At 46.2% G+C, this 72089-nt stretch overlaps 1 protein-coding gene across 1 annotated transcript; it reads right to left on the bottom strand.

The window, feature by feature from the left end:
* Nucleotides 1-12382: 12382 nt before the first annotated feature.
* CALML4 (calmodulin like 4) lies at nucleotides 12383-56632 on the bottom strand. The gene is made up of 5 exons (XM_086949738.1): nucleotides 56469-56632; nucleotides 53068-53098; nucleotides 19502-19642; nucleotides 13167-13355; nucleotides 12383-12687 (listed from the first exon to the last, which is right to left on the bottom strand). The coding sequence occupies exons 1-5, from the start codon at nucleotides 56469-56471 to the stop codon at nucleotides 12590-12592; spliced, it is 462 nt and encodes a 153-aa protein (XP_086805864.1). The 5' UTR covers nucleotides 56472-56632; the 3' UTR covers nucleotides 12383-12589.
* Nucleotides 56633-72089: the final 15457 nt, after the last annotated feature.

Below are 72089 nucleotides of genomic sequence, written 5' to 3'. Positions count from 1 at the left end.
CCAGAATACCTGGCTGCGAAACTCAAAAGGGCTGGCCAGTCCAGGACCCTCAGAAGCTCCAACACGCTTCTTCTCATCCCGTTGAAATCACGGAAATGCAAAACTTTAAGCAAATGCTTTGCAGGTAATGCTCCCAGGATATGGAACACCCCCCCCCCCCCACATCAGAATGACATCCCACTTCCCAAAATTCAAGACTTTACTCAAAGCCCTCTTCCTGGAGGCCACCTGAACTGTATGGGGATGCTCATAGTTCCCCTAACCCTTGTAGTCATTTTGATCTGTTGTTTTTGTTTTTGTTATCCCCTTGAACTGTACAGCTATCAATCTTCCATCGCCGTTAAGGCACATTGTTATACCTGATGTGAAGCGCTCTGATACCCTCGGGTCCAGCTAGTGCTATACAAAACTTATAATAAATAAATAAATAAAAGGTGAGATGCGCGCTCTCCCTAGGAATGCAGGTTAGTGAGGCACGGTGTGGCACGTTAGTAGGCAGGTGCAGCGGGGTCCGTGTGTCGCTCGTCGCCAGTCTGTAATGTTGCTGTTTTGCCCCCGAAGTGAGGCACAGACACAGTAGATGTAAGTAAAGTAGTATATTCCAGAGAGGGAGGATGGCATTGCATCAAGGTCAGTGCCCCGTACCAGTGCCAGCGGTGGTCGCCCTATCCCGTCAGGCACCGCGTGAGGTCACGTGGTTGCCTGATGACTAGACTGCGACCCCACAGAGGTGGTCCCTGAGATTGAAGGGGTGAAGTGTGCCGCCGCGGCCGGAGCTGCAGCGGGACGTGTGTTGAGCCGGCCCGGCATGGCGTCTCGGCCAAGAGAATGGGGGATGCCACTGCTCGGGCAGTGGGGGTAGGCCAAGCTGGACACCAGGCGCGCAACACCCATTGGACTCGCCGGGCTTCAGCCCCCCCCCACCGTTGTGTGTGGCAGCCCGGGAGGAGACAGATCCCGGGCACACACAGAGCCGCACCCGAACGTTTCACAGGTCTTTAAAGGACCATTTGAATGTTAATTAGGCCTTCCAGTTGTTTCACCCCTTCTAAGAGCTCCTGCAGCTCCACTCTGCCTACTGATTAAAGGCTCAGCCCCCCCCGAAATTTTTTCTTAGTCCCCCCCCCGAAATTTGGCTCTAGTTGTGCCTCTGCTGGACACCCACGGAGGACAGCGGGGAGCGGCGTGGATCCGGGCAACTCTAGGTGGCCATCGATGGCAGAGGCCTTACTGTCGGCTGCCACAGGATCGAGGCTCCCCTCAAGTGAGGCTGCGTCAGGGAGCGCCTCTGTATCTGTGAAGATGCGAGTGACCGGCGACGCTGAGACGAACTCCCCACCCATTGATACAATGTTGCCATAGGAAGGAGGATGGCTACCTGAAGACGGAACCACAGTGCTGGGGTAGGACTGCTCAGCAGATGAATCACTCAAGGGAAGATCTCAAGTCTTGGGACTCCTGTAAGGAAGGTAGCTCTCCAAGGGGGATACTAGTAAGCATAGACTTCACTCCTTTACACTGATATGTTTGGGACTGCTTTGCTGGGACTTTGCTTAAAGAACCTGCTGGGCTCCCCAGAGCTAGGGGAGAAATTATTTTCCTTAACAGACTTTGAGCTGTCAGCCTCTAGTGTGGTGTTCGTGGAGGAATATTGCGGGACTGAGTGCTCATCGGCTAGACCTGTGGGGTAAATATGTTAAAATGGCTACTCCGAAACGAAGAATGCAGACCAAAACAAGCTGATCAAGCCAGGACATGGATATCAGTGCAGCCGACAAATTAAGATGGGACTATTCTATTAGTCAGGTTTACAGTGAGGGAGGGCGAGGAAAAAGTCTAACACAAAACAACCCAGTAACCCTTCAGGCCCTACAGACCACCCCTCTATTGATGTTGTTTAGTCAACTCTAAAACAAATGCAAAGGGTCAATTCGGAAGATAAGTAAAATCTGCTTAGAAATGAAGGAGACAGTGAACCTGGTTTAGGAAAGGGATGGAGCATTAGAGGGGGAAGTTGGGAAACTTCAAAAGCATAAAGAGGCACAGGATATGCAAATGACAGAAGTAATGTGGAAGCTCAGGGAATTTGAGAACCAACAACGTCAAAATAATCTCAGGTTTTTCGGAAAAGCTGAAAACTTTGAAGGGAGTGATATGAGATCCTTTATGGTTGGACTTCTGAAGGGAGCTTTCCGTGACCGACTGCAGTGGAACTGGGACGCAGTAGTACAGCGAGGGCAGTTTCCCGATGATGCTAAACAGTGTGACAGGACAAACTGAAGGGCCTTGGGCAGTTTTAGTTTTCTTCGGTAACTTCGTCCTTCGGCAGGCCATATTTGACAAGGCAAGAACAGAAGCCAAACGCATTCATGAAGGACATACATTCTTTGTCCGCTTAGATTTCTGCCACACGTTTGTGGAAAGGCGGTGGAGATTAGGCCCGTTGAGCCCACCCTTTTAGGGATTAGGTAGCGAGGCATACTTATTAAACCTGGCCCGAATTGAAGTCATTTCCAATGGGAAGGTGCAGGTTTTTATGTCCGAAATTAAGGCTCAAGAGTACTTGAAGTAGATTAAGAGAGGCTCTGAGCTGTCAAGACCAGAACGAAAACCTTTTCTTAAACCCAACCTTGGAGGATGTCTGCAGCTGCAGTATATCGTCTCTAGAAGGGGGTTTCTTTCTCTTCTGGCTTACATTCAGAGGTTATCTTATCACAAAATCTTTCTTTTGTTTTTTTTATGGTCTCTTCTGGTCTTTACACAAGGGCTAGACCCTGGCGGCACTTCAAGGCTGGTAGAGTGGGTGGCATCACCAGGGTCAGATCTAACCTATTTGCTTGTCTGTGGGGGGTAGGAGCAGTAGAGTGGGCTGGGTGGAGGTTTGGGTGGGGTAGATCTAAGGGAGGTCTCTCAAGTGGACGGAGACAACCGTACACAAGTGGTGACGAGAAGGTACAATTAAAGATGCTAGAAAAGACAATGGGCATGTTATTTATTATGACTGAGTAATCTGTGGATTGCAACTATTAACCCCTTCGGAGCTGATGACGAGCTGGGCTCGTCATCGCGTAGCCCGCTCGCACGCTGATGCCGAGCCCAGCTCGTCACGCAAAGTGCGATTTTCAAATTCTCAGCGCGCGAGCGGAATTCCGCTAGCGCGCATGAGGTTAATATTTGCGGGCTAAATGATCCCTTGAAAAGGGGCAAGGTTGCCCTTGATATTCTTTATCTTAAGGCAGATATGATATGTAGGCAAGAGAGACACAATGAATAGTTCAGGAAAGTACTGTTTGAGGCGCTGGGGTATCAAGTGGTAGGTAATACTTTACAAGGGACAGGCACACAAGGGGTGGCAATTCTGGTAAGGAAAGGTGGGGGGCTTGTTTCCTAGGGTACGGGGAGATAAACACGGATGCTGGGTCATCGTTGTGTCAGTTCCCCAATTGGGGGGGGTTACACTTTGTTGTGTTTATGGGTCAGTTGTAGATGGCCCAGCGGTGTTTGAATGGCTAAACTCAGAATCATCTTTATGGCCACTCCCTCCCATTATGTGTGGGGACTTTAATATCAACTTGAACGTGGAATTGGTAGGCATGGGGGATAGAAAGTATAAAGGCTGCAAACCTAAGGTTCCTAGGTCTCTGTTGGACCTAGGCTCCACTCATGGTCTGAGGGACGCTTGGAGAGAGAAATTCCCCCTAGATCCAGGTTTTACATATTACCCTGCACCACACAAAGTTTATGCAAGGCTAGATCACTTTATTATCTTCCAAGATCTTTTACAGGGATCCGAATTAGTAATATCTCATGGTCATGTCAGATCACAATCAATTGGTATTGGAGATCCTTCATTTGGACAAGATGCATCAGCTGCGGGGCTGGTCTTTTGAACCTGCTCTGTTATTAGATGATGCTTACTGTAATCATATGTGGAAATGGATTCCAGTTTTTATGTCAGAAAACAAGGGTAATGCTCTTGTAGGGGTAATTTGGGATGCCTTTAAGGCTGGGGTTTGAGGGGAGACTGCCCGGTGTAGTTGGGCCTGCTGAAAAAAAGAAAGACATAATTTGGGTGACCTGTATAACCGCTTGTCCCGCGCAGAGGCTGCGGCGATGGAACCAGTTGCTTTGGAAATAGAGACAGAGACTCAGACTGCTCAGCTGAAAGTAGCAGAGACTAAGGCAGAGAAAGTGAGCTTCTCTGAAAAAAAGGCCACAGACTAATTTCTAGCACAGAAACATCGATTTTATGAATATAGTGAGAGGGTAGGTCATCTTTTGGCTGTGCAGACTAGGCAGCAAACAGCCCAGGCCCATATTCGTAAAATTTGAGATCACGTGTCAGGAATAGTCTTGGATTAAGAAGGAATAAGGGCGGCATTCCAAAGATTTTATGAACAGTTATATATAGGGAGAATCGGGGAAAGGAGGATCAGAATATGGTCAGATATTTGAGTTCAGTGGCAATGGATAATATAGGTGATGAAGGCCAGGAATATTTAGGTGTAAATGTAAATGTGTTGTACTTGTAAAGCGCACGGCTGCCCCAGCGACGGGGCGTCCCGGCGATGCACTCATACCGCTGTGGAACCCTTCCTGGATTTTCCCTGTAAAATGTCCACTCCTGGACACCCCCAAGGTGAAGCCAGGCATCCAAGCGCTGCTGGGGCTGTTGTGGAGATTAAGCAAGCTACTGCCCAAAGTCACAGAGTGGGACGCATGATTAGACTAGACACTGAGGCGAGAATTATCAGGTCCGGGGAGATTGAGTCCAAGAGCCGCCGAGGCGGAATTGTACCCTGGTCCCGGGCCAGACCTCTGCATCAGGGTCTGCCACTCTAACCATTGAAAAAAACACAGTTGATGGACAGAATGTAGAACAATGTCATACATTCACCCCATTACAGAGATCTGGGCCTAAATCCATTGTTTCTTTGCACTCCACACCACCCTAGTTCAGACATGGCCATATGCAAATCAGTCTGACCCTGTGCCTCATGGGAACAGTCTAGCCCGAACTGCCAAGCCATGCCTTCCCTGGACCGGAAACAAGCTTCCGAGGACCAGTTTCTGGCATTTCAGCCGTCTTCAGCCCGGCTTGCTTGAAACCAGTGGTGTGGAGAGCATGGCACTCACGTCTGAGCATACCCATCCCACTCGGGGTGACAATTGCAAAAACCACAGTTGATGGACAGAATATAGAACAATGTCATACATTCACCCCAGTACAGATATCTGGGCCCAAATCCATCGTTTTTTTGCACTCCACACCACCTGAGTTCAGACATGGCCATATGCAAATCAGTCTGACCCTGTGCCTCATGGAAACAGTCCAGCCCGAACTGCCAAGCCATGCCTTCCCTGGACCGGAAACAAGCTTCCGAGGACCGGTTTCTGTCATTTCAGCCGTCTTCAGCCCGGCTTGCTTGAATCCAGTGGTGTGGAGAGCATGGGACTCACGTCTGAGCATACCCATCCCACTTGGGGTGACAATTGCAAAAACCACAGTTGATGGACAGAATGTAGAACAATGTCATACATTCACCCCAGTACAGAGATCTGGGCCTAAATCCGTCGTTTTTTTTGCACTCCACACCACCCCAGTTCAGACAGGGCCATATACAAATCAGTCTGACTCTGTGCCTCATGGGAAAAGTCCAGCCCGAACTGCCAAGCCATGCCTTCCCGAGACCGGAAACAAGCTTCCGAGAACCGGCGTCTGGCATTTCAGCCGTCTTCAGCCCGGCTTGCTTGAATCGAGAGGTGTGGAGTGCATGGGACTCACGTCTGAGCATACCCATCCCACTCGGGGTGACAAATGCAAAAACCACAGGTGATGGACAGAATGCAGAACAAAGTCATATATTCACCCCAGTACAGAGATCTGGGCCCAAATCCATCGTTTTTTTTGCATCCCACACCACCCCAGTTCAGACATGGCCATATGGAAATCAGTCTGATCCTGTGCCTCATGGGAACAGTCCAGCCCGAACTGCCAAGCCATGCCTTCCCTGGACCAGAAACAAGCTTCCGAGGACCAGTTTCTGGCATTCTAGCTGTCTTCAGCCCGGCTTGCTTGAATCCAGTGGTGTGGAGTGCATGGGACTCACGTCTGAGCATACCCATCCCTCTCGGGGTGACAAATGCAAAAACCACAGGTGATGGACAGAATGCAGAACAATGTCATACATTCACCCCAGTACAGAGATCTGGGCCCAAATCCATCGTTTTTTTGCACCCCACACCACCCCAGTTCAGACATGGCCATATGCAAATCAGTCTGACCCTGTGCCTCATGGGAATAGTCCAGCCCGAACTGCCAAGCCATGCCTTCCCTGGACCGGAAACAAGCTGGGGCCCACTCTGATCGTATAAAAAGTTTGAGGTACTAGACTGGGATTTCCCTGCTCCCCTCTGTTATTCACCCTATATATTGATCCTCATGTAAGGAGGATAGTTAATAACATGCAAATTCACCATATTATGTCACATGATTGGGACACAAACCTATTAGCCTACGCTGACGATTTAGCAATAGTCACTACAGAACCTGGGGACGCTCTAAGAGAAAAAGAGGAAGAGGCTAAGCAGTTTAGTACGTTTTCAGGATATCTATTAAACCAGGATAAGTCCCAAATTGTAAAGAATACAGAAGTGGAATACGAGGATCGGCCTGTGGTAGAGGTGGCTACCTATCTGGGGTAAAAATTAGAGTGGACATAGATAAACTTATGCAGATAAACTTAGATCCGTTAATGAATAGTACAAGAGTGGAACTGTGCAGAATAAACAATTCACAAATTAGATTAATAGGAAGAACTAATCTGATCAAGATGTTATGTCTGCCCAAAATACTCTACTTTTTTAGACCCTCTCTCTTGAAGTAGGGAATCAATGGTTTAAAGCTATTGATGGGTTAATCTCTAAATTTTTAAGGGTGTACATTAGGCCTAGAAGTGCGTTGAGATAGCTGACCCTTCCAAGAGGTCTGGGGGGGTCTGGCGGTACCTAAGATAAGAATCAATGACTGGGCTGCTGCCCTGCAACAGATATCTATCTTGTTGGGAACAAAAGAAGAGACTCTTCAAAATACCACATTGTATGAGCTTTTGATTGGAGAGGAGGCTTGTGGAGACCACTTGAGTATTGGTATTTTAAAAGATTTTGATTCAAGACCCTCCACTGCTCGTATAACGTATGGGCACCAGTTCAAAAGAAAGCAAGGCTGGCCCCCCTGAATTTTTATACTCCATTACATAAAATCCTAATCTTCCGGTCATTTTGTGGGACACCCATATGAATTGGTGGGAAGAGGGATACGCAGTTAAACTAGGAGATTTCTTTTATGATGGGGACGTTATCTCGTTTGAGACCCTACGGGATATGTTTAAGCCAGGGCATCACAAGTTTTTCAAATATCTCTAGATCTATTATTTTTTTAATGAAAAAAGCGGAAGGGGTTGAAGGTTTCTCTAAGATTGAACTGGTTGATAGAGTTCTGAGTAGGCAAAACACCAATTGGGAAATGTTATCAGTTGTTGAATGGGCTCATGCAAGAGGAACTAGAAAATAATAGAAAAGTGTTGAGAAGAGGAGGTTCAGGCGGGAACATATGCCCTCTAGGTGTCAAGAAACCTGACGCAGACTATCCTACCACAAGGGAACCCCTCCTGGCTTTTCCTTGTGGGGTGTCCACTCCTGGGCATCCCATGGTGAAACCAGGCATCCCTTGTGTATCGGGGGCCTTTGTGGAGACTAAGCAAGCTATTGCCCAGAGTTGCAGCGTGGGACCCATGCTTAGAATCGGCACTGAGGCGAGAATATCCGGTTAGAGGAATTTAAGCCCGAAACCCGCCGAGGCGGGAATCGAACCCTGGTCCCTGGCCAGCGTTCTGCATCAAGGTCTGCCGCTCTAAGCATTGAGCCACACTCCTCCACTAAGTGATAGGGCTTCAGGCAAAAGGAGAAGTCGTAAGTATTTGGGACAAGTACGTTTGTGGAACTCTGATGTTAATATTTTCAAAAATGAACTACATAGCTTGGGGAACAAAGTACGCTGATTCGATAAAGTGAGGGTTATCCATTCCAACCCTAGTATGTACCACATTCAGTGTGGCTATCTTTGATAGGTTGGAATGTTCCCTGTGCACCAGTGTGTCAGAATATTCTCAAGGTTGCCCCCAATGCCAGCCCGATCTGTCTGCCCTGGCGGAATTTAAGTGGAAAAGTGTGTGCGTTCAGAAGACCCAGGAGGTTATAGGCAGGGAATCTAGGAAGTTCTGTGTCAAAGTGATTGTCGGTCGTTAAGAACCTGTGCCCAGTAAGACACAAGTTTCGGGCATTCCCATAAGATATGTAGCAGGGTACCTGGAGACCTACATTGACGCCAGCACTCAGGCAATCTGAATGAGTTACATTTGTGCAATTGGTTGGGTGTGAGGTACCAATATGTGACTATCTTTGCCGCTGTTTTGAGGCTGAACATATCGTGGTCAGTATGCATCGTGCGATGTCACCCCCCTCTTTCGATGTTAGCTCTCTTCCCAGTGTTTCTGGCTAGTGGATTTGGATGGCATAGATGTGTGGCTTGTGAAGCATTATACTTCTGTAGTGAGTCGGTTATTGGAGTACCTAGAGAGCAACCAACGCTCGAGGGGGGTGAGCTGGTGTTGTGCTCCAGGACATACAGATGGATGTGTCGCCCAGTGGTGGATCTGGATGTAATGCCAGCACTCCGATTCCGGCAACGCATGTCCTGTGTGGAGGGACTCAAAGGTAGAAGGCCCCTCCAGGTCGAATATGTGGCCAATAGATCTCCAACCCACATAATTCCAGAGGTGAAATGTGGGATCATTTAAGCCTGGAGTGAAATATGGGTTCCTAACTATAGGCATTGATGGGGGAAGGAAAAGATGTAAGACCCTCTTGTGTCGCCAGTCTATCACAGAAGGCCAACAAGGACTTAGTAATGGGAGAAAGATAGAGGCTTTTGGGTCAATTGTGTTTGAGGAGAAAGGGAATTCTCCACATGGGCTGCCCTGGTAAGGACTTGTCCATGAAAAGCCAATGCTTTTCAGACTCCTCGTGAGACCATTTAGCAAAGACCCTAAGTTGGGTAGCGCGGTAGTAGCGATAAAGGTTTGGAAGCCCTAGACCACCTTCTATTGACGGTCTATAACTAAAATTTCTGCTTAGGCGAGGTCTTATGTTAACCCACACAAATCGATTGAGCTCCTGCTGGTGGGATCATAGTGTTCCAGGGGGTGGCTCGACCCGAAGAACCTGAAAAAGGAACAAAATACTGGGAATAATCGCCATCTTCACAGCTGTGACTCGTCCAAGCAAAGAGAGTGAATAGGGTTGCCATTGGCGCAGGTCAGACTTGATCTGGCTGGTCAGGTTTTGATAGTTAAGAGGTACCGTTGTTGGGATCGTGGGTGTAATGGGGAGCCGAAGGTAGGGAAAAGATGTTTGTTGCCCATTGAAGGGCAAAGGCCGGTTGTAAGGTGTCCAGCATATGTGGCCGGAAGGCCAGATTAAGGGCCTGTGATTTATGGATATTCACTTTAAAACCTGCTGCTTGGCCAAATGCCTCCAGCTCATAAAGAAAGGCAGGCTGGGAGGCGAAAGGCTACTTCATAGTTGCTAGGGCATAAGCTGCATATTGACTGATAGTGTTGTTCTCTTCCCCAAATAGAATCTCTTGTATCCTGGGGTTAGTCTGACATCTATGCGCCATGGGCGGCTTTATATATAGAGCAAACAGCAGGGGGACGAAGGGCACCCCTGCCATGTACCTCTGTTAATGGGAAATAGGGTGGAAGAGGGGCCATGGACACAAACCACAGCAGTTGGTTGGTTATAACTAGGCCTAGGCAGTGACCTCCACTCCACTCCATTCCAGGAGTTTTCTGCGCTCCGCGGAGTGCAGAAAACTCCCCTCCGCGAAGTGCAAAGGAGTTTTTTTCCCTGCTCATGAACGTAAGTTGGCGAGTGGCAGTCCGCACTGAGCCCTGCCACTTATGGAACTACTCTGAGTTCTTTTGTCACTTCCTGGAGTTCCACATAGCGAAATGCCGTTCTTGTAAAAGGTGGCGGGAAAGCCTCCAGGCCTCAGGGATTTGGATGGTTTTTAATGGTCTATGCTAGAGATGACCTTCTCAATCTGGTTAGGACGGTCCAATTTGGCCGCATGTTCCGTCATTAGGACAGAGGTGTGTGGTATGCAGTTGCAGCATCTGCTGGCATATCCTGTGCTGCATAGAGATTACAATAAAAATTGCAAACGGTCTCTACCATATGTGGGTCTTACCTTCATTCCTGTCTATCAGAAGAGATCACTGCCTGGACCCCTGACTCTTGAGACTGGATGTGCAGTCGATTGGCCAGGAGGTGCCTGCACTATATATACCACACTAGATAGAGCCCACCTAATGCAAATCAGTACTGACACTGCTCGTCGTTGACCCAGCCCATCCTCAACCATGGTCACCTCCCCCCTGCAGCCCGCTGCTTTTTTAGTTGGAACATTTTTAATTCCCCCACCCCCTGGATTTCACTGACTAAGTGACGCCCCTGATGGCAACCTTACAATAGGATACATATTATACATTATGCGCAGTGGTATGCTAAAGTGAGGGACATGGCAGATTGTGAGTCCTACCTTAAATTGTACCAGGTAAGAAAGAAGGTTTGAAGAATAAGAACGGTCATATGAGATACAAACTGAGGAATAAAGGATATATTGGAACTGTTGAAGACATTAGGCAGGTAAACCAACTTGAAAGTAAAACAGTAGTTAAACCGAGGGACAAAAAAGTTGATAAAAGTAATCAGAAAGATGTGATTGAATACCGAAGATATAGTTTCCTAATATTGTAGAGTTGTTTTTTCAAAGTGTGGATATCTATATGATTTGTATCTCAAAAGTCAAGAGCTGCCTAAATGGAAATCCATCATTGGGTGCAATTGTGGTGCAGTGTGGTGTGTAAAAAGGGGACACAATGGGTTGGCTCAATGATGCAAAGGACCGGATAGTTTCTGGAAAGTTGTATGTCACAGTATCGAGATCATAAATATTGATCTGCATTCATATTGAATCTGCAATGCTGCCTGCTAAGATTGTGAATGTAAGCTTTTATAGGGAGGGATTAATTTACTATTCATAAATCGACGCACCTTGATAACATATGGGTAGTCAATGTTGTGGGGTCAGTGGGGTGTCAGTATAAGCACAGGTCAATATTAAAAATTACGTTTTGTTTTAGAACACATTCTGGAATGCTTAAGGAAAATAAACCGTGATGTCATTAAAGCTTCAACCATTCAAAAAGGCGTATAATCCTTTGTGTGCATTGTATGGAAAGGAGATAAATATTTGGAATAGATCTGCATAAAATGCAAACGAACACCACACGGACCAACACACACAGTTCCAGAGACTAAAACGTATGGGAATCTTTAGGAGAGGGTAGCAGAAATGGGAAGTGACCCTTTGTAGGAAGCAGCATGAGAAGACATATGAGATTGAAACCAGAACCATGTGACAGCCCTCTATACTCCCATCCCCAGAGAACTAGGTCAGAGTTAGACGTGTGAGACTATCCAAAGGGAAACTACTTTCAACCACACGAAAAAGATTGGAAAGGAGGTCTAGTGCTTAATTTGAGCCGGTGATTGTTGGTCTGGGCACCGGCACAAAATTTTGTTGTACAGCACTTGTTGTTTCTCATCAGACATTGATCGAGACAGAAGAGGGAAATACACAGAAAAGGGAAAGAAATAGGGCAAGAAAGATGAAAATCCATCACCAAGGGTGAAAACAGAGACCAGAAAGAGTGAGAAAAGGTGGCAGGGAGTGACTGGTAGTGGATTAAAGAGGACTGAGATGGATTCAAGAATGCGCAGCCTTGGTATTCGACGCACCAATATTTAGTAGCACTGGCTGCAAGCTTCTGAGCAGAGTTTGGCCAACAGGCCTCATTCTTATACACATTAAGCACAGTGAAGTCCGCTCCTCTAAGTGAATGAAGATGGTCCGACACAAAGTGAAGTTACAGCGATGAGTTCTGTAGTGAAGCGAGTGAAAGTCATACTGGAAGTGAGATGCTAGGTTGTGTGGATTAAAAGAAAGAAAACACCAATATCCATTGATTGCCAGCAGTGACCAGAGAATGCGCTAACATATGGTTGCCTTTGTGGCACCACAACGCATGCATGCCCCGCCATTACCCACACAACACAAGTCACTTTTGTCACTGAGGCATAGGAACGCCACGAAAATGTTTCATTTGCTCCTGAAATCCCTGTGCAGAACTGAAATTAGAACACAGTCTCGATTCTCTTTATAAACTTGCACATTAAGCACACTTTTAAACATAACAAGAGTTCAGTGAGGACATTCTTTTTATTAATGTTCTAAATGTAGTTTCCATGGAGAGACATTCTGCGTTTCTTGTCGACGACAGAAGATGCTGTACTTTGCGGCGCGCAGACCCAAAATGGAGATTTACTGCTGGCCCCGAAGGTCTGTAAACTGTGAGGTTTAATTGCAGGGAGAGGATTGGCTGCTGTCCCTCGGAGATCGGGTTTAATAGTCTGGTGCGGGGCCGGTGATTCTCCGGACAAAGTCCTCGTATTTCACGCCCCCGTCTGGACCCACGTTGGCTTCTTTCAAAAGGTCATCCACTGGAAAGACAAGACATTGATTGATAGGAATGAAGCATGCTCTGTGACAGGGCTGAAATCTAGAGCTGGGCAGACTCGCCTAGGATTGGCCGCAGTCATTCAAATGTGTTAATGCCTTGGTAAATATTGTACTGCGCTATATACGTGGTGTTTCCTAATTTCCATCCAAGGAAACTACCTAATGGGAAATATCACGGCTTCCTAGCTCAGCTGGGGAAATCTGTGAGAGCAGGCAATAATAGACCCTAGGTAGACGTCCTGCTTTCACCACCAGGTTTAAGGGGTGGTAAGTGCCCCACCCACAGACACTGTAGTAGGACAGAGCTGACCTGATATGGCCCTGTGGAGAAGCGCTGCCCTCAGTGACAGCCTTGACCCAAGTGAATGGCCCCAGGCAGAAGCACAGCATGAACGTGGCCTCTTGCCTTAGCTCTACAGAACTGTGGCCTGTGGAAGTCAGCCCTTTGGAGAAGTCTTACCTTCCTGCGGGGTGAGCTTTTCTCCCATCTGTGTGAGCTTGGCCCGGAGCTCAGATGCTGGGATGGACCCCTTCTTCTGGTGGTCAGTCATTAGCAGGGCAACCAGGATCTCATTCAGGGGGTCTTGCTGCTGCTTCTGTCTGTACATCATGGTCAGGAAAGTGGAGAAATCTATCTCTCCGGTCTTCTCTGGAACAAGAATCACGCGGGCGGTTATTGAGAGAAGCCTTCACCCTCCATCGTTAGCACTCTCACAGAATGCAGTGATAATATCTCCCAGCATAGTTACCCAGTATAATCACATGTTATAGGTAAAACACTGTTGTAGTTATAAAGCACAAACAGTTATATAGGCACATGGTTGGTATAAATAGAAGGTATAGCTCCATTTTATATTTTTGTCGCAAGGGCCCGATAGCTGAGTGAGCAACTTCCTATAGTCGGATCTCAGTGCTTGAAGCAGTTACAGAAATCTTTTTATCTAGGATACAAATGCACCAATGTACCATAGCCTGGAATGAAGCACACTCTGGGTATTTATACAAGTACACGTGTTTAATCTAAGAAACTTCAAAAGACTCACACGTTTGCCGTGCACACTTAAGCAGCAAATTGGATAAGATCCTTATTTACATCAGAACAAACCAATAATTAAACTGCATTCCGATCAGTATTCAGTATCTGTCATCAAACTGTGGCTAGAAGGAAGATGGAGAATATTTGAGACATTTAGTCAAAACTTACAGGTGTGCACCTTCAGAGGTTCCAAGTCGTTCATGGTAGAGAACACTTTACAGAATCTTGGAGCTCAAGTTGACTAGTTTATCTTGCGCTAGTATTTTTTTTTAAACAATTGAAGCTGCAGTGTATATGCTTCACAGGTACTTTACGAATAGGATTTGATTCCATCGTCGCTCAGCTTGTAAAGGATTAAGGTTTTCTGCTTGAAGAGCTGGAGACAGCCAGTGTTGGCTTCTCTGCCCTCGCCCACGCGTTTCCTGGTGTAGTAAGAACTAGATAGCCATGGGTGGATAAGATCTTATTAGGCAAGAAAAATCCTAAATCAGGCAGCATCTAAGGCCAAACGTATGAGGATGTTTAAACTCACTCAACAGAGAAGTACTAAAAACGTAATCCTATCTACACAATTTCCAAGACCAGCTGGAGCTACAGGTTATGTAGTTATCCACATAGGAACAGAAAATATATCTACTTGAACCCAAAACGAAACAAGGGAAGACAACGAATGTCACGAGTTCATAAGAAATTCTCTGAACCCGGGACTTATGTGGGACTGTGCTCTCGCCGTCACATAGTCACAAGAGACACCAAGAGTACTGTCCTCACATAAGTCCACCATCGACGGTGGACTTATGTGAGGACAGTACTCCTGCGAGACCACAGTCCCACTTAAGTCCCGGGTTCAGAGAATTTCTTATGAACTCGTGAAGTTGTTCCCTCTCAGAAACTCTGAAGAGTACCAAAAGAAGTGGATATTACCTACAGACCATATAGATAAAGGTAAAACACCCGAGTTGGGTGATGACCTTCAAGTAGGGACAAACACTCTGATGAAAGCCAGCGCGACCCGGATGGGGCATAATATTGGCAGAAACATGTTGGTATTTGGGGCTATAGGAGCCGTTGCTTTTCCTGTATACCCCAAAATATATTGTTAATCCTACTAGGGGTTTACAGATAGAATAAAAGTATCTATGTTGACCCTTAGTTTGTTTTAAATCAATATACTGCACTGTTTGGTCCCTTTGTAGAGGGGATAAGACCTACCTTCTTCTTTTTTGTCTTTAGTTGTTTCACGTTTTGTACGTGTCTTGTGTGTGTTCTATCACATTTTCCCTTTTTTGTTTACCCTCACCACTGTTCTTCGTCAAAAAAAGATTGCGCTCCATCCAGAGTGTTGGTCTGCACCTGGATGTATGATGCGGCCCAATGATGAAGCATGACACTGCAAAGTGTGTGAGGGCAGTATTAAGACATGTGTTGTCTTCCCTCATTTCGTTTTGGGTTCAAGTAGATATGATATTTATTGTTCCTATGTGGATTACTACATAACCTGTAGCTCCAGTCTGTCTTGGAAATTGTGTAGATAGGATTACGTTTTTAGTACTTCTCTGTTAAGTGAGTTCAAATTGATAGCGAGGGAGTCAGAGAAGTCTCAGTCCCTTGTCTCTTTCTGTGAGGTTTTCGTGTGAGGATGTTTCCCAGTTAATTTTCTCTGTGCTCTAAGTTTAAAGCGCATATTTACTGCTGGTGGGATGCTCCCACAACTCATTCACTAGCTGCAATCCATGACTCATAGAGTGATGGCGTCAGCATACCTTGGTGCAGGAGTGGCACCTCCATACACAAGATTAGTGTCCACTCCCAGTCTGGCTCTGGCATTCCACAGTTAGCAGAAAGGCAATCATTTGTTGCTGGGTATCCGCATATTTCCATACATGCAAGAAGGACGTTCCTTATCATTTGAGAGCAGATCATAAACCATTGGTTGGCTAATGTGCACGCATTTTACAGTTATTAAATGTGATTGCAGACTGCTTCTCCGGATTAGCAGTGAGAGGTTGTGAAGAACTGACGTAGACCATTAATAATGAATGTGGATATATGTAGGTAACAGATCAGTTTGTCTTTTAGGGAATCGTTGAGCAAGGTGAAATGGAGAGTGGCATGTAGAAAAGATGAGCATCTGAAGAAGTGGAATTATTTTATCAATCAATTAGTATTTGTATAACATGACTTATCACTGAGGGGGTACCCAGGCACTGAGGGGTGGGGAGCTTTAGTCGAATGGACCTTCCATTGGTGGTACCAGGATGGTTTGGAAAGGATGAATCAATGCTGGGAATGTTGAAAGTTAAGATTCAGCCTCTGTATTTCCCATAAGGCTTAAAGGGGCAAAGTTAAAAGACTCATAAGAACAATTAGGGTCCTCATATCACTACGAGATGTCCAATAATTAGGCTGCTGGACTGTCAGGGTTCCTGGAAGAAGTGGTTAAGAACAGAAGGGCACTGACTCAGAAAACCATGAATTTAAGTGTCATAGGAGTATCAGGAGGATCCATGTTCCATTCCTTCAAAGATCAATAAAATAAATATTACTCGGTTGGATAATTACACTTGCTATTAAACGTGCCACTAGTCAGTTAGCAGGGCACTATATAAATGGTTAATTCTATAATCAACAGCAATGTTTCTTCGTATATGTGGAAGCTGGAGTGACTGTCTTTTCTAATTGATGCACTGACTGAGTGCAGAAGTAAGGTTCTCCTAAGAATTATGTCACTCTATTCGTGAAGGCTGGAGTGACTGTCTTCTATAATTGATGTAGTGTTTTTAAGACGATGTCTGAAGCAAGTGTCTCCACTCTTTGATCCATCTTTTACTGGTATATATGACCCCCTTTCTGTCCCTAGGCTGTTCCAAAACAGAGGTCCTTATCCTAAGCAAATTAAGATAAAATCCCCCTCAGCTTTATCTGGCTCAACTCACAGGGCTCTGCCTTGTGGCCCATCCGATAATAAGAAATCTGAGACATCTTTCATCATCGTGGTCACCACTTTCACCAAAACGGACACCTTCAAAATCAACATGCTTCCGCTATTACTTGCGAACCACCTTGCAGAACTCACCAGACTATTGGTTACTGTCTTACTGAAACCACCACTGATACCACCAGCTATGACGTCATGATACAGGCTCCCAAGTAAAAACAGGGTCAAGTTGAGCTGCTTTGCACCAAGTGCAAAGCATATTATAGGGTGAAGGGGAAAGGCAAAATATACTGGCAGTCCCTTGTGGCCCCCGACAAACTGATCGGAGAACTAGAATTGAGCCATTCCTGGGTCATACACCAACCAAGTGAAGATGATCAAATAAGGGTGCGTAGGGAGCAAATTGCTGGCCCCTTACTGTTTTTTATAATTCAGTTGGCCCATCATTGAATACACTCCAAGTCTCTCGACTTTCTAACAAATAATCAAAAAAATATAATCTTCATGCAAGTATTTGGAATATAGATGCGTCAGGATTACAACCCAATTCGGAGTTTGGAATGACTGGGATCATGCCTCCTCGCACCAAGGTGCCTCATATACTGTAGACCACTAGCCTGTAGAACATGCAAACCATGTGAGCTTCTTGTCTTCAGTTCACCTAGAACATTATGGTTGCATATGACTAATGTAAAGTCTGGATCCGAACATCACTCAGCCAGGCATGATTTCTAAGCACAGTAAAGTGACCCTTGCTAAAACGATATTACTGAGCAAAAACTGGCTCTGCACATGGATGAGGGATGAAAGGGGTGACTTGTTTCTCTTCACAATTATGAATGTTGGATAAATTGTTTGGACGGAACACCAGCTCACTGAGACTGAAGCCCTATTCTCCGACAGCCAACCGCTCCCGTTCACAGACCTGGCCGAAGGAAGTGGGCTTCCAGACAGTCAATTCCTGCCGCACCGACAGCTGGTGGCAGATTGCAGAAGGATCTGGGACCTAGGGGACGGGGAACCCACGACTCATCCAGTGGTGCACACACTACTACATATGGGGACTGGCAGGCACCATATTACATGAATTTATAAATCCATCATGGAACTCACGCACGCACCACTGACACGAATGGAAGGAGGACTTTGGCCGCAATCTCCATGAAAGGGAGTGGCTGACAGCCCTAGAACACCACAAAAAAGTGTCCTGCAACCAAAGATTCAAAAATGTCCAGTTTAACGTACCCCACCGCGCTTATCTTACGCCGGCGCGGCTTAAGCGTTTCTACCCGTCCTCCCACTTTGAATGCCCCCGCTGCCACACTCAGGATGCCCCGTTTATCCATATGTTTTGGACTTGCCCCTTAAAATAAACCCTCTGTACGACAGTACACACTATACTCCAAACAGTTACATGCCTAACAGATTTTCACACATGGGAGGCATGTCCCCTGGGCATCTTTAAGCGCAATAAGCGGAAGAAGGTAGAGACCAAATTCGCCCTGCTAGCCGTACTTCTAGCAAAGCGCAGTGTGGCAATGCACTGGCGAGCCACAGAGGGTCCCCCAATAATGGCATGGTGAGAGGTGGTGAAGAAATGGGCCGCTACCGAAGAAGACCTAATTCGTCAGGAGGAGGTTCGAGGCATATAGCGACGTCCCATTTCATTAGAATGGGCAATGCTCCTGCATGATTTTCAGCAAACGCACGCTAATAGTGCGGATCCCCCACTAGACGCCCAAGTGGCATCGGGATCAAGTGCATCCTAATCTGCCTACACACTCCCCCTTCCCTCTCCCTCCCCCACTACACCAGCCCTTCAACTGGACCACCCTTCGGGACACACAATAATGGACACAATAGGAATACGGCCCCCAGGTGATGGAACACCATGGAGCTCCACCATGCTTGCTCCCACATAATGCGACCGAATGCTCACCCTCCTCCCTCCCGACCCCGCATTCCCTGAGTTACAGATCCCCAAGTTCAATTTGGAACCTGGATTGCCATTTGTTAACACCCCTTGAGGGGGATTATAAACTAGACACTGTCATACGGGTCAGAGTGACGCAATAACCTCACCAACGGCCATCTTTGTGTTGCCTCCTGGCAGCTCCGACTGAGTTTGCTGGGAAATCTCTGTCTATTGATTGACTAGTTAACTACTTGATTAACCACCCCAATGCGCATTGTCACGGCAATGTTACGGTTCATTGTAATTCTGCAGCAGTCAAGTATGAAATGTGATTAATGTATGACATGTTTAATTATAAAATCCAATAAAAAGGTTTACAAAATAAATAAATGAATGTTGGATAAATTGTCTCCTCCAAGTCAAGCGTTGTTCCTCAAGGTCGCGTATTGCACTTCCAGATAAGAGCTAGAGTGATTGTCCCCTTTGAGAGAATGTATCTGTGTTCCCAAGGGGCTCTTTATGTACAGCGTTAGAGTGGAATATAGAAACATGTTGGACCTATAAAAGTGCAGTAGAGTGGTTTGTAGCAGTAGCTCACATGAAGTGGAGTTGTTCTCCCGGCACTTTGTTTGATGTTACTGAAAATGTATGGTCTTGTCTTGTGGCAGCTAATTTGCCATAACTTTCTCTCATATTGTATGCAACATGTCCCTTATGGTTAGGCAAATGTGTGGGATAACCTTTTGGTGCTCTTCCTAATCTTGAATTAGGATACTATCAGGGACAAATTAGACGAATGAAGAAGGAATCTGCCTACAAGTTTTCTATGTAACAAAGCGGGATATGGTGGTATGTTCAGAATGCTGTTCTGTGGCTGATGTAAGTTTCTGCTCCTTTTTTACTCACCAATCTTATGCACCTGCAGGTGTCTGTTGATCTCAGGTTGTGTGGGGCACACACCCAGGCATCGCATCACAGTCATCAGGTCGCTGCTTTTTATTTTCCCCTTCTGGCTCTTATCATAGAGAGAGAAGCATTCCTTGAACTCTGCAGTCAGGTTTCACAAGAGGAAAGATGTTAGGAGAATTGGAGAATCCTGATGGCTACAGTTGTCAATGTCATATTTTTAATTCAACCTAAAGGAGTTAGTAGCAGTATGTGTTAACCCACTATGTAAAACAAAAGTAAGGAAAACGAAGGTGACAACACATGACAAGGGAGGTGTGGCCAGCACGCCAAGAAGACAGACAAGACTCAGTGAGACTCCAGTCGCAGACCCCTTATCCACCACCATCCATTGCTGAGGGGAGTGGGACAATCGCCACCCGCGGATCCGATCCAGTGACCCTCGGGCTGGGTGCCTGGCCGTTCACTGGTGAGGCAGCAGGAGAAGGGGGCAGCTTCTGGTGGGCCGAGGGCTCTCTGAACACTTCGGAGTGGCACAAAGAGGCCAGCGTCTGCTTGATCTGACTGAGGCCTCTGGGCAGCTGTGGCAGCATGGGGCAGGTGTGGACATGGTGGAGTAGCAGGGAAGGCAACGTGGGATATTGCAGCATGACGGAGAGGAGGACAACTGCTGTTTTGCAACCGGAATGTGGTTGCAAAACATTCATAATTTACCTACTACGTGGAGGAGGTGGTATCCCATTCACAAACAGGAAGGGGTCCCTAACCCCTCTCCCCCCTTGTGAATGTGGGTGAAAACATTTTTTAAGAGCAGGCAGTGAACCCACGGACCACTGCCTGCTCTTAAAAAACGAAAAGAAAACTTTTCGTTTTTATTTTGGGCTAAATGGAAAATGGGCTGCATTACAATAAAGCATTGGCAATGCAATAGGTCTCACATTTGCTTGCATTAGAGCGATTGCCCTTGTAAATGACAATGTCTTTTACCCATGTGTTATGGAGTGTATGTATGTGTTGTGTAGTAAAATGATGTGGGTTGGATTAGAATTGTTAGTTGTGGCATTCTGTGGAGTTAAATTGTATGTTGTTGAGTGGATTTGTGTAGTGGAAATATGGGGCATGGTGTGCAATGTAATTATGTGGATGATAATGATGTGGTATTGAGTGTACTGGAAATATGTGGAGTAGGCTTGTGTGCTATGGAGTGTAATTATGTGGAATGGTATTTTGTGTTGGGGAAAGGCATGTATTAGGAGTTTAATGATGTGGTGTGTTGTTGAATTTTGTGGCATGATGTGGAAGTCTGTGATGTGGATTGGATGTATGTGGTGTGTTGTGTAATTATGTTGTTGAGTCAAATGATGTAGTTTAGTGTTAAATTATGTGGTGTAGATTGGAAATATGTGGAGTTGATTTGTGTGGCGTGGAACTGTGTAGATAACTTTGCCTTTTTGGTGATGAAAAAAATCACATAGGGAGGAGCTAAGCTCAAGATCTGTCCCTTTAGGTGTTAAAAACAAAACAAAAAGAACACACAATGCACTCAGGCAACACGTTTGAAGTATTTCATTGCCTAATAATAGTAGTATATAAATACAATAATAAAACACCACCTTCCAAATGGCACAGGGCATTCATTATGTGTACATTTATTTATTTATTTATGTGTTTTTATATAGCGCAAACTTTACCCGAAGGTGTCAGAGCGCTTCACAATAGGAACAGAAATGAGACATGAGAACATTACAAGTGAACAAATTACAAAAGCAAACACAGTTACATGAGGCAAAAGTGACAATCGTGAGCAATACAAGAGGTAGCAAACGGTGCATTACAGGAGGAAAAAGTGACGTGGGCAGGTTACAAAAGCGTACAAAGTACAAGTAGAGGTAAAATACTGCAATACAAGGCAGACACTAAAACACAAGAACTAACGTTACGTAGGCAATGGTGGCACTTGTGCAAGTATCGAAAGCAAATCAAATGTAAGAGTTAGCAAACAGTGTGTTCCAAGAGAAAAGTGATGTGTGCAAGTTACAAAAGAGTACCAAACACAGGTAAAAGGGTAAAACAGCAATAAATGGCAGACTATCAATCCACAAGAACACACTGGGAAGGCACTTCCATAGTTATGGAGAATAGAATTTTCTATAATAAAAGGTCTTCCTTCAGATAATTGAGAGGGCATGAATTAAATTTGGAAGTGTCTTTGAAGGAGGAGAACTTTGAGGTCAGTTTTGAAGGTCTGGGAGGAGGAGGTGGTCCGGAGCTGAGGCGGAAGTGAGTTCCAGACTCTCACCGCGTTGTCTGAAAAGGATTGGACAATCGATCTTTCTTTCTCGAAAGTGGGAGGTTTAAGCAGTAGATTTTTCGCATTTCGTGATGGTCTAGAGCCTCCAGAGAGTTTCAGTTTATTCGCCAGGTAGCGAGGAGAGGAGGAGTGCAAGGCTTTGTGGGTGATGCAGGCAGTCTTGTAGATAGCTCTTGCCTCGATGGGAAGCCAGCAGAGGGTGGATAACATGGGAGTGATGTGGTCGCTTCTTTTGGCTCCATAGCTAAAACGAGCTGCTGAATGGAGAACAGACTTAAAGAGGAGAGCACAGGAGCATCTGAGGTGACACTTTACATACCTCATTGGTATGAATCGCTTGAATCGCGCCGCCGCTCCGGGACTACAGTTCCCAGCAGGCACCGCGGCGGCGCGTAATTGTGACTAGCGCCAGGAGGCGCTTATCAGCAGCACATGGGCCGGCGGAGAGGGGGAGAGCACAGGGGCATCTGAGGTGACACTTTACATACCTCATTGACGCCGCCACCGGAGCCAAGAGTCATTCGACGCACAGCTCCCTTGCTGGGAGGACGCCGCCACTGGGGCCAAGAGTCACTTGCAGCTTGAATCGCGCCGCCGCTCCGGGACTACAGTTCCCGGCAGGCACCGCGGCGGCGCGTAATTGTGACGTAGCGCCAGGAGGCGCTTATCAGCAGCACACGGGCCGGTGGAGAGGGGGAGAGCACAGGAGCATCTGAGGTGACAATTTACATACCTCATTGACGCCGCCACCGGAGCCAAGAGTCATTCGACGCACAGCTCCCTTGCTGGGAGGACGCCGCCACCGGGGCCAAGAGTCACTTGCAGCTTGAATCGCGCCGTCGCTCCGGGACTACAGTTCCCGGCAGGCACCGTGGCGGCGCGTAATTGTGACGTAGCGCCAGGAGGCGCTTATCAGCAGCACACGGGCCGGCGGAGAGGGGGAGAGCACAGGAGCATCTGAGGTGACACTTTACATACCTCATTGACGCCACCACCGGAGCCAAGAGTCATTCGACGCACAGCTCCCTTGCTGGGAGGACCCCGCCACCGGGGCCAAGAGTCACTTGCAGCTTGAATCGCGCCGCCGCTCCGGGACTACAGTTCCAGGCAGGCACCGCGGCGGCACGTAATTGTGACGTAGCGCCAGGAGGCGCTTATCAGCAGCACATGGGCCAGCTACGCGGGACGCGAGCGGGACGCCCGGAGCTAAGCCCGGGCAAAGGGCGGGCCCTCTGTGGCCCTCAGAGGCCTGAGGAGCCTGGCCTGGGCCACCACCCCTGCTCAAATTTCTTCAACCCAAGCAAAGTCCGGACAAAGAAACTGTAAGTTTGCTTATATCTATTAATACGACATTGGGATGTTTGTCACTCATTGTTAAGCCCTAAATATATGGTCCTGTCATTACACTGCTAACCTTTTAAAAGGTCATTTGAGATTAGCATTGGGGTCCGCCATGAATTGTCGGGAAACCAGAAGCATGGCTGTTGCTGGAGCAAAAAAATTAACCGGAACTTTGGACGACTTTATTGTTCGTACCCATGCATTAATCGATGAGGGGATAATATTAATGGACAGGAGGGTGTCTCAAGACCTAGCGATGGCTAAGAGATCTTCTCTAGGGCTTATTGCCCAGGCATGCACGCCTAACACCGAATCCCGCCCCAATACCCTTGCCATGGTACATAACATCGGGGATACCGGGGATTCTGACATCTTAATTTCACAACAAGACTTGGAAGCCCCCCGAATCTCAATCTTCTGACAGAGAGTGATCCAGATAGAAATGAGTCTGACAATCCACCTTTGGCAAATGCCACACTTCAAAGGGGCCTGAAAGAAGGAGCTATCCCTAAACAAAAGGTCAACAAATCTTCCACCCTTAAAGGGAAAAAAGCACAAACTGCCCACAACCGAGGCAACATCATTATAGACCCGGCAATAGTGAATAATAACCCGACAGACTGTGCAAATGATACGGGGGGCGCACCCAACAAAAGTCGGCTTGCCTCTAAGTCTTCCAGACGACACCATCATCGATAACAGTCTGGAGGAAATCCTGGAACTTAGTGGTGGAGCCACTAATTCAGCCAAATATAGCCAAGATGGGAGCGGGTTAATTACGAATAATAATAACATTTTTAATATGTTGACAGTCTTACTCGAATCCATAGAGGCTAGATTACGCTGCCTAGAAACTATCTTGAAAAATATCCACAAAGATATAAGTGCCCCAAGTTTTACCTTGAATCCTAAGACACCCCATGTTGCGAATACAGTTAGCAAGCCAGCTAATAAGTCATCCTTGGCTGGAAAAAACGTCACTGTGGTTAAGAACAATGCTCCTAAGAACCCTAGTAACACTCCAAATCTGGCCAACACTAAAGTAAAGACCCCTGACCCAAAACAATCAGGGAATTCAAATAATTCTAAATTAACTCCCCAAGTTAAATCTAATGATCCCACTCCGCTGGCCACAATTCCCGATCTGGCCCCTAGAGTTAAGGCAGCGGCGCGTAGAAACATCCATCTCCCCCCAGACGCCTGCCCCTACGTAGTGATTCTCACTGGAGTCACTGAAATCTCACCATCTGAAGTAGAATCCTACCAGGCCTTGAAAAATAAAGTGTGCCACTGGCTCTCCAAAAACCATCCCCTACCACCAAACATTCCAAGTAATATCCTAATGGTGGAGAGAACCCCATGGGTGGGAGGGAATAGAAAAAATCTACAGGGGGATTGTGTTGTGGTCACTTTCGAGAACACACAAGTGGTAGAACACATATGCAGAGGATCCTCTAGATATCAAGCAAGTACGGTCACTGCTAGGCCCCTCTATTACTTCTACTTACCGGGGAATCAAGTAGACGAAAGATGGAGTTGGTTAAGAGGCCCACAAGACCAAAAATTCAGGCAGAGGTTTAACCCCCCATGGGAGGCGCAACATTATGGCTGGGATGAGGGTGGAGACGAGGAATGGAACTTGATTAGGAGAAGAAGAGGCAGACCGCACCAAGGGGGGTTTGTCGCAGGGCCACTAAATAGTCACCCAGATTATTACCACCGGACTGTAAATGGGTACGATAATCACCTTAATTTTCCAACTGCTAACCACTATGAATGCCTGTCAACCACGGACTGGGTTGACTGACAAAAACAGGGCCTGCCAACTGGACAGAGGACTCATTCTCTTCTCACTCCTCTGGAAAAGGAAAATAGCATTCCGGACATGCTGAACTTAAATTTAATTCCAACTTCTGACAAGGGTCTTGTAGCTGCTGAGGTTAGGGTGATGCATAACCCCCAAAAAACATTTTGTAAAATCCTTACTTGGAATGTGGCGGGGATAACTGCCAAGGCCCTAGACCCTGTTTGGCAGGGTTTTGTTAAACAATATGATATACTGGCCTTCCAAGAAACTTGGGATAAATCAACCTGTTTTTCTCTGGATGGCTTTCACAGTTTCTCCACCCCAGCAGTACCAGGTGTAAGAGGGAGAGCTAAGGGAGGCTTACTCACACTGTTTTCACTCAACCTGGTTGGGGTTTTTAAAAAAATTGAACCTGCTCCTACGAACACGCTTATCATTGAGTGGGCCACTTCGGACCATCAAACGTTTTTATTCATTAATTTTTATAATTCCAGGGAGGGCTCTCTAGTGAATGAGCACCTGATTGCCCTGCTAGATTTTTTGTCAGTCTATAAACACGATTGCACTTCCGTTCCAGAGATGGTTATCCTGGGCGATTTTAATATTCACCCCTGTGAGGGGGATTGTTATAATGACACATATGGAGGTTTACCGGCCGAGGGGTTTCCCCACTTCGAACACACTAAGGAGGGCGAGGGGCTTGAGAATCTTCTTGCCAACTTAAATCTATTTGAACCAGGCCTTGGGAATAATGAGACCAGAGTGCCCACATTCATCGGGAGAGATGCAAATACTATCATTGACTACATTTTTGTCTCATCTGGGGTGCTAGTAAAAGCTCGGGAATACAGGGTGGAGACCGCTATTTTCAGCGATCACAACCCTGTTTTATTGATCGTGGATCTGGATTGTTTTTTGACTGGAAGAGACACAGGTGTGGTTGCCCCTAGAGACCTTTCAAGTAAGGAGCAGGGCAGGAGGATAAAATGGGAGAAGATCGTTCCAGAAAACTTCTTCCAAACATTAGCGCAGGAAACCAAGGCAAAGATGGCAGTTTGTCTTGATCCTACTTCACTAGGGCCTGATGTTGTGGCTGCTTACGTTGAGATTTGCTCAAGGATCTCCAAGAACTTAGAGTCCAAGAACGGCTCACAAGGTACCAAGAAGACATACAAATGGTTTGATAAGGAATGCTCGCTCATGCATAGTGCCTTACTGAAAGCACTCAAACACAGACCTAGAGATAAGATTCTTGTGGCGAGCCTCCGAAAGGATTACAAACTTGCACTTGCCAAGCGTAAGAAACAAATCAAGGAGGAAGCCTGGGAGAAACTTTTATCCACAAATGTACTGAGAGATAGTAAAGCGCTTTGGGCCATTATTAATCAACCTTTTTTCACTGAGGATGGGAAAACAGATATGGTGTGTGATCGAAGACGAAAGTTGGCTTAACCATTTTAAACAAATCTATGAAACTGAGGTAGGGGTCCCAACTTCCCCAGTCACAGCGCTTCCTCGAGACACCATGACCATGCAATTTACCATCTCCGAGGTCGAAAGGGCGATCAAGGATACAAGCAAACATAAGGCCCCTGGACCCGATGGGGTCCCTGCTGATCTTTACATCCAGTATCCTCAATTTTGGTCCAAAATACTAACTAATGTCTTTAATGCTATACCATCAGCAGGCTTCCCATCTTCCTGGTCCACTTCTATTATTGTCCCGATCTTTAAGAAGGGGAACAGGGGGGATCCTGCCTGCTACAGGCCAATCTCCTTGTTGGACTCTGCTGTTAAAATCTTGGGCAGAGTCATTCTACAAAGACTTGGGGATTGGCTTGAGGGGAGTGAGGTTCTCTCTGACCTCCAGTATGGTTTTAGAGCACATAGGGGGACCATGGACCAATGTTTAAATCTTCACCTCATTATTAGTAAATACACAGTGGTGAAGGAAGGGTTATTATATTTAGGTTTCATGGATTTATCCTCCGCATTTGATTTAGTTAACCGCTCTAAACTATGGCTTATTTTGCGGGACATGGGCTTGGACATTACTTTGGTTAATTTTTTACACGATCTTCATCAGGACTTGTCCGCTTCTGTTAGGGTAACAAGGGACGGGAGGTGCACTCAGCAATTCAGATCAGGGAGAGGGGTCAGACAAGGTTGTATTCTGGCCCCTCTTCTATTCACACTCTATATTAATTCCTTGGGTAACTCTTTGAATTTAGCCACCCTGGACTTTCCGCGTATGGGAGGGTCATCCATCCCAGTCCTCCTGTACGCGGATGACGCCGTCCTACTTGCTCGCACAGGCACTGGCTTACAAAGATTGCTAGACCACTTTGGATCCTTCATGGAAGCCTTGGATTTAAAAATTAATACATCAAAATCCCACGTTATGGTAACTGGTCCTCGCAAGAAAAGCATGAAGATCAAAACTTTTAGATGTAATGAAACACCAATCTCCAGGGTACCTTTTTTCTGTTATTTAGGTGTTACATTTGATGAAAGAGGGACCTGGGGGCCTCAGCTGAAAGTTAAAGGCAATGGGGTTGTGAGATCCACCACAGGACTCATGAACTTCTCTAAAAGACTTGGCTCGAGATCCATGGAGGCCATGATCCGCATTTATAAATCAAAATGTTTAGCAATTGCATCCTATGGGGCTGATATTTGGGGCTATGTACCATCACCAGGCATTCAAATTATTGAAAATAATTTTGTACGATCTCTTTTGTCACTCCCAAAGTCATCCCCTACTTTTTCAATCCATCGTGAAGTGGGTCTGGGATATATTACTGACCTCCTAAAAATGATCCCTTTGTTACGATGGATTAAAACCTGGACAAACGAGGAGATTACGCTGAACCACCTTATACTCAATGACTGTTTGGCCTTGGATAAAGCGGATAGTATACCCTGGCTTGCGTATGTTAGAGCGGCATGCGTAAGGCTGGGGCGTCCGGACATGTATTTATCACCACAGGGCCTCAGGAAAGAGGATGTAGGGTGGGTTAAGTTACATTTCAGAAATATGTTGGAGGTAGAAAGGGAGGAGGTTGAACTCAGTAAACCAATGGTGAGATCAATATACCAATTATCAATCTCCCCAGTCATGGAACCTTATTTAAAATATGTGACCAAACCATACCATTGTTTTCTTTTACTTAGGTTCAGGTTCAATCTCATTCACCTTGTGCTTGGTGCCTCCACAAAGTGGGGGACCCCAGAAAACATCCCTCCCTGTACCTGTGACAGTTTTTCAATACAGGACACGCTTCATCTAGTTATGTTTTGTGAACACTACTTGGTGCCCCGAAAAAAATTCTTATACCCAATTCTGAAAGATCTTACCTTTGTCCAGGTGAGGCCTGTTCTTCTATATTTGCAAATGCTGAATTCTGTGCAGGTCACATTTAGTGTAGCTAGTTTTTTGGTAGCGGCAGCTCGAATAAATAAATTAAGTCTCGGCCAGACGATCATATAACTAGGCTGTTAATTTTTCAACTACTCTTTGGGAAAATGTATTATGAATAGTGGGTGACAGGGTTGGCCTCTTTTAATCCACATTGTTTAGCATTTACTCTTTGTATCAAAGATTTTAATTGTTTTAAGTATGAACGTATGAACTGCAATCTTGTGTATATTTGTATATCTGTAATTTTATTTTGTATAATGTATGTAGGTATAAAAATGAATTGTGTATTGCTTTTATGGTTTTAATTAACCGAAATAAAGATATTTGACTGACTGACTGACTGACTTAAAGAGGGACTGGTGGGATTTGGGGAGGCCAGTAAGAAGAGAATTGCAGTAGTCCAGTCTGGAGGGAACCAGCGATTGGACCAGGGTTTTAAGGTCATGCTCCGGGAAGAAGCGACGAATCCCCCAAAGAAGGCACAGTTGGTATTGAGCAGACTTTGCAATTGAATTAATGTGGGAGAGTAGATTGAGCTTTGTGTCTAGTATGACACCAAGGGATTTTGCGCTGTCGACAATGATGGGTTTATTGTTCGGTAGATTCATCTGGTTCATCCATGATCGAACCGGGGGAGGAGAAAGTGAGGAGAAGAGGAGAAGGAATTCAGTTTTGGAGGGATTCAGAATCAGTTGATGTGTTGATATCCAGTTTTGAATGGAGTCCAAAGTAGAGCTTAGGACGGAGAGATCATGAGTGGAGGCAACCTTGAGGCAGATTTGAGTGTCGTCTGCGTAGAGATGATAGTGGACCCCGGATTTACTTAGGAGATTTCCCTGTGGTTCCAAATAGAGATTGAACAACGTGGGTGCAAGTATAGAGCCTTGAGGAACACCTTGACCTACCGCCAAAGGAGATGAAAGACTGTCCGCTATTTTGATCATTTGGGATCTATCAGAGAGGAAGGAAGCAAACCATTTAAGCACAGTGCCATCCAATCCCATTCTCTGTTAAAGAGTGTTGAGGAGGGTGTTGTGATTGACAGTGTCAAAGGCTGCAGAAAGGTTAAGGAGAATTAGAAGACAAGACCTCCCCGAATCGAGTATCCGCAGCGCGTCATCAATCACTTGCAGCAGGGCTGTTTCAGTGCTGCAGTTTTGGATGCAGCCGGACTGAAAATTGTCAAGAAGATCATTGTCCTTGATATGACGAGAGATTTGTTTCGCAACACATCTTTCTATGATCTTTGCAAGAAAGGGTAGGTTAGTGATGGGGCGGAAGTTGTTGAGGTCATTCTCATCAGCAGTTTGTTTTTAAGCAGAGGGGTGACCTGCCAAGTTTTGAAGGGAACAGGAAGGGAGCCTTGACAGAGGGAGATGTTGACCAGAGTGGTCAAATAGGGAAGAGAATGGGTATAGAAGTCAATGGCAATGGCACTAAGGAAGGGGTCAAGAGAATGGTTGTAGGGCTTTGTTTCGAGGATGCACTTGAGGAGGACATTTTCAGAGATGGTGTCGAAGTTCTGCCAAATGGCTTGTGATTTGTGCTCCTCTGGATGGGTAGGATGAGCGACCTGATCCACAAGTGATTTCACTTTTTCATCAAAGAATACAGCGAAATCCGCTGCTTTCTTTGTAGAATCCTCCAACTTGGAGGTTGGGGGAGAACAGTTAGTATTCTTGATGAGATCAAATAGTTTTTTGGGTCTATTTTTGGCTGAGTTAAGGAGGGTTCTGAAGTGTGATGCTTTCCCAAGGAAGATGTGCTTGTGGTACTTGGATCTTGCTGAACGAAGCGTTGCCAAATTATCGGTGGAGGGCGCTTGCCTCCATTGTTTCTCCAGGAGTCTTAGGTGCTTCCTTTCTTCATAGAGGGATTTCTTGAACCAAGGTGCTGAGGGAATGGGCCTTTTCTTTTTGCTTTGGAGAGGAGCGACGTTATTGATTTCGACTGCAAGGACTGAGAGGCATTGGGAGGTGAGATCGTCAACATCTAGGTTCGGATCTAGCCTTGGAAGTGACAGCAAAGCTGATTCACAGAGGGAAACGGTCTCAATATTTTTGGTGTCACGGAACCAGGAAGTATCCCTCTTAGGTTGACAAGAGTTATAGTGTGTGCTCGGTGAAGAGAGAATAAGATGAGGAGGTGGTCAGACCAGTCTACGTGAATAGGAGTAGCGATAGAAAGCATACCTGCTTTAGAAATAACAAGGTCCAGGATTGAGCCCTTAGAGTGTGTTGATTCTGTGCAGTGTTAGATAAGATCGTTTGTAGAGAGGAAGGTGGCCAGCAAATTCGCGGAAGAGTCTTGCGGAGAGCCCCAGTGGAGATTGAAGTCACCCACAAAGGTCTGGTTGTCCCTTTGCGAGTATTGGTCGCTGATGAAGTCAGTGAGTTCCTCCATAAACGAAGGGCCGCTGCCAGGTGGGCGGTAAATGGCATGAAATCTGAGGGGTGCAAGGTGGTGTAGTTGAAGCTCAAGAGATAGGCATTCAAAAGTGCGGAAGGCGCTGATAGGAGAAGCCTTAAGTTGAAGGGAGTTTCTAAAGATGACTGCAACACCTCCCCCAACTTTGACAGGTCTATCATTCCTTAAAATAGAATAGCCTGTGGGTAATAGGAGATCAAACATTGAGTGAGAGGTATCGTTGAACCAGGTCTCTGTTAGGAAGAGCATGTCAATATTGTGATGGGTGATGGTATCGGAGATTTCGAGTTTGTGTTTTATTGCAGATCTGCAGTTGTGGAGCAGACAGCGCAACTCTGTCGATACTTTTTTGGTGACGAGGGCACTTGGGCTAAGAAGGGTGATAGGGATATTGTACTTATAAGGGGTGCACAGGAGGGTTTAGGTGATGCTTGGTTCTGACAGAAGAGATAGTCGGAATAGTGTAGATAGTTGGGTTACTCGGAGATGCAAGTTGAAGAAGGGTGGCGTTCACTGGCTTGTGTGAGTGAACGATGTTTGCAGACGACAGGTTATGCTTGGCTATGATGGGGTGAGGGGGCGAGGTGCATCTCGTGGGAAGGTGAGAGTTTTCCAAAAGAAGTGAGGTCAATGGGAAAGTGGAAATCTTGGAGCTTAAAAGTGAAATGGTAGCTACAAGCTGGGAGATGGAGGTGATAAGAGAGCCTAGTTTATTTTCAAGAGAGAGTAGGGCAGAGCACGGAAGGTTGGGTGTCTTAATGGCAACAGGAGGGGGTGAAATTGGTGGTGGAAGGCAGGGAGAGTTGGGGGGACAGGAGGAGAGTTGGAGTATAGGGTTCATAGGTGGGGAAAGGTGGAGGTTGAAAGCGGGGGTTGGTGTATCAGAGGTGAAGGGAGAGTTGTCTTTGTTGACGTTACAAGAAGGAAAGAAATGATGGACAAATTTAGGGGGAGATGGGTGCGGTTCAAGGCTGTAGGGTAGAAGGAGAGGGGAGGACTGTGAGGTGTCATAGGAATGTAGGAGGTTTGGGAGGAAAAGAGGGGAGGTGGTTGGAGAGGTCCTGTTGGCTAGGAGAGGTGGCTATGAGGGAATGGGCATCTGGAAGAGTGAAGGGGTTGGGAGAAGGGGAAGTTGAAGAAAGGAAATGGTTCTGCTGGGCCCGATGGAGGGGGATGGAAAGGGTTACCAAGGGGGGAAAGGGGGTAGCACAGCATTGCTGGAGGAGTGGGGGGGGGGGGGAAAGAGATTCAATGGGATTGTGGAGAAATCGGGGTAAGAAGCGAGGGGAGGAGGGGGTAAAGAAGAGGGGGAGAGGGAGGAATGAGGGGAGCATAAGGAAAGTTAACTGGGGAGAAGGTTGGAGGAGAGGTGGATTAAAAAAGGGAGTAGCAGGTAGGAATAGGGGGAGGAGATAAGATTGGCATACCGGGACGGTGTAGATTGGACGAGGAGCGTATTAGCTAGTGGTAAGGCTGAAGTGATGAAGGGGAGGCATACTGTGAAGTGAGAGGAAAGGGAGAGGAGGGCACAGGGGAGTGGGAGGGAAGACGGCCATCCTGTGCCTCCCGAGGGTGCAGCCTATTGGAGTGTAGGGGGGTCAGGGGAGGAGAAAGGGAGTAATGGGTAGAACTAGATGGAGAGTCAGGGGAAAACTTGGTTGCAGAGGAGGGGAGTAGGGAGGGGAAGAGGTGGTCAAAGAGAGAGAGGCAGGTGCCTTTGCCTTGGATCTTGACAGTACCGTTGTTATAGATTGCAAAGGAACAGGAAGTTTGCTCAAGGTGTGGAATGACTGGAGACAGCCCCCCCTTTTGTTTTTTTCAACTGTGTATTAAGTAAGCTCGACCGTTCAAGGGTTAGTTGCATCTTTCTTCTGCTCCTTGTTTAAAAAACACATCTAGTCTAATGATCTCCCTAACGAGGGAGAAGAAGCCTGTTTCCCAAGCAGTACGAATTGTACACTACTTCCTTAATTCTGGAAGCTTTTTTTTCCAGCCTTACTGATTTCCCCTAAAATATGCCCACGTGATTAAAAAAAAAAACAGGTGAAGGGATAATATCATTGGTGGAGGGAAAGTAAGCGGTTGGAGGCAGATGACAGGCATTGGTGGAAGCGCTGCTGCGTGTGATTAACGGGCCTGGATGCTGATAAGAGGGCTGGCACCGGGCCCTGATGCATTCGCTGCAAGTCTGAGCTCCCGCACTTCGAAATCGGAGTAAATCGGAGCATATTCTGAGAAGCAGACAGTTGAGGGGAGCTCAGTGCTTTAAATGAGCCAGTACTCACCGGTACTGAGTACCGGCACTTCGAAATTTTGGCCCGTCAGTACCGGCACTTCTCTGTAGACAGGTAGAGTACTGGTACCCTGTTCGATGGCAGGCTCAGGTTAGGCATATCAACCAGCTCAGGGCAGGGCTTCCGACCAGCTTGTAAGTAAATGAGTCGTGAAGTAGCCACCCTTTTGCAGAGTTGCTGCTGAAGATTCCAGCAGCACCCACTTCAGAGATTCCACACTGCAGGGTTTGAGTGGGCTCTTGTCACACTGTGCCCCTCCAACACTAATTGCTGCATTTACATGATAACAGCGACTGCCCTGGGTAATGGCTTCATGGGTGTGAAGTTAGCCCTGCCCTTAGGGCAATGAATAGCAGGGACCTGCAGCGCACCAGGAATGAGCTCCCATGACAACTGGTGATGTATTTATTGGTTGGGGGAAAGACAAGGTGAACATAGAAGGAAGGAGAGGGAGGAAGGAATGTAAAGAAGTGAGGTGACAGGTGAAGTTAGTGCCACTTTTTCAGATAAAATTGACATTTGTTGAGTTCTGAATTCATAAATGGGCTCAGAAATGGTATTTTAACACAAATTTGTGTGTTAAGTAATATATATATCCTCCTGTTTTGCAGTTGTTACGGCTGGCTTCCAAAACGCTGGTGATGCTCGTTTAAAAGCGCTACCACAGCACTTAAAAAAAAATCTCATTATTTCTTCCAAGTATGAAAAATACGGCACTCCAGGATGTAAGAAATGCATGTTTAATTCATTTAGGCCACACCGGACAGGACGTATTTTGGCCGCAACACGCAGTTGTCACCTGACGAGCGCCATATTAAAAGACCCTTATATACTTCAGTTTTGCATGGACATAAATAAAATACTCTTCATTCTTAGCTCTCACATCTCATGGTAATATATATAGATCTAAAACTGATTTTGCAATTTCAAGTGAACTGTTTTCTTGAAGCATCATAACTAAGTAGTTGGTTTCAAATAGCTTCTAATTAAAAAATGTCACCCCGTGCACCTGGACTGATTACCACGAGGGATACAGCTTTTCTTTGTTCTTCACTGCAAACACCTCAATAAAGTTTAATTGTTCAAAAACGGGTCAATACAATCAGTCTTTGCAACCTTTCATGATCCAGCATAAAACGTCGTATTTCTTTTTAACTGTCTCTTCTTCGGCAGCCACATCTTTAAACAAAGTCATTTTATTTTACCAGCATATGGCTGTGTGCTTGCCTGCTTGTGTCTGCCTGTTCTTCTGTGAGAAAAAGGGAGAGAATCAAGACACTCTCGGGAGATATTTTAAGGGGATTGTGTGGAATGCTTTTCTGTACATGCGTGCTTGTTACTTTCTGTGTGTGTGTGTGCACGCTTGAGAATTTATAGTATTGTGCCAAACAACAACAAATAACAGGATGGCATTAAGAAGCAGCAAATATTACAAAACAATGGCAATTAACATATCCTGTTTGGCTTTCATTTTGTGTTAAACTGTTTTGTTGACGTACATGCATTTCTCATGTGTTTTGCTATGTGCTGCAACTGGTACAGAAGTCATTATGTACGATCATATTTTCCCGTATCCCCCCCCTCCCACCCGCCCCCCCCCCTCCTAGCCCACTTGACACACCTCTAGCTCATTTTAATGAGTACCTGCACGTATTTTTTTCCATTTAAAGCACTGGGGGAGCTAGAGGGTGAGAGAGAAGGAGGGAGGGAAGGAGGCTGAGCAAGTACTGGCCACACTCGAGAACAAGAAAAAGAGTTGCACAATACATATGAATATAGACATTATCACGAATGGTGATAGTTTCCTGCGTACATTGGATGACGACCAGCAGCATGATGCAGAGGCACGCACAGCAGCCAAAGCTTGTGGGCACACAGTGATAATTGTTTAATAAATAGACATCAATGGGCGGGAAGAAAGAGTGGCATACTCTCTCTCTGCCAGCTGCTGCTTCCGTACATCCTAATTAAAGATAATTTACCCCATAGCCTTTTTTTAAAATCGCTCCTTGAGATACTGAAGGAAGTTTCAGCTGTTTCTAAACAGGAATCCAATGACAATCAAGTGCCGTGTGCGCGTGCAGCATGTTGTATAATATGTTTTAGAATGTATGAATGTTTTTAGGGTGCATTGTGGTCCGTAATGCCCTTTTACCTATTGGATTTTTACCACTTTCCTGTATATAGCTACAATATTAGAATATCAAATTACAATACAACTATATTACGGGTTTTTAAAGAAATGTTAGTGCTTAAAATATAAAGGAATATTACATTGAAACTGGGATCTAATGCCACAGCAGGATCAAAGTCAGTGGTTACAATATTCATTCATTTAATCTTTATTTCGGCTATTTTTAGCCATAAAAGATACATTTTAACACATCACATTATACATAATAATTGCCGAATCAATTTGAAGCAAAAACTGTACATTTCAGACAATAAAACATGCATTATACTTAGTAATTACACAATCATTTGGAAGCAGAAACTAAACATCCCAAACAAATAAGAGTTAAAAAAGCATCCCCGTTAAAAAGGCATGAAAATGAAATCAAATATATTAACAGTTTCCATCTCTAACACATCTAAAAAACAACCTAGCCTGTATCAGATATGCACATGTATATTATCTATAGATCTAAGGCCATGATTTTACGTGCATACCCAACATTCAGAAGGAATCTGCTAAGACAAAACACAATAAGGCGTCTAGTGTCAGTCTTAACAATCCTATATGCTTCCTGATAGGCGCGAATGCCTAAGGCTTTACACAGAGGTTTGATCCATTTTTTCCTAGCATGTTCATAGGCAGTACAAAAGAACAATATGTGAATATCGTCTTCTTTTAAATTTAAATCACAACATGTACAATTTGTACTTTTTGATTGACCTTGAATCTTATTCCATTTAGCTAGTACTACTTTTGTTTTCAATATACCATATCTAAATTTTAGGTACAGGCTTTTTGCTAGGGCTGGTTGTATCTCATTTAAAAATTCCTCGAACAATGGAACATTCTTAAAATCAAGAAAACTACGAGTAATGGACCCACAAGGAAGATTATTTTGGTGATCGTGTATTATATAAAACCAGAATCGATTCTTAACCTCAGACTTACATCTTTGCGTCAAGCTTGCTGGGTCATCCCAATAATGAGCAAGGCCTATTCGATGCAACCAATGATTAACATGATTAAGCCATGAGATTGTATTATAATCATCCAGACTCCTGACTTCTATAATTCCTTGTCTGTAATCTGTGAGTTCAGGAGTACTCCAGATTCTGACCCAAAACAACAGTGGCCTAAGTAATGCGATATGATCCGTTCTTTTCATGTTTAAATCCAAAAACAAGGGTACAAGGGGGGTACGTCTGGGCATCTTCAATAACCTTCTAAAGAAATTATTTTCGCAGTTCATAAAGATGTTACCTGCTTTTATGCCCCAGATTTCTGCTCCATACAAAGCACCAGGCTGCGCCTTAAATTTGTAAACTTCTAGTGCTTGTGATATGGATTTACTTAAACTGGCCCCATGGCACTTTAGAATTGGTAGAGAGCTCTGATTATATATGGTTTTGCTCTTTTCAATTTGTGTACTCCATGAGGTTTTTGAATCTAGGGTAACACCCAAATACGAAAAATTTGTGACCAGATCAAGCCTTTGGTTATTTAGAAAAAATTGTCCCTTAAAAGTTTTATGTGGATTTATAGACATACATTTGTTTTTTTCGCATTTATTTCAAGGCCTTTAGAATCACAATATGTTTTAAAAGTGTTCAATAGGGTTTGTAGGCCCATGGGCGTTTACGATATCAGGATAGTATCATCCGCAAATAACAGGGATGGGACCCTCACACCGTTTAGTTTAGGTGAGTCGTTGCCACACCTATCTAGGATTTCTGGGATGTCGTTGACAAATAAAGAAAAAAGTGTAGGGGCCAACACACATCCTTGACGAGCCCCGCGTCTAATAGGTATGGGTTCTGTTAATTCCCCTTTCGGGCCCCAGCGCACTCTAGCAAAATTATTATCATGTAATCTTGCTAACTGCTGGAGTATACATGTGGGTAAACCCATTGCAAATAAAGAATCCCATAAACGATCCCGCAAAACTAAATCAAAAGCTGCCCTAAGATCAACAAACGCTACATAAATATGTCCTTTTAGCAAAGAAACATATTTCCAACAAATGCAACAAAACCTAAAAACCTGACCTGCTTGAAACTTGGTAAGAATCTCGTTCTCATCAATCCATGTTTCCATTCGATTTAAAAGATGCCTAGAAATTTTTTTTTGCAAAATGTCTAAAAGACAGATGGGACGGTAATTAGAAGGATCTTGTCGATCCCCCTTTTTAAAAACTAATATAATTTCTGCTCCCCGCCAACTGTGTGGTAATTTCCATCCGGCAGCTATAGCGTTAAAAAGCTTGTTTATATATGCCGCCCAAATGCTGGTCTCATGTTTATATAAATCCCCTGGTATTTTATCTAAACCGGGGGCTTTCCCGTTTTTCACAGCATTTAGTGCTAACTCCGTTTCCTCAAGACTAAACTCTACTATATTAGTTGACGTTACCAACCATGGTCTATTTACAACCTCTGGTCTATTTACAACCTCTGCGCTATCAGGGGCTTTATACAAATTGGTGAAATGATCAACCCAAGTTTGCTCATTAATAAACACGTCATCCGGTGTTCTTCCTCCTATATTCTCATTAGTAACAAGTTGCCAAAAACCCACATTATTCTTGAGTTTAACAGCTAAAAGCATCTTCTCCCAACATTCCTCATCCCATGCAGTTCTTGCCATTCCCTGCACTCTCTTATACTCTTGTCTTAAGGTCCTAATAGTGTTTATTGAGTTACTCTTTATTGCCTCTAGGAGTTTACTCTTAAAATTGCGACATTCTTTATTATACCATTGCTTCGTACCAAAGGAACTGGTTTTATTCAACCTTTTTTTATGCGGCATTTTTGTCACAATTGGTACCAAGGCACCAAAAAAATCAATATGTAGGTTTATAAAAACCTCACCCTCTACTGGTTGGACTAAGTGTTTATCAAAAGTATCCGCAAAGAGTGAATAAATACTGGATAATGCCTCCTTGTTACTTAATAAATTAGCCCATTTAAGTGATCTCCTATTGTTACTTATTAAAGGGCCAGTATTAATTGGATTATCCATAGTATTTTGCGTCACAGTAAACCTAGAGCTAGGAACTAGGCTATTATGCATTGACAAACGCAGTGGTCGATGGTCACTCTCATATCTATGGTCAATTTCGAAATCCAATAAAAAATTCCAGATGTCAAAAGAGAACAAAATGTAATCAATCCGACTTTGATAGTTGTTTTTTACAAAAGTTGGTGCTTTCGGAGAGTCTGATGGAAAACGACCATTACAAGCCCTCAGGCCGTGTACTGCTACCAATCTCATAATCTGAGTAGCTAATGTCGTGCAACTCACCCCCTCTATATATGATAATGGGGGAATATTATTTGCTCCATCCTCCTCTGAGAAAACATCACCGAAACCTATAATCGGTTCGAAATTACAATTAAAATCACCACATACAATTATACCACAAGGTGCCTCTACGATTTCAGTAAGAAGTTTATCCAATTTGTTGAAAATTTCAGATCCCTTTGCTAACCCACAGGGGCGATTATAGACATTACACAACACAATACACTTTCCATCATTCAGTTTAACTAAAAGACCCAGTATATCAGCAGAATCTGTAGTTAGTTGCGTAATTTTTACCTCCAGGGAGACACTAATCCAGATAGTGAGCCCCCCCGATGGTCTCCCCCTGACTGATGGAATTGCCGCAATATTATATGTCTTGTAACCCATACTATGTGGCATTCCTAGGGACCAAGTCTCTTGGAGCAGGCAAAAATCACAAGAATCTATATATTTGGCCCAATCAGGATCAGAGAGGTTTTTAGCCAAACCAGCTATATTCCATGATATTAAAGTTATATTTTCTAGTGTGGTTGGTCTTATCCCTCCCGATACTGGTTTTACCCCTACAGGAGATAACCCCTGATTCATGGCCACATTGTTGCAGGCCCCCAATATGGACCCTGCCACAAAAGGAAATGAGTTACCAGTTGACTGCCCTGATTTCAAAACACCTCCAGTTTCCAAAACTCCTTCCATATGGTTTGACCTAGAAGGTATCGAGTCTTGGGTCGATGACTCATCAACAGGGATGGGTGACGATAGCAAATCGTAAACTATGTTACGTGTAACAGATACTAGAGGGTTAGAATGGATAACACCTATGCTCTCCGGCAAGGATTGTAATAATTTCTATCCCATTTTACACCCACCCACAGTAACCACTGTTGAAACGGTATGGCCAGCTATTTGCTGGTCATTCAGTGATCTTCAATCGCAATCATCTAGCCCAGAGAAGATATCATATCTATTTACTGTTTCCAAAGGTGTAAAGGGTCTCAGATGTTCCATCCTCCTATTCAAGTTTCTAGTAGACCTAGATGGTACCTTATTCCACCCAAAGGGGTCTACGACTAGATGATATTGTCGAGGTTCTAATGAGAACCCAGAATTGATGGAAAATAAGGGGGGAACAATCTGGTTGGGAATCTGGGCACCAGTGTGGTTGGGGGGAAAGACCAGGGACCTAGGATAAAAATAAGTCAGGGGGCGTGGTATAATAGAATTACCACCACCACCCTGCGGCCAATTCAAAATATAGGTTACTGCTCGGGGATCTCAAAAGTTAATCACTACCAGATCACCATCCGTGTCCTTAACCCTGCTGCCCAACCAAGGGAGTCTTCTAACATGCACTATGTCACCAACGATGTCATGTGATAGTGGTCTATATTGTGATAACCAGTGCATGATCTTATTTTTTAGTTGGAAATATCCCTCCCTCTTATTGTTTGGTAAGCTAGGTACCCCCCATCAAAACAACTACATACGGGGCCGCTTCTGGGGGCAATTCTACTTGGGGGATTCTACGGGGTGGTGGCCTGGTATGTCTAGTTGGATCTCCTTTTGGTTGTTGAGAAGCCCCCATTGGTGGTTTAACAGATCCTGTCTGTACAATATTTACTGGTTTAGGAACTGTACTAGTGGTCTGTTTGGGTGGTGGAGCTATTTGATTCGTAGTAATAATTGAGGTTGTCGGTTGGTCAGAATTTTGTAAGACACTAGGAGTACATGTAGACACCATAACTGGTGGTTTCAAAACCCCACTCCTCACAGCCTCATTTGAACCAAGATGATTATTAACTGCCGTCTCAATTACTTCGAGTTTTTTCTCCACCCTCCTCAATCTCTCAATAATAGGTAAAATAAATGATCTAATTAAATGTTCCATACTATCGAGTGAGGCTACTGGAGGATTATCCACTTGAAGAATGTTGACCATTTCAGCTATTGGAACAGCGACATTCTCCACCTGAACAACTGTAGGAGAAAGAGGCATACTAATCTGAGAGGACCTATTGGGTTGTTCAGCAAGGGGATTTTTAGCAATGTTATTAATGTCTTTGTTAGCTTTTCCAAAGTCCAAATGACTAATTTTTGGCTTTTGCAGAACCACCCCCTTCCTTCTTTTTTTAGCAGGCGGTGGCCCATGGCTTTTAGCCTGCACAATTTTCCTCTGTTTACTTACGACGACTTGCTTTGGTCTTGTCAATGGCCGCATACACAAGTTAGCTTCAGGCAATACAGTTATAGATGGTGAAATTTGTGATGCATATTGTCCAGTTTGACCCATGGGAGTTGGGGTAGTGTCACGCAGCAATAACGGAAAGCTTTCCAAACATAAGGGATCTTGAGTGGATAGAGTCCCCTCTGTAATAATCTGCAGGTCTTTAAGTGGAGAAGTGGCAGGGGTTGTGTTCTTTAAACCTTCAATAGAGCGACGGCGCTCTGCTCTACGAACTGCCAACATTTTCTCCTTGTCTTGGTCCACAAGAGCCTTCGTAAAATAGTTATCTAAAGGACCATTAATTGTAGTCCCTACCTTCTCATGCAACAATTTCCCCGGACTTAGAGCCATCAAAAAAGAAAAAGATAAAACAAAAATGACACAATACCAGAATAAAGACGCTGGGCCCAGCCCGGCCTCTCTCGGTCTCTGAGGGCCTCAGAGGGCCCGCCCTTTGCCCGGGCTTCGCCTGGGCGTCCCGCACGCGTTCCGCTACGTGTTGGGGCGTTATTATGTAGGGAGAGTAGGAGGAGTAGGGGGCTGGAAGAGACTCCAGGTGCGCTGAGTTACTATGCGCTGAACCCTGGGTCTCGCAGTCCCGGCCTCTGTGCTGTGACCAAACAAACAATCCGAGTATTTCCCCTCATGAGCTGCTGGCTCCCAAATCGGCAGAGATGCAGAGTTCCTTTCCTATGTCCAAGAAATGAGCTGCGAGCGGCTCCCGCGATGCGGGGGCCGCGAGCTGTTGTAGACGCTGTAGGTGGGAGGAGCAGGGGGCGGGAAGAGACTCCAGGTGCGCTGAGTTGCTATGCGCTGAACCCTGGGTCTCGCAGTCCCGGCCCCTGTGCTGTGACCAAACAAACAATCCGAGTATTTCCCCTCACGAGCTGCTGGCTCCCAAATCGCAGAGATGCAGAGTTCCTTTCCTATGTCCAAGAAATGACCTGCGAGCGGCTCCCGCGAAGCGGGGGCCGTGAGCTGTTGTAGACGTTGTAGGTGGGAGGAGCAGGGGGCGGGAAGAGACTCCAGGTGCGCTGAGTTGCTATGCGCTGAACCCTGGGTCTCGCAGTCCCGGCCCCTGTGCTGTGACCAAACAAACAATCCGAGTATTTCCCCTCACGAGCTGCTGGCTCCCAAATCGCAGAGATGCAGAGTTCCTTTCCTATGTCCAAGAAATGAGCTGCGAGCGGCTCCCGCGATGCGGGGGCCGCGAGCTGTTGTAGACGCTGTAGGTGGGAGGAGCAGGGGGCGGGAAGAGACTCCAGGTGCGCTGAGTTGCTATGCGCTGAACCCTGGGTCTCGCAGTCCCGGCCCCTGTGCTGTGACCAAACAAACAATCCGAGTATTTCCCCTCACGAGCTGCTGGCTCCCAAATCGCAGAGATGCAGAGTTCCTTTCCTATGTCCAAGAAATGAGCTGCGAGCGGCACAATATGTATTTCATGAGTAATGCACACGGCAGCCAGCATTATGTATACAATGTCTCCTTGTCTTCTTCGTGTTATAGAATGGCTTCCAAGGGCCAATGTCTGTCTTTAGTACACAAAACATTCTTTGCCTTCACAAATGTGACAAATTTGCAGTGCAGAGGTGGGCTTCTCAATGGTGGACGCGTGATCGCAGCAATGAGTTTCATGCCGGCTTTACAGCACTAGAGACTTCGCCACCTTTTACTGTCACACCTACAGAGGTTTTGCTGAGGTGCTTTGTTCTCTGGGAGTGTGATTCAGCACAGGTACTGTTCATTCATCGAGTGGCAGATGTGTATCCCCGCGGGACTTGTTTAAGTGTTCTCGTGGATGATCTGGATTGCTTTAAGGTCAGTTTTAAGCTGCTTCTATTGTTTTTAAAAAAAAGAAAATCAGTCCTGTTGGAAAAATAACTCCAAATTATCATCGTTAACTTGGTGGATCGTTATTTGTGACGAGCACAGAATTGCTAATGTCTCTTCTATTACTCTTTCTCAGAAAATTAAATCTGACCTTCTTTGGCTATCCTTTACTTCTTATCCTTCTACATATGCACCTACGTCTTAATTTTTACCTTCCTTTTATTGTTTCTATTTCTCATATATCCTTTATATATATATTTTTTCTTTATCTTTCTCTCCTCTTTTTTCTTTGTTTGTTTGTTTGTTTCTTTCTTTCTTTCCCTTTTCTCTCTTTTGTTTTCTTTCAAATTATTTACTCAAGCGTTTCCTTTATATATTAATTGTTATATTTTATTCACAATGTGTTAATTTGCTTGATAATGCCTTTCTTTTTCTGAAAACGTAATAAATATTATTAAACAAAAAAAATCTGATTCATGCCCTTTCGCTGAGAGGGAGACTAATGGATTCCTGCTTCACAACAAGCGCGTGTACACACCAGCAAGAAGGGCGGGGGAAGCGGGGGCTACCAAGAGGACTGCCAGAGGGAGGAAGGGTGCGAAGACAAGCAAGGAGCTGAGGAGAAACTAGTGGGGCGGAAAGAGTAGTAGGTGGAATGGGGCGGGAGAGAGACTGGACAGAATGTGGATACGGACTGGAAGAGGAATAAATAAAAACAAGGGGAGTGGGAATCAGCAGCACAACAGGGGGTAGGAGGAGGCAGCGGCAGCCGAGGAAAGGGAGCGACCGTTGAGGTGAGAGAGTTCCTGAGCCTAAACAAGCAAAAAGAAAAAAGAGTTCTCAGAAAGTAACAAATAACATGAAAAATAAGAGCACATGTAAAAGAGGCAGTCCTCCTGGGTGTTTGCAAAAGTAAAAAAGGAGGGACTTGAGCATGTTAACTAAAGAAAAGCAGCCATTTATGAAGAACAGTAAAAGGAGCCAATTAGAAAGATGGTAGGAGCCTAAAGCTTATATTCCTGATACAGAATGTTTCAAAGATACAGTGCAAGCACTGCTGAGCGAGATCTAAATAAAATTCCTTTATTTAAAAAACAATCACAGGCATTTCTGTCTGATTGTAGCTATTCCCAATGGGTCGCGAATTGTGTCCTGCCTAATGAATATTGATGAGGCAGGTCCATTTGTGGCACATTGGGAATCACAAACAGTGTGTGAGGCAATGTTGTACATACCTATTTTTAATTTCCTAACTGCAAATCGGATTAATTAGGAAATCGCAAACTGACTTTTTTGTACATCTAGCTCTTAGTTCCCTGCTTCAGGCCTGGAAAGAGGATAGAAGGCCCATTGAGGATGAGGGGCAGACTGCAGGCTGGCTCCTCATGAGCTTAGAATTCCTGCAATCCTATGCCTCATAATATTTCAGTTCATACATAGATGTTCCTACCGCCCACCTAGGCTATGTAAAATGGGAATTATTGAATGCCCCTCCTCAATATGCAGGGGAGAGCGCTGTGAAGGTTGCTGTCACATGATTAGGTCCTGCCCAGTGATAATACGAGTCTGAAAGAAAGTAGGGGTACAGAATCCAGAGTTGCGGGTGCCCTCTTGAGATATCCCCAAACATTTGACTACTAGGTAGAAGTAAAGATCAGAATGGCTCTCATCATAAGACTACTTTAGGGGGCCTGGGGTATCTTGCTGCACAGAGTGCCATTGCAAAGAAATGTGGAGCGGGACAAAGCCTAGGCTATTTGGCATTCTTGAAAGCACTGTACCGCTATGAAGAGCTAGATTTATCATGCATGTGGCTGCGTAAACAAGAATGCTTAGATCTAGAGTTCTTTGTGTACTATTCATATTTAGATATGCCATGACTGAAGAAGAGTGCGAGTGGGTGGGTGGCATAAGGGGAATGGAATGTGTTGATGAGGCTGGTTAATTAACATGTGAATAAGCTGGTTTGGGTAGTGATAGAGCATCATGTTATTCTGAAAATTGTAGGGGTGCACTATAATCACCGATAGTCAGCAACCACATGTACTAAAAACAGTACATATTAGAGTAAATAGAAATGTAAATACGTTATTCATGAAGATCAATGTCGTGTTTAACCAGATGTGTGTTTAGATGATGCATAACAAATTAGTTCACATAAGGAGATGCAATAGATTTAAACGTGTATTATATTAAGGTCTGCAAGTGAAGTTGCTTATTATGTACCAAGGTAATTGCACCAATACTTAAAAAATGATTTAGAACGGTGGGTGTAAATGTGTAAAGGCCATGTTAATTCTTCTTGCTTTGCAATAGGAGGCCTATTTATGATTTCATATGTTAGCTGAATATCGTAGGGCCGAAATTTATTTTTCCTTGGGAAGGCTCTTTTTAGTCGAATGTAGTTAATAGTTTTGTGTGTTCGTGCAAGGAAATTCTGTTTACATGCTTCTTGTTGCAGGTGCAAGGACATACATATCGTTAGGCAGAATAGCCCTTTGTTTCCGGAGTTAGGATGGTAGGAGAAGCCGCCATGGGAGTGTACACGAATGCAGATATGATACTTTCAGCGGAGAAGGTCCCTGGGACCCAAGGACACTCAACAGTTATTGGACGAGGTCAGAGTTTTGATGGAAAAGTACAGAAAGGAGACCTGTCCAAAGGGGCGTGCAAGGGGAGTGTTCTACTGTTTTGTGATTTTGTAATAGGGATAGTGCCCCGAGGGAGGAGAGTCAGAACGAGAGAGAGAGGGTTACTAAGAAAGGGCAGGAAAGGAGAAGGAGCATCTTAGAACCAGCTCAAGTGAATGTACTTCTGAGGAAGTCCTCACTGCTGACACCTTTTTTCCTCTCTTGCCTGGGATGATACAGAGCAGGGATGTCACCTTAGTGATAGTGTAGGGACAGATTAATTAATTTTCCTTTTTAGTTGAATGAATACTAGGATAGAGGTTGGAGCTGTTATCGTTTGCCTGATGCTTTTAGAATTAACTATTCTTCTCATTCTGAGTCGGATGAGACTCCTGCTTAGCATTATGTTTGTATTAGTGCCCATTTATTTCTATGTGCAATTATTTTTGGCTCTGTAATTAAAAAAACCTTAACATTTGATTTGTAGTCAGTAATCCTTTGAGTCTCAATAATTTTGGTCATTTGAAGATTACAAGTGAAATGGATTTTCTCCCCTTTACACTTCTTAGCAGATAAAAAGATCCAGTTAGTCAAGGATTCTTAAAATGTGGTAAAATAAGTTTAAAGATAAAGGTAAGAATCCGGCGTTATCAGTAGTGCTTTTAAAAAGTCTGCAAAATGCTTGTAAAAAAACACAACATGACAAAATAGAAACTGTATAGGATGTTTTCAGCCTTTGTTGGGTTTCAATGCTCCTTAAGAAGGTAGTAGCTTTATTGTAACCTTCCTTATCTTACAATCTAATGGTCAATTATAATGCTGGCAAAAGCAATGGTCAGCTACCAGCCTCTATCGGCACACTAAGGGCCCGATGTAGGTAAACGCGATTTTCCGATTTCAAAATACCGAGGCGGGCCGAATCGGTATTCTGAAATCGGAAAACGAGATGTAGGAAAAAAATACCGAATGAATACCGAATCGGCCGGCATCGGTAATGAGAATCGGTACGTTCCGATTCTGCTCGGGCCGAATCGGAAATTACCGAATCGGCCAACAACGAATCGGAAAACACCGATTCGGCTACCACCGAATCGGATATTCCCGATTCGGCGAATACCGATTCGGCAAAAGCCGAATCGGTAAAATCCGAATCGGCAATCATAGACCCATGGCGAAAAAGCCCATAGGAATGCATTGAATGAACCGATTCGGCTTTTACCGAATCGGATAATACCGAATCGGATTTTACCGAATCGGATTTTACCGATTCGGTAAAAGCCGATTTGGCAATAGGCGATTCAGCCAATGAGGTGGCTCCCCCTCCCCCACCCAAACAGGGAGTGGCAACCCTGGCAGGTGCAGCTAATTAAGAAGTTTCTAGAAGTTTCTGGAAAGCCTGCCTGAGCCCAACACACAGTTAGCAGCAGTGGGAGAAGGAGGTTGCAGACTGAACAGCAGAAAATGGCAGATCAGGCAGGAAGCCAGAAGTCCTCCCAAAAGAGGAAGCCCAAGTTCACCACCACCGAACTTCAGGTGCTGGTTGAGGAGGTGGTGAGGGTGCACCGCCAGCTGTTTGGCAAGCTGTCCCTCAACGTGCCAGACAGCACCAAGAGGAGAATGTGGGCCGACATCGCCCAGAAGGTCAATGCTGCTGGTGTCACCCCCAGGTCCATTGAGGAACTTAAGAAAAGGTTTTACGACCTCCGCAGCCTCACGAAGAGGAAGCTGTCTGACATCCAAAGGCAGGCTGGACACACCGGAGGAGGCAAGAACCCGGCGCCACCCCTCACCGAGCTGGAGGAAATTGTCTCCAGCACCATCGAGAGGGAGAGCATTGTAGGAATCGGGACCCTGGACAGCTCTGCGAGAGCCACAGCTACAGGTAAGAAGCATGCGCATCATGACACACCCTACCAGACACCTCCCCATGAGACACAATGCATAGGCAAACACCAGCACTGTACTGTCACCAACATACAAGAGACAAGCATCATGGTACATGTAGTCAGCAGAAGTTAGCCAAATATGTCAGTGCAGAATCACAAGACAGGAAACAGTGTGACACGGTGTAAGGAGATGCAAGGACATGTGGAATGCCATAATTGTACTGACTGTAATACATCGGCACTCAGTTTACAAATGCTTCTTTGTACCTAGGGGCACCATCAGGCGGCACCACTGTGACAGCAGAGGGAGCATCAACATCAAACACTGCAGTCGCAGGGCCGAGCACCAGCCAGGCTGGCCAGGAGGAGGAGGACGAGGATGAGGAAGGAGACACCCCAGGGCTTGGAATGGAGGGAGTCCTGGTGATTGATTTCCAGGCAGTGCACTCCCCAGTACTGTCCAGCACACCCCCCTTGCAATTTTCACCAGACAACTCCCCTACAAGGCAGACCATTCCGCCGACACCAGCTCCTGCCACAACCGTGGCCTTGCCACCCGTCCAACCTGTCCTGGGAGCAGGGGCTCCGGGACCGGCCAGCACCACACCACCACCAGTGGCACCCCAGCCCACTCAGCAGGCCGGAGGCAGCAGTGCCAGACGCCGTGCCACCACCACCACCACTGCTGCACCAGCACGGGAGGGCAGTCTGTTCCTGGGCCTGGAGGGCCAGATGGTAAAAATCCAGCGCCAACAGGCCAGATCCACCATGGCCTGCCAACGCCAGCTCCTGCAGCACAACATGCAGATGGGGGAGTTGGTGAAGGGTTTCCAGGCTGTTGTGGACAGCAACAAGGAGGTGGCAGCAGGGTTGGGCAGGCTGACCACTGCCATCACCCACTCAACTGCCAGGCAGGAGGAGCATGAGGTTGCGCGCAGGAGGGATGCCCGGGTGCTCAACCGGGCCATGGCCCGCCTTGCAGCGGCGACCGCACAGCTGTGCCATCGCAGCTCAAATCAAGAGTCTGTGCTCAGTCAGCATACGGCTGAGCTCACCAGGGGGATGGCCAGGATCACCACGGCCATGGAGGCCATGTTAATATCAAACGCCGCCTCCAATCCTGCCCTGGACCTGGGTGATGCTGGAGACAGCAGCAGCCGTAGCAGCCCGGCCAGCGCTGCATCAGAGCCAAGGAGGAGCACCAGGCGATCCGCTGATGCTGCTGGGCATTCAGAGGGGGCCGAGGGACACCCCAGTGGGTCTGGAAAGCGGGCCAAAAAATAGCCTGGCAAGGGGGGATGAGCAAACCAGAACCCTGGACTTTATTTGAGTTTACAATCTCCATTTTTTGATGCACATCAGTGCTGTAACTGTGGTGCATCACTATTAATAAAAAATTTTTCCAAGCAACATTTAGCTGTCTTTGCATCTGTACTCAGTCAGAAATAGTTCTCAGTGATCTCCTCACGTCTGTATCTGCCATCACTTGGCGTACACACCCCAGCTGGCTGTGTCAGTGGCACAGCTTCGTCGTCGTCATAGTCCTCGTAGTCAGACAACTCCACCTCAGTGCCCTTCTTGACCGCAAGGTTGTGTAACATTGCACATACAGCTATGATCTTGCAGCAGGTGATAGGGGTATACTGCCTTGCACCTCCACTCTTGTGCAGGCATCTGAATCTACTTTTCCAGATGCCAAAGGTCCGTTCAACAACATTCCTGGTGCGTATGTGGGCCCGGTTATACCTCCTTTGGCTGGGTGTGGAGGGGTTGAGGTAGGGGGTGAGTATGAATGAGCGGAGGGCATATGCACTGTCGCCTGGAAGAGAAAGGGGTCACATTAGACACATGCATACATGTATTACACCTACCTACTATGTGTTATGGGGGTCTGATGATGTGTCTCACCTAGGAGGTATCCTTCTCCAAATTCGCCAGCCATCAGCCGTGCATATATGCCGCTCTGTTGGAATATATAGGAGTCATGGGTACTTCCTGGAAATTTTGCTACCAGGTCTGTGATGGTGCACTTGGCATTGCAGATCACCTGCACGTTGATGGTGTGTGTAGATTTCCGATTGCGGTATATGTATTCGGTGTCCGCTGGTGGGCAAATCGGAATATGCGTGCCATCTATGCAACCGATGATTTGGGGAAATTGCGCCATCTGGTAGAAGTCAGCTTTGGTTTGTAGCAGTTCTGCGTGGGTTGCAGGGAATGAGATGTATTGGTCCATCCTGTCTATCATGGCGTCAAGGAATATGTGGAAGAACCTTGACAGGCTGCTCTGGCTCACCCCTCCTGCTGCTGCTACTCCACTTTGATAGCTGCCAGACGCTACCAGGTGTAGGCTGCATAGCACCTGGACGTGCGCAGGGATGGCGTGTGCCCTTGGGGTGTGGTGGTCCAAGTATGGCTTAAGGTCCCTGATGAGCTCAAGTATGGTGTCAGAGTCCAGCCTGTATCTCTGTAGGATCTCAGCCTCAGTGAGCATGAACAGGGTTATCCTCTGTCTGTAGACCTGTTCATTTCTTAGCCATTCCCTCTGTCCTTCCTGCTGTAGCCGTAGCCGCCTCGCAATGACATAGAAAGCTGCCATCCTGCAAGTTGCAATGCATTTTGGGACTGTTTATATGGGTTGGAGTTGGTTACCACCTGATTGCAATCCATGGTAAATACCGAGTGAATTCTACCGATTTTGAGCCGATTTCGGTGTTTCTGTGCCTCCCTACATCTCCCCAACTGTCGGAATCGGGGAATTTCCCGATCGGAGAATCATACGAATCGGCATGATTTCCGAATCGGCTCATGTCCGAATCGGTATTTTTTCCGATTCGGTACATGGACCGAATCGGGGATTTTCCGATTCGGTGTCACTTACGATTCAGTACATGGACCGAATCGGTGATTTTCCGATTCGGTGTCACTAACGAATCGGTAGTAGGACCGAATCGGTGATTTTCCGATTCGGTGTCACCAACGATTCGGTAGTAGGACCGAATCGGTGATTTTCCGATTCGGTGTCACTAACGAATCGGTACATGGACCGATTCGGTCTTAGTAACCGAATCGGTGTTTTTCCGATTCGTTACATATCCGATTTTCGGTATGTACGTATCGGATTCTTTCCCATTCGGTACTCATTCCGAATCGGTTTTCTATCCGATTCGTTCTGTTTTTGGTTCCCTACATCTCGATGGCTGTTTACCGATCGGTAAGGGCCAAAAATCGGTATTTTCGGCCGATACCGATCGGTAAAGCCCTACCTACATCGGGCCCATAATCCTGTAAGTACTCTGTCATCTTGCTTACCTTTAAAACGCTTCAGTTTAATAGAGAGGAAATGTATGAATGGTCACGTCGACCCCATGGTTCAGAAATGAATGAAAGAGACTTTCAAAGCCAACTAATATTTGAAACCCAGGAGCCAAGATCGAGGCTGGTGAGCAAAGTGAGGCATAAGACAAAAAGTTAATTAGGAAATGGCCATGCTTTGAGATTCTCCCTAAAGGAAGTGTGATGAGGATCCGAATAAAGCGAAAGGTGGTTCCAATGTTTTGCTTTAACTTCAAGAGAAAGAAAAACCTCCAAGACAGTTTCTTGAGATAGTAGGCAGTCTTAGTAGACAAATAGCAGAGCAGGCCAACTGGCCCATGAAGAATGAATGTATTCTACACAGCTATTTGCCCTGTGTGCTTATGTGTGATTAAATGCCAGAGAGGCAACCGAAAGTGTTATAAAAAATAGTGTGCTTGGTTGGCCACAGGGAGCCAGTGTAGAGAGGAGGAAAGACCTGGAATAGAAGCTCCAGATGGGAGCACAAGTAACAGTCAAACAGTGTCATTTTGCACCACCGGACCTCTGCGCAGGACATAGGTAGGAAGACGAACGCAGAGGGAATTACCGTAGTCCAACCTCGAAGAAATAGTTGCTTGAATTATAGTTTTGCTGCACTTGGTCCAGAAGTGGACTCGTTTTCCACAGCATAAATAGAAAGACAAATCAACTAGATACAACCTTATCATAAAGTTGTAAAACAATAAGAGAGGAAACAAAAATGAATAAGATTCCTCGTTTTCAAACTGTAATATACAATAACGAGTGATTTAGCCACTTCTTTGTAATCTATAACAAAAATCACAGCGTGGGAGGAGCAGGGCCCGAAAGACTTTGACATTTGTGCATCTGTTAAGGGGATTGAACCTTTTTGATCCTGAATAGAATGAAGAACCTGTGTTCACAAATGCATGCATGACGATCTAGTGTCTAATCTATTTATGTGTGTCCTTGTGTCAATGATATAAATGAATGACTTCTTAAAACGGTCACGTAAGTGATTGATGGATGAACTGCAATATTACTACTGTTATAATATTAGCAGCAGTTCATGGAGACACAGATAACCATTGTCTGATATCTCTCTGCGCTTGAACTGAAGCCATTTTTGGCAGACTAATGCGGAAGAGAAAACGGGATGCTTTGTCAAGTTTTCTAAGTTTGCTCATCTGAGGCTATTAAAGTTAATTCTTAAAAATTAAGATCATTTGGTATCTCATTGCAAGGGATGGTGCTCTCTTGCTCATCCTAGCAGTTCCTACATAAGCTTTGGGGGAGGCCAGAAACATCCCAATTGGCCGATCTTTCTGAAGTTTACCTCGAAATTTAGCCAAAATTAATAACATTTCAAGACATTGTGAAGCTTCTCATTTGTATCCCTTTATCCTTTTTGGAGTGTGGCTGTAGTGTCTTTAGGCCCTTCCTTGATGATGACCCCACACAGCTGAAACGCTGATGACTGCTGTCAGCAACTGGACTATGTTTTTTGATTACCCCAGTCCTTATGCAATTTCAAATATACAGTCAATTGCAGGTTTATTTTTCTATTACATGTTATTCACTGTGTTGTTATATTCACCTTGTCTACCAATTAAGCGCCTTCTAGTCAACAATTTATTTTCAGGTTTTTAGAACAGGCTGCAACACGAAGTCCTCGGGCTTTCAATGAGTGGATGAATTAGTACACTTCCTTGTCAAAAGTGATTCCTGCCTTCTCTCTCTCTCTTTTCTACGACACTCACTCTCTCTCTCTCACACACACACTTTATCTCACACACTTTTTGATTTGTTATTCTAATTTTTTTTAACTACAGGTTCTAGTTATTGTACATACGTTGTTGCTATTGTTGTTGCTGTTCACCTCTCTATCTATGAAACCATCTTGAGCCTGGTACGTGCTATATCAATAGTAAAATCTCTTAATATATCAAAAAAATAAGTTGATAAAGTATCATATTTTGCAACGTCTACACAATGCAAAGGATTCGTTACAAACCTTATTCGACATTAAACAAAAGAACCCAGCACTTCAAATGTGGAATCAGTATTTCCCGGGGGCGTATGTGTTTTGAAGGCATAATATGTGTAGCACCTTTCACCAGGTCCTTGCTGCCAGGCAAGAAGACTTCTGTTTATTGTCCTTTTTCAAGAATGCAGCTGCGAGAGCAGAAAACATCTCCATATAAGCCCTGGAAGGAACTTGCTTGCACACATGAATACCTGTGTTAATTGCTGCTAGGGCAGAATATTGTGGTATACTGTCCCTTTGTCGAGCACCTCTACCATATGGCAGAAGTGGATCTGGAAGCATCAACAAGACACTATCAATGAACTTGATAACAGAGATGGGGCGTTCAGAGGCAGGTACATATGGAAAGATAGCTCAGGTGCACCTCTTGCGGAAATATATGTGAAATCTGCAGGTGACAGGACTATATTCTTTACCGGATGACTTAACTTTTCCTTTATGTTTTTGAGGTTGGTGAAATGAGTACTAATGAGTTGGGTAATATTAAGAGCTGTGTTTCTGCAGCACTATGAAATGGCAAGACCTGGGTAAAATATTATTAATACACTTACCATTGATTTCATCCTGGGACAGGAATTTGGTCTGTAGGAAGACAAAGAAACAACAGTTTATCAGGACCAAGGCCAATGAGACAAACATCTTGCGCTCACAGATTTAACATGCATTGGCAACGCCAATACATCTGGGTTTAATTTGTCAACATTCTCAAACAGAGGCATGCAGAAACAATGTTGCCATGCAATAATATATCAAAACCAGACCTACTGGCTTTGGCAGTGCTTGGTGGTGGTATTCTTTCTGATCGAATTGTTATTGATGGTGGTGGTACTAGTGGTGGTAGTGAAATTATTGGTGGCATGGATATTAGGAAAATATTGGAAGTGTTGATTGTATTGATAGTGGTGGTGATAATAGTGGTCTCTGTGGTATGGGAGGTGTTTGTGGTATTGGTGGTGTGTGGTAGTGTGATGGTGTTGTGATAGTGGTGGTGATTCAATTGATGATGGTCGTGTAGTATTGATGGTGGCAGTAGTGGTGGTCATTTTACTAATAGTGATGTTGGTTATGATGTTGTAGTGGTTGTGACAGTGTTGGACGCGCTGGTAGTTTGTTGGTGGTAACTGGTAACCACAGATTTTTCGTTTATGAAAACACTGAAAGAACCCCACCAGAATTTTCAATAAATAGAAACTGAAAACAGGAAAGCCTAATCATACATTATACAGGGGCTGTCAAACAAGAACCCAATTGGATAGATCCCTTCTATATAAGCCATGCAAAGAGCAGGCATCTATCTTCAGTGAATGCTGATACTCAGGCCAAAAACTTAAACAAGGAAATCTTGGGTATAAAGCGATGAAACTCTTCTCTGAGCCCAAATACTGAACGAATAACATCTCTTCTTTTGGGAAATAAATTGCTATTTCTCTTTCTCTCTTTCAAACACTCATTCCAAATTGTATCTCCCCCGATGTCCCCAACATACATCAAACTTGTTCTTAATGTTCTTGATATCCATGGTAGGCTTTACATTTTAGAGGTTAAGATATATTTGAAATGCCTCAGTGAGTTTTTGTATCCACTTCATAGGTTTACATGAAATCTACAGATCATTCAATTAGATCAATGGGTTAGTGTACCTGCTGCAGAGATCTGCTTGAAACCTGCAGGTACCTGGTTGTAAGTGAGAAGGCTCAATAGATTAAGGCACCTATCGCAGAGATTTGTTTAAACTTGAAGCTCACAGTTTCAAATTCTATGGATATTGCTACCTCATAGAAGTGCACTTAGCACTAGGAGTGTGAGCTGTTTCTCAATGACGCTATTTTAAAAGAAGCATTGGCAGAGACAAAAACTCTGGTTTTAATGTGCTAAAGCAATCTGTTTTAGTACCAGTGGTGCCTCCTTGTGAGGGGTTCCAGGGCGCCGTCCCTCGGCCAGGTCCCACATTCTGCACCATGCCTCTATGGGCCCTGACAATGTGCATTATTTATTGTAGCAGTGTTCATGAAAACAAAACTTTTGTATTTTCATGAACACTGGCCAGTGTGCAGGCCTGCCCTCTCTGACTTGTCTCAAGGCTCCTGATGCCAAGAAGAGGAATAGACTCTGAGAGAGCTGAGACATCATCCAGCTACAGAGTACTTTTAAAACACAACACTCTGTGGGTGGATGTCTGAATTGTGCATGTCTGAGGGGCACAGCTCAACTACCGTCCCCTCACACAGGCACAATCCATTCTATTTAGCAAACATGCCTCAAGCAGCATAGCGTTTCTGCTAAAATGTGGCTGTCAAGGCACGCATCAGTGCACCCCTGAGGCCAACAAGATGCCACACAGCGCAGCAGGGGCAGGATCCCAAGCTCTGTCTGAGCTTCTTATGGGACTGTGCTTCCAGCTGTAGCAGGAAGCTGGGAGAGGGACTGGGGTGGGTGTTTTCCTTTTCAACCCTTCCCTTGCTGCTCTAGCTAGCACCTGGGTGGGAATCATAGCTTGCTGGTTACAAATCTCCACCACCAAAGCCCTGCTCTGCTGCAAAGGAAGCAAGGAATGGAAAAAAATGTGTTTCTCTGTTCATGTATGTGTGTGAAAGTGCATGGGATTGAGTAAAAGTGTGTGTGAGTGTGTTTGTGACTGAGTGAGATACTGAGTATGACAGTATATGAATAAGTGAAAGTGAGTTAAAAGGAGTGAGTGAAGTGGTGTGAGTTCATTGGAAGGAGTGGATGATTGGAGGTTGTGAGGGGAGTGGAAGTGAGCCAGGGTGTAGCTATCAATAGTGCAGTAGGTGCAGTTAGTGTGTGTGAGTAAGTCATAATGAGTACCAATGAGTATGTTTTTGTGCAACAGTAAGTGAGAGTGAGTATGCGTGAAAATGATTGGGAGAATGTGAGTTAGAGTGAGTGGTTTAGTGAGTCAATGTGAGAGCAAGAGAGTATAAATGAGGCTTTTATTTTTAAATTAGGGTGTACTCCTGGTAGAACCTCACCACTTCCCAAGGTCACCAGCCGCCACTACTTAGCACATTGGAGTGAGACAAACAGGAGGGAGCCAGCAGGAACAAATAGAAAAGGCTATTGTTCTAAAGTTCAATGGAAGCAATGGAGTGGAGGTGGTAGGATATACCCAAACAGCCATTAGCTTTAGGTGAGCGATGAATACCAACTGGGCTGTGACACAGTCTGAAGCGAAAAGCTGAAGTCAAAGTCAAAGTCAAAAGATTTTATTTGTGTTGGTACTCAACCGAGGACCACAAATATAACATAGATAAAAAAGTAAACTTTACATAAGATAAATACATCAATAATTAGTATAAGACTAACATGGATTTAAAAAATTTGTACAGATTATAACATACAAATTCGTTCGGGGGAGTTCGAAAAGCTGAAACAACCTGGTCGGAAAAAATTAGATGAAATAAGCGGACCCAATACCCATTAAACCTAGACTGACACAAATAGGTCAGCGTGACAGCTTGTAAATGCGCTCATTGTTGCACCCAAGGTCCCGCCGGAGGATGCGGCTGTAAACCTGCCGTACTTCCCACCTCGCGCCCTAGCTACACCTGTCCTCTGTCATTCTGGCCTCCGGACCCCTTTGGTTCAACAGGGCGCTGGTGTTAGGATAGCCTATGGGATGTGGCGCTGAAACCGGCATATAAAACGAGCTCATAATCCTTTTGGAAGGACCGATCAGATGAAAACTCTCCAGATCAAAGGCAGACTAGAATGGCATTTCAACATGTCCACCCAAGCCACCACTGCCCTTTCAGAGTGAACGCACCACCCACACATATCTATGACTGACTTTTCCACAGCTCTACCGGCTTATCATTGGCACCGCACCAGCCTGGCACGAGACAGCCTTCACCCATGCCCTGCCGCCTTTCAGAGCCATGAACTGCCCACAATTCCAGCGAAACCCGGTTTTAGCTAGCCCGCCGCTGCTTACCATCTTTCGAGTCTGTGTGCCCTGCTTTCCTAGTTTCGAGTTTCCTGATGGTTGAGGGCCTGTGTTCGTTTTACCTCCTGCTCCGTAACTTCCTTCTGTCTGACGAAGTAGCAAAGTCCACCCAGGCGCAGGAGAAGACAGAGGCGATGCCTGCTGCGGCCATGGTAACGGTAAGCGATCCTCGCCAGCTCGGGTGGCTCCCCGCGTGGCTCCTTCCCAGGGCAGAGCCAGATAACCTTGGCATTCATCCAGCAGAGAGCGCCATCGCTGCACGCATTGTTCGGCATTTCTATTGTGAGAACTGAGAAGCTATTAATAAAATACCCCAGCTTGTTCTTCTGCAACTGTTTCTGTAAACTGCATTATCTAATGAATTGAAACAGAATTGCTTAAAAAATATCTACACATGTATAACTTTTTTTGAGATAAATATTTAACCCCTTAGAGTACAACCTCCATCCAATGTCCTCGACAAAAGTTAGACTGATATCAGTACTTAAAGCTCGGCGGTTGGCCGTGTGGTGCATCTAAATATCCAGATAATGGTGCATCTAAATATACAGATAATGGACGGCGCTGAAACTTTTCCGACACTTATCCCCAGTCACAGATCTGAGTTGAATCCATCATCATTCTTTAGCTCACTTTGCCACCCCAGTTCAGACCCAGCCATATGCAAATCATCTGTTCCTCATGGGAACAGTCCAGCCCGAACTACCAAGCCAGGATTCCCTGGACTGGAAACAAACATTCTGGAACCGATTTTTGGGAAACACCCTTCATCAGGCAGGCTAGCTTGAATCCAGTTGTATAGCAATCACGTCTGGGCACACCCTGCCAATTCAGGGCGAACAAAGCAAACAAGGAGACGATGGAGGGAGCGCTGAAACTTCTGAGACACTCACCCCCAGTCACAGATCTGGGTTGAATCTATCTTCGTTCTTTAGCTCACTTAGCCACCCGAGTCAAACACACCATATGCAAATCAGTCATGACCCTGTGCCTCATGGGAACAGTCCAGTACGAACTGCCAAGTTTCAGCACTCTGTCCATCATCTCCTTGTGTTTGAATCTAAATATACAACAGCAGCTATTCATACCTATGTGGTACGCTGTACCTCCAGCTAGCCTAAATTGCAGGAAAAAATATGTAATAACGTAGATAAAAACTCCTGCGAGAAAATGCAGTAAAATCGATGAAGACAATAAAGACAATTCAAAATTATTGTTTCTTATACCAGTGACAAAAATAAGGAAAAAAACTAAATATAATCCACTGCCCAGGGCTATATCAGTTGTTAAAGACCCTGAACCCGATTCCATGCACCCTCTAGACCACCGGCGTAGCTCGGGGTGCGGGGGGGGGGCGGTCCGCCTCAGGCGGCACCTTTTTTGAGGCGGCTGAGGCGACAGCGCGGGCGGGCCGGCACTCTCACTGACTGACTGGAGGAGGCCTGGCCGGCCCGTTGCGGCCGCGAAGGCCTGTGAGCTGTGACTAGGGCGGGGCAGTGGCCTGTGGCCGGTGGCGCAGCGTTGCTCACAACATAATCACGGTACCAGTACCAGGACACTTTGAGTTTTAACCCGTGGGCCGGCCGTGCGGTGACACCCGTCGGACGGGACAGTGACAGTAAATCAGCCATCTCCCATTCTGATTTAAGCACACCATTAATTATTAATGTTTGTCGGTTGGTGGTTCCACTTCCGATTCGAAGCAATCACAACATCATCAACTCAGGGCCCCCACCTCCCAGCCTCACTCACAGGGCCGTCAATTAGGTAGCGTGCGCGGTGCGCACAGTCAAGACCAATGACGGCCCTGTAACATTTTGGGCCAGCCCTCTCGCCGCCGCACCGGTGTGATGCGTTACGTGCTGCGCGCTCACCGCCCCTCCTGTCGTGTCGAGGAGTGTGGAGACAGACCACCACCATTCTTCTTGCCTGCCTGGCCCTGCTGCAGCTGCCCTGTTGCTTAACAGTAGTACTGTCTCTCTGTGGGCTGTGGCTGCGGGCGGGCGACACTCTGCGCGACAGGCACACGACTAAATAATTGATTGAGGTGAGAGAGTCGGAGCGGAGTCCACTCGAGTCCAGTCAGATGGGGGCAGACATTCCAGGTAGGTGGGGCTATGATGTATATCTGCTGATGCAGCGAGATGTTGAATGAAATTTCGTTCAGGCTCGCAAAGTTAAACTTCCATAATAAATGTAACAGTACTAATATAATAGCATGTGTTGAAATAATTAACCAATCTAGTTTAAAATTGCATACATTACAAGCGGGACTAATGTGCTTTTATGTTGCATTTGCAAGTGCGTGCAAAATAATAAACTAACCTTGTCTATTGTTATTGTCAGTATTAAATGCGGCTGTTTTATTAATGGCATGTGCTATATTCGTGTGCATATGTTTTGTCGTGTCTTTTCTGTGGCAAAGACTCGTGGAGAATCCTTGTGGCCTGAAAGAAGAAGGTTAATATACATGCTGCTTTATGTGCTTAGCTAGGTAACATAATTAATGAGGTAATATTTAGCAAAGGGGAGGGTAACAGATTGGGTCTCAATTCTCTAATTAATTACTGTCTTGTGTTTGTTTAAATAATAGTTTCCGTGAGAGGCCTGTTGGGCCTACAAAAAGATGGCGTTTTTGAAACATGTCCAGAGAAGAGCCATGCGCAAACGAGAAGTGGAAAGTTTTACCACGTTGACAATTTTGTCAGAAATTGCTGTTGAATAAAGACGTGCATAATACCCAAGGACAGGAAGCGGCAGGATTGCCAAAGCAAGGAAGCTGAGAATTTTAACTCGAATGAACTAATTTTGAAACATTTTCGAGGAAACGAAATGACACGAACAATAGGGCTAAAGAAGAGCCCATTCTTGGTTTGAAAGCGGTGATGACATGGAATGGTCTGACATAAGCCAGCCAATGGGAACTCTGAATGGCAGAAAATATGAACATTTTGAGAAGATTAGCTAGTTAGAAAGGTATAAAATCTGACACTACAGGCAGGAGGATGCTCTTACTTCCTGATTCCTGAATGACGTGCTGTTGGACTTCTGGTGCACGTAAGGATAGCTGTCTTTATTAAATATTCTTAGGTGAAGAGAGTTTTAGACAGGGAAATAGATTTTAGGGAATGGAAACTTTATTTTGCTTTAATTCATGCTAAATGGTTTACTTTAAAATGTCAGACTAAGCCTTTCCTTGAATGAAGCTTTCAATTTGCTAATAAAATAATGATTTATGAATAAAATGCTCTTTTCCTTGAAATAAATAAAGCTAATAAATTAGATTTTTGAAATGACAAGCTGGTCTTGTTTATTCATGGTCTAGTTATCATTATTAGATCCATTCGCCTGAGTGACTTAATTAAATGTCGTGTGATCAAAACCATGGTAAGAAATGATAAACTGCAGTTGTATATATTATTGTAAATAGATTACGTATGGAAAGGGGCGACCACTCGGTCCCCCCGAACGTATGGTGGAGTACCCCGATCCCCCCGGGAAGCCATTTTGGGCGGGAGGCGCGTCTCGGCTGGTATGCCCAAAGCGGCGTAGCCGGGGCGCGCTTTTTCCCGCCCAGGAGTGGGTTGTCCTAGACACTGAAGCCGTCAGCCACGTCCCCGGAGGCGGGAGGAGGCGGGTCTACGCCCGCCCAAAGGAGAATAAAAGGAGCGATAATCCAAGGAAGCATCCTCTTGTTCCTGTGCTCTGAAGCTGCACCTCCTCGCTGCACGTGAGCTCGAGACGGAACGAAGAGCCAATTTTGAAATTTGTAATTTCTCTCTTTTCTCTTCTAGCACTAAAATGCCGGGCAAAAGAGTCGCAAAGAAGGTCAGCACCGACCAAATGCTCCGGATGTTGGTGAAAGACATGGCAGAGATGAAGAGGAAAATGGCGGCCAGGGACGGTGCGGGAAGGCCAAAAAGATCCAGCCCGGTGGAGGTCCGGGCCGGGAGAAGGAAGAGGGCCAGGAATGGGGCAAATGAGGACGAGGTCCCAGTTCCGGAGGCTCCCCCGGCGAGCCCTCCCAGACCAGCGGAAACTCCCGCGCCGGCTCCCGTCGAGGGCCAGCCGATCCCCGTGGTGGTTACCCCAGTGAACGAAGGGGACATGCCCCCGGAGTTGGCCGCCCAGCTGGGCGGCATGGTTGGGTAATAGCAGCGGGGGTTCCGTGGCTCCAGGGGACACGGCCGAGGAGGCCAAGCAATTAATGAGGCAGTTGCGGCAGGCACGGGAGGCCGCAAAACCACCTTGTCCTTTTGTTTCCCCGCAGGCTCCAGTAGGTCAACCCGCAGCGGGCACGAGTTCGGCAGCAACTGCGGTTACAGCTTCTAGCTCAGGTAAGCAGCTAATGCCGATTGCGGGGAAGGGGTCTGTACCCTCGAGAAGGGAGAAGTTGGCTCAGCATATTCCGATGGAAATCAAAGAACGGATATGGGCTGAGAAATATGTAAACATGTTTTCCTTGCTAACTGATCATTACGAGATTGAGCATGTGAAGGTTCAGAAAGAGCTTATGCACCCGAGTGTTTGGCGCGCCAAAATGGCCGCTTTCAGAGTCGACGAGACGATAGGTAATTGGGGCAGAGCATTTGGCATATTCACTTCAATTATGGGGGAACGGAGGCCTGAACTGTTGGCCGAGTTACCCGTGTACCAGACACGTATTATGGAGTTTTCTCAGACATATGCGGGCAATGAGTGGTTTTGCTATGATAATATTTTTCGCAAGGCCAAGGAGTTCGACACGTGCCTGACGTGGGATTGTTACGACTCCATTTCTTGGCAAAAAATGGAGAACTCAGGCATGTTAAAGGCGCCATTGTTGGGGGGGAACGGGGGTGAGTTTTCCCGCCATTCATCTGGGGCGCCCTTTCGGGCGGGGGCAAGCAATGAGCATCACCCAAGGTCGAATGGCAATACAGGTAAGAAAGGGGTATGCTGGAATTTTAACAGGGGAAAGTGTACGAGGCCCCAGGGGTCATGCAAGTTTAGGCACGACTGTGGGGGGTGTGGACAGTCTTCGCATCCCGAGACCATGTGCAGAGCCAAAACGGGTGATAACGGAAGTAGGGGAAGCGCCAAACAGGTCTGACGTAGTCCGAGGGGCGCCTTTACCTACACCAGTTGATACCATGGCAATGATTCCTTGGCTCAGTGAATACCCGGATCATGTCTCCGCTGGGGTGTTGCGAGACGGTTTTTCGTATGGTTTCCGCATCCCGGTGGGGAATTTTCAGGGTAAAGCGCATTGTAGGAACCAACTATCGGTCCTGCAGAATACGGCGGTGGTGCAAGCAAAGATTGGGAAAGAGGTGACCCGGGGTCGGGTTGCGGGACCATTCGACATGCCACCAGTTCCTAATTTTGTTTGTTCACCCTTGGGAGTGGTCCCCAAGAAGGACCCGGGTGAGTTGAGACTGATACATAACTTGTCAGCTCCAAGAGGTCTGGCAGTTAATGATGCGATAGACCCGGAGGTGTGTTCGGTGCGGTACGCATCCTTCGATGATGCCGTCGCCTTGTTGAATCGCCTGGGGCCCGGAGCGCTGATGGCCAAGTCAGACATCGAGTCAGCGTTCCGGTTGCTCCCGGTACACCCAGACGATCAGCGTCTCCTGGGCTTTATGTTTCAAGGGCGCTATTACATGGATAAATGTATGCCAATGGGCTGTTCCATATCTTGTGCTTATTTTGAGAAATTCAGTTGTTTCCTGCAATGGGCATTCACAAGAATGACGGGGTTTCAGCATGTTATGCATTATCTTGACGATTTTTTGTTTATGGGGGCAGCCAGGGATACAGAATGTGCACAGGCTTTAAAAGAATTTTGTGGTCTGATGAATCAGTTTGGTGTGCCATTGGCGCCAGGTAAGACTGTGGGGCCATCAACTTCGCTCGAGTTTCTTGGAATAGAGCTTGATTCCGAAGAAGGTTGCTTCCGGTTGCCCGAAGAAAAGGTGCGGAAATTCAGGGCCTCGCTTGAGGCATGCATTGGGGAGACTAAAGTGAACTTGCATCAATTGCAGCAGACTGTGGGTCAGTTGAATTTTGCCCTTAGAATAATGCCAATGGCCCGCCCTTTTTCCCGCTCGATTGCACAAGCCATGGTCGGTCTTAAAGAGGGGCACCACCGCACGAGGCTCTCGGCAGAGATTCGCCAGGACATGCGCATTTGGTTGGCATTCCTGGCGGATTTTAATGGTCGGGTTGTCTGGACCAAGCCGGCGGTGTCCTCCGAGGAGTTGGGGCTGTGGACAGATTCGGCGGGGAGTATAGGCTTTGGCGCCATATTTGGCAATCACTGGTCGGCTCAAACGTGGCCGTCATGGTGGCACGAGTGTGGACTTACAAGTAACATTGCTTTTCTCGAACTGTTCCCTATTCTGGTGGCCTTGAAAACATGGCCTGAGGGGTTTAGGGATCACTCTGTGGTGTTCTGGTCTGATAACATGACCGTGGTTGAGTGTATCAATAGTCAGGCAGCACGATGCAAATGGATTCTGAGGTTGCTCAAAGAAATTGTTTTACTATGTATGCAATTGAACGTGCTCCTTAGGGCAAGGCATGTGCCAGGGGTACTGAATCAGGCTGCTGATGCGCTTTCTCGTTTCCGTATGCAGGCCTTCTGGGGTTTTCTGCCCACAGCGGACCCGGTGGCGGCACCATTTCCCGAAGCTCTCTGGTCTCTCGGTGCCCCGAATTACAAAACCTCGTGGGAGAGAGTTTAGCACCCAGGACAAGGAAGGCATATGAAGGGGCGTTCCGTTCCTATTGGTCCTTTTTGGGTTCTGCTAGGGGGGAGCTTTGGGGCCAGGAAGAATTCGTCATACAGTTTTTACTGTCATTACGCAGGGCGGGCAAATCGGTGGCCACGGCCCAGAGGCATCGGGCCGCCATTTCCTTCATGGCGCGGGCTCATGGTATCCAGGATCATACAGCGTCTTTCGTAGTGCAGAAAGCGCTGCGTGGGTGGCAACGCCTTGAGGGTCGCAGAGTAGATGAAAGGCACCCGATAGGTCTGGATAGGTTGGCCCTGTTACTGTCCGTACTCCCTGCGACATGTTCATCCCAATCGGAAACAGTGTTATTCCGGGCCGCTTTTGCATTAGCATTTCATGGGGCTATGCGGGTAAGCGAACTGGTGGCAAATAACAAGCGGGATACGGGGGGTGGACTGTGCCGAGAGCACATTCAAATAAAGGGGGAGATGATGATTGTCTCGTTTGTCAGGTCCAAGACCGATCAGGGGGCGGTCGGGGACAGTGTAGTAGTCCAGCGGATTCCCGGATCTCCCATGTGCCCGGTTGCATGCGTTGAGGAGTATTTGGCGCAGAGGGCGGCATCATGGGGGGGACCTTGCTGAGGCACGCAGATGCCACCCCACTGACGAGGTTTCAGTTCCAGCGGGTGCTTGCAATGGCAATTTCGGCCGCGGGCTTGAACCCGGGCGAGTTTGGGACCCATTCCTTCCGGATAGGGGCTGCTACAGAGGCTACAGCCAGGGGTCTGAGTGTGGAAAAAGTGAAACAGTTGGGGCGTTGGTCCTCGAATTGTTACAAAAGGTATGTGCGGTTGCACATGTTGTGAAGCTGATATCATGTCCTCACGCTTCTTGTCTTTGTTTGGTTACAGTTTCGCAAACCTACGAGGCGGGGCGGACTGTGCAGTCGACCCGACACCTGGGAACCAGCGGTCAGAGATCACCGGCTGATGAAAGAGTGGTGTGGGTCGTGGGCCACCCATACGTGAGGCGTGCCGCGGACGTATTCAAGGCAGGTGACATGATTCACATGGCTGGGGAATACGGGTACAGGGTGACCTTCTACGGAAGGGGCGGGCTCTGTATTGACCAGTTTCAACCTTTTCTTGAGGGTTTGTTAGGGCGGACAAGGTCACCGCCATCTATAATCATAGTACATCTTGGGGGCAATGATTTGGTGACCACTGGTAGATGACTACTTCTCGAGGCGATACTATCCACAGTAAGTTGGTTGGCGAGAAGGGTTCCAGGGTGCACGATTGCATGGTCCCATATGATTCCACGAAAGGTGTGGCGGGGGGCTAATTCAGTGTCTGCTATAAATCATTCTGTGAAAAAGGTGAATAACAAGCTTGGTAGACTGTTCCGTACCAGTACATTGCATTCGATTCCTCATGGTTGTATCAGGGGGGACAATATGTATCTAGAGGATGGGGTCCACTTGTCCCGGGTGGGGAATTCTTTACTCATAGGAGACTTCGTAGCCTGGTTAAGGAGTTTTACAGCATGACCTTTAGGTAGGAGTTTTTGTGGGGGGTCCGGATAGCCGGTCAACTATCCGGCCTGTGGCGGTAAGGTCATGATCGGTGAGCAGTCATTGGAAGATCCCTAGGGGGGGGCGTCACCCATTACGGATGGGAGCGCCCGGGGGGAGGTGGCCATTGGCCCCTCAACGGGGAGGCGGTCCCTTCTAAAGGACGGGACGCCTAAAGGAAAGGGAAGGCGGTCAAGGCCCCTCCCTGGATAGGAGGGGCTACGGGCCCCTCCTGGGAATTTCCCGGGGCCAGGACATCTGCGACGGCAGATGTGGTAAGTTGTGTGGGGTGGGGAGGGGGGTCTACGCTACCTTCTAGACACCTCACACGAGTCCTCGGACGACCACGTAGATGGCGTCGAGTTAACAGGGGCCCCCGTCAAGACAAGGGAAATTGGTATGGCACATGAGGTACAGTCCTCTGTGCGGCCGCCCCTCACAAGTGAGGGGGGAGTTCTGGTTTAGGGATCTGACACCGGTTACGACCTTGCCGTTGGCCCTTAACGTTAGGATGTACAATTTCAATTTGAAATGCATTTGTAAGGATGTTAGTATCGGCTAGGAGAACCTTTGTATTAGAAATGTGTTAAGGTTAGCCAAAACATCGTAATGTGGATATGAAATTGTACATGATATGAAACTGTTATTTTAATGTTTTAATTTTGTTTCATATTTTAATAAATACGGCCGGGAGGGTAACTCCCTCCCGCCTTCCAAAAGTTCAGTACTGTTTCCGGTTTCCCAATTCTTGGGGATTGTGTTGTGAGGGGGTGGCGGGTATCTCAGCCATATGGAAAGGGGCGACCACTCGGTCCCCCCGAACGTATGGTGGAGTACCCCGATCCCCCCGGGAAGCCATTTTGGGCGGGAGGCGCGTCTCGGCTGGTATGCCCAAAGCGGCGTAGCCGGGGCGCGCTTTTTCCCGCCGAGGAGTGGGTTGTCCTAGACACTGAAGCCGTCAGCCACGCCCCCGGAGGCGGGAGGAGGCGGGTCTACGCCCGCCCAAAGGAGAATAAAAGGAGCGATAATCCAAGGAAGCATCCTCTTGTTCCTGTGCTCTGAAGCTGCACCTCCTCGCTGCACGTGAGCTCGAGACGGAACGAAGAGCCAATTTTGACCCACCCACCAGCCCCTGAAGACAGCAAGTTGTTTTGGAATAAAGTCATTTGACGTAGTAGTTGTTTTCTTACAGGTTGTTCTGAATAAAGTTTGTGATTCGGTTGCAATAAAGTGGATAATTCTTCGCAGTATGCTTTATTAAAGACTTGCATCAGAGTGATCAGTAATGTTTCTAGAGAGTTTATATTTGATTTGCTTAAGGTATAAATGTCTTTTCTCTCTTTAGTAATTAATCTTGTCGTATTTATTGTTTGGTCGGGCGGTAAGGTCATGATCGGTGAGCAGTCATTGGAAGATCCCTAGGGGGGGGCGTCACCCATTACGGATGGGAGCGCCCGGGGGGAGGTGGCCATTGGCCCCTCAACGGGGAGGCGGTCCCTTCAAAAGGACGGGACGCCTAAAGGAAAGGGAAGGCGGTCAAGGCCCCTCCCTGGATAGGAGGGGCTACGGGCCCCTCCTGGGAATTTCCCGGGGCCAGGACATCTGCGATGGCAGATGTGGTAAGTTGTGTGGGGTGGGGAGGGGGGTCTACGCTACCTTCTAGACACCTCACACGAGTCCTCGGACGACCACGTAGATGGCGTCGAGTTAACAGGGGCCCCCGTCAAGACAAGGGAAATTGGTATGGCACATGAGGTACAGTCCTCTGTGCGGCCGCCCCTCACAAGTGAGGGGGGAGTTCTGGTTTAGGGATCTGACACCGGTTACGACCTTGCCGTTGGCCCTTAACGTTAGGATGTACAATTTCAATTTTAAATACATTTGTAAGGATGTTAGGATCGGCTAGGAGAACCTTTGTATTAGAAATGTGTTAAGGTTAGCCAAAACATCGTAATGTGGATATGAAATTGTACATGATATGAAACTGTTATTTTAATGTTTTAATTTTGTTTCATATTTTACTCGTGAATTGCCTGCTTTGTGGAAATCAACTCTGCCTGCTGTGTCCGTGCTACTGGAGTAGCTGAAACCACCCCCTGGCTGGCTGCTCGACTGACTGGTGAGATCTGCGTGTGTGCTGAGGAGCGAGGCGGCGGCCCCGGGACTGCGAGGACCAGCATACCCCATCTCCAGCTGGTGCTCTTCCCGCGAGTGCCGCGCCCCCTCACCGTGACACGCCCCCAGCCGAGGCCCTCTACTTCTCGCGGCACCCGCTTTGCGGGTGCCACTCGTGAATTGCCTGCTTTGTGGAAATCAACTCTGCCTGCTGTGTCCGTGCTACTGGAGTAGCTGAAACCACCCCCTGGCTGGCTGCTCGACTGACTGGTGAGATCTGCGTGTGTGCTGAGGAGCGAGGCGGCGGCCCCGGGACTGCGAGGACCAGCATACCCCATCTCCAGCTGGTCCTCTTCCTGCGAGTGCCGCGCCCCCTCACCGTGACACGCCCCCAGCCGAGGCCCTCAACTTCTCGCGGCACCCGCTTCGCGGGTGCCACTCGTGAATTGCCTGCTTTGTGGAAATCAACTCTGCCTGCTGTGTCCGTGCTACTGGAGTAGCTGAAACCACCCCCTGGCTGGCTGCCCGACTGACTGGTGAGATCTGCGTGTGTGCTGAGGAGCGAGGCGGCGGCCCCGGGACTGCGAGGACCAGCATACCCCATCTCCAGCTGGTCCTCTTCCCGCGAGTGCCGCGCCCCCTCACCGTGACACGCCCCCAGCCGAGGCCCTCAACTTCTCGCGGCACCCGCTTCGCGGGTGCCACTCGTGAATTGCCTGCTTTGTGGAAATCAACTCTGCCTGCTGTGTCCGTGCTACTGGAGTAGCTGAAACCACCCCCTGGCTGGCTGCCCGACTGACTGGTGAGATCTGCGTGTGTGCTGAGGAGCGAGGCGGCGGCCCCGGGACTGCGAGGACCAGCATACCCCATCTCCAGCTGGTCCTCTTCCCGCGAGTGCCGCGCCCCCTCACCGTGACACGCCCCCAGCCGAGGCCCTCAACTTCTCGCGGCACCCGCTTCGCGGGTGCCACTCGTGAATTGCCTGCTTTGTGGAAATCAACTCTGCCTGCTGTGTCCGTGCTACTGGAGTAGCTGAAACCACCCCCTGGCTGGCTGCCCGACTGACTGGTGAGATCTGCGTGTGTGCTGAGGAGCGAGGCGGCGGCCCCGGGACTGCGAGGACCAGCATACCCCATCTCCAGCTGGTCCTCTTCCCGCGAGTGCCGCGCCCCCTCACCGTGACACGCCCCCAGCCGAGGCCCTCAACTTCTCGCGGCACCCGCTTCGCGGGTGCCACTCGTGAATTGCCTGCTTTGTGGAAATCAACTCTGCCTGCTGTGTCCGTGCTACTGGAGTAGCTGAAACCACCCCCTGGCTGGCTGCCCGACTGACTGGTGAGATCTGCGTGTGTGCTGAGGAGCGAGGCGGCGGCCCCGGGACTGCGAGGACCAGCATACCCCATCTCCAGCTGGTCCTCTTCCCGCGAGTGCCGCGCCCCCTCACCGTGACACGCCCCCAGCCGAGACCCTCAACTTCTCGCAGCACCCAGCCCTTATAAGCGTATTATTATACGCGCAACGCGGGACGCGCGCGGGTCGGAGCCCGGGGCTAAGCCCGGGCAAAGGGCGGGCCGTCTGTGGCCGTCCGTGGACGACTGAGGACGGGACGGGCCCCCCTACTTAGGTTCTCCTTATCAGGATCCTGGTATTTACCTAGCCTTTACCGAAAACGATATTTGTAGTGGTAAATATTCTTATCTGTCTCTTGTGAGTCTACTGGGGATAACTAAGATTCATCTACAACAGTAAAATCCTCAACGATATCAGAGACGCTATAAGAGATTCATAATCCCTGACGACAACCGGAGCACAAATGGGCTTTAAGAAACTGAGATCTCGGACAGTATATATGAAAAGAATGGGAACTGAAAACGCAGTACGAAACACCACAGATAAAGCTATAAAACAAGGCCGTTTAACCCATACACCAGCCATCAGTGCTTATTTCTCTGCACTCTTGCCCAAAGAGAACCAAGATATACAATCGCTAAGTAAAGATATTAATCTCAACGTAACTGATTTTGCTGGGGAGATTGAAAATCCTTCAACAAAACCTACTCCAACGAAACTTAGCTCACAAATCAAAGAGGAATGTTTGGAATTAGACCTAAGTAACAAATTATCAAGTACCCCGAAAGACTTTCTTCTTTCATATCATGAAGCGATCATTCCGAAAACTGTAACACCTATAAAAAGCAGAGGGAGCGTAACTTTATTTGAGGATACAAATAACAGCAAACAAAATATTGCGATAGAGAAAAAGGACCTAGGAACAAACAACAGTATCCAGTCTAAAACCTCTTCACCTATCGCTTTGTTTGATCCTTCCATGGACTCCTACAACTGTAAAAATAACAATAACACTGCTGATAACGCTCCTCCAGTGTCTAAAGCTCTATTCTCCCTACAAGAGATATTGGAATCTGTTCTCTCATTTCTTGGAAATATTCTTGAAAACTCTGACCAAACATTGGACGTCCAAATAGGTATCTTAAAGTATTTGGTAGAAGAAAAAAAGAAAAAAGATTCCCACGAAGCAGATAAAATCAAGATGTTACATAAAACCAATCTTGAGAAACATAGTATATCAAAAGAACACAAAAAAATTCAGGAGAAAAAAACGTGCGACCTTGGTACTCAAACCGTAGACATTCAAATACAAGAAAACCATAAAATTGATAATTCGAATGATTCAGTGATATATTCTTTGAAAAAATTATTTAAAGAAAAACATCAACAGAAAATAAAACACTTTCCAATATTTACAAAAACTCATGGAACGAACAAGTTTACTAATACAAACGTCCCTGAAACACAGGAAACAAGAATAAATATCAGTAACGTATCGAGTGAAGGAAATGAAGAAACGCTCACCAATAAGAATCAGGAAAAGAACATTGTAGTTGGGAAAAAAAGGAGGAGAAAGCCGGAGAGAAGGATCCAAAAACGGAAAAATCGTAAACTAAAATTCCAAAAACCTGTCATTTCACATAAATCTGAAGAAGAACAGTGTGATACCAAAACAGAGTCTCAAAACGTTGAAAAATGTGTAACCAGTTAAAATTATGAAAATATGGTGCCTCAACTGGATCCGACAGTAAAAGAGTATATTCCTACCAGATACCCCAAGCAATCAGATCAAAGTAATAACAATTTTATAGAAGAAAACAATAGCTACTACAAAAAGGGGGAAGGGCCTTCTTCCAAAACTCTTCAAATCGAGGAACTCTTTCCTATCGATTCGGCACCACTCAATAGAGGAAGGATTATAAATGTATTACGACATATAAGGCCTTTACATACAATGACTAGTAATGAAATCGATCTTGTGACTTTTCCTAAAAAGGAGAATAATAAATTGTCAATGGTAACCTTTTGGTCAACAGTCCTTCCAGGCATAATACTAAATGAGAAAGAGACACTACACAAACACGGATATGATGTAATGGAAATTGTAGAATTAAAGGATTATAATACTCCCAATGGGTATAATGCCCAAATACAGGCTATCACCAACTCTCAAGTCAATAAATATCAGCGAAACAATGGCATGACTGAAGATCGAGACATCGCAAATCCAGGAACCCATTCTAGAGGGCATGAAAATCTAAAAATTCTGGTGAATAAAGGTCATAGGGCAGTTTGGTACAAAGCTGACAAGGAACTTGAAGAGCATACTACTACCGAGTCCTGGGCTTGGGTCTCTGAGACTTTGAATAGCAACAAAAACTCTAACATCAGACAACATTCTGTTTAGCACGGGACTAAGGATTACATCTTGGAACATCGCTGGCAGAACTAAAAACAAACTGTCCATGGTTATAAGAAATATCCCAGACATATTGCTTCTACAAGAAACATGGGATACCGTATCTTTCACTCTTAATGGGTATTATGTATATGAAAATTTAGCACTATCCACTAATCGAGGTCACGCCAAAGGAGGATTAGCCATTTTGCTAAGGGAGGATCACCTGTGGGAACAGGAAATAATAGATACAAAATCAAACAATTTGCAGTGCATTCAAATCTTCGCAAAAAAACACTGCACTGCTTCACCACAGGCAATCTTACTTTTTAATGTCTACGCTCCCCCTGGGAAATAAAATGACATTACATTTTTGGATATAATAGAAAAGATTACGCACATAACGGAAAACTATGCATATTCATCCTTCTTAATTGCGGGCGATTTTAATAGTAAAATCTCCAACTCTGAAATTAATAGGTGGGCAAATCTATTTGCAGAAGAAGGTCAGGAAATTATAACCCCACAATTCCCTGAGGGTATATTAACTGACAAAAGAGGCAAATTGTTATTATCAGCAATAACTAATCTTAACGGACTAACATTGAATGGGGCTGTTGAGGGTGATATTCCAGCAAAGTACACTAGGCGAGGCAATGGGACTCTATCCATTATAGATTACATCATAAGCAGTATGGATCTGCTTGATACTGCTTTGTTTTTATCTAATCATTTTTGTCAGGAGAGTGATCATGCGATTATGCAACTAACAGCAGATTGGATACCTAAACCTTCCCAACCTAGCCACATCATTTACATTGAAAGTACTGTGTTGATAAAAAGTGAACAGAGACGCATCTTCTGGAATTCCTCGACCCTTGATAAAATCATGACAAAGATAGATCATTAGAACAACAAATTGACACACTACAGGTAAACTCACTAGAGCAGACAAAGCTAGTAGAAAAAAAGGCAGAATTGGAAAATATCCTACAAGAAAGAGTCAACAAAAGATGGGAAGCAAGTAAGATCTCCCAATTTGAATTTGGAGAAGCTGCTGGGAAAGTTCTGGCCTGGAAAATTAAGTCAGATCAAGCTCTCAAATATATTAGAGAGATCCAGGTAGAGGGGGAGGCTACAGTAAGATCATCAAACTTAGAGATAGGTAAGGCCTTCCATGATTTCTTTGAGGAAATATATAGAGAAGAACTTCCCAACAACCAGCAGACTAGGGATAACTAGCTCAAAGACATTCTGCTCCCTGCTCTTTCAACAGCACAGAATAAAGCTCTGGAGAGTGAGATAACAGAGGATGAAGTGAGGAAAGCTCTACGTCAATCCAAAAAAGGGAAGGCGGCCGGCCCAGATGGCCTCCGAGGAGAGATATATAGAGCCCTGGAAGATGTTATCACTCCGGTGTTGAAGGTTTTATTTAATGACATCTTAATAGAAG

This window comes from Lissotriton vulgaris, unplaced genomic scaffold (assembly GCF_964263255.1).
Source record: "Lissotriton vulgaris unplaced genomic scaffold, aLisVul1.2 SCAFFOLD_550, whole genome shotgun sequence".
NCBI lineage: Eukaryota > Metazoa > Chordata > Amphibia > Caudata > Salamandridae > Lissotriton > Lissotriton vulgaris.
The sequence above is the reverse complement of the archived record's forward strand: the minus strand, read 5'-3'. Positions and strand labels throughout refer to the sequence as shown.

Excerpts from the sequence above, each read along its gene's own strand:
- CALML4 (XM_086949738.1), bottom strand. Across the intron at positions 13,356-19,501 it reads CCTGCAGGTGCATAAGATTG|AGAAGACCGGAGAGATAGAT; the intron begins GTGAGTAAAAAA and ends TTCTTGTTCCAG. Across the intron at positions 12,688-13,166 it reads AAAGCTCACCCCGCAGGAAG|TGGATGACCTTTTGAAAGAA; the intron begins GTAAGACTTCTC and ends TTGTCTTTCCAG.